Here is a 72089-nt window from a genome sequence, read left to right as displayed (position 1 = left end):
ATACAAAACAAAAATTAACATTTTAAAATTGAGTTCAAATAAAAAAGGGTAGATTTGCTTTATTAAAGTGAAGAATCCTTAATAAAATTTGAATCAAAACATGAATACTGACAAACTGAGTGTTGTGGTGGCTGAATTTGTTGTGGGAGGTTGAATTGTGTTGAGAATGGAAAGGAGAGGGTGGTTGTTTGTTGAAGAAAAAAAATGCATAAGCAAGAAGGAGAAATGAGGTATGTGGACAAGAGCGTCGATCATCAGGACATAAATTAAATGTTACTGACGACATTACCAGTGAAATTATTCTGTTAGTAACTTTGTCGGTCCTTCTATCGGTAAAATGACACGTCACCATATGGTTTGTCTTTTTTGAATCCCACTACAATACCCTCTGTAATTCCCTCGGTATATATCAAGAAAAGTTTTTTGTTGGTTTATTTACGGACATACTTTACTATTGAGTAATTTCATCGGTAATGCAGTCTATAAAAGTTACACGTCCGTACTATTTGTATTTTTTTATTTTTTATTTTTCCACTACAATTTTCCTAGTATATACCAAGGGGATTTTTCCATCGGTGTTTACCGATGGATATAAGGATGAAACATTATGTCGATAAAGGTCATCGTAATATACTAACAAAATTTTTGTTTGTATTTGTGAATTTTCTGGTAGTGAAATATATGCTTATTATATAATATAACATGTTTTGTATTTGAATATATTTTCTAGTAATATTATTATTTTATAATAATATTATATTTTAAATTATGTTAATAATATATTATTGTTTATATATATAAAAAGAATAATGAAGGATTATAGCACTTTAGTTTTTGGATCTTTCATGGAAAGTGTTTTCCAATCTTTTAAACTAGAAAACACTTTCTCTCATCTAAAGCTTATGTTATCATTTGACTGAAAAGTGAATTTCGTTGACTAGTTTTTCACAATATAACCAAATATAAGAAAGATAGGAAAGTGTTTTACAAAAAAAGTATTTTCTAGCAAACAAACAAGGCCTCAATTTGTATTATTATTGAACTTGTCATATTTGAAAGAATAATTATATATTACTAGATCATTGATCTGTGCTGCGTTGCGGTCGGAATAAATTTTTTTTATCTTAAAAAAAAGTGTTAAGCATCGCTAATGTTTTTTCTAGTAGAAAGAAATACTAAACCATGTGGGAGTTGACCTGATGTGACCCGGTTGGTTTGACAGGTCTAAAAGCAACCTGGATGACTAGTAAAAATGTAATTTAACTAAAAAATCTCAAGACGATATTCTTTTAAAATATTGAGATGATAATATGTCGGATCAACCCGAATTAATTTGGTTAGCCTGCAAAATTCATAACCTAGGTCATAAGGCTATGATAATCCCATAAAAAGAAAATAAAAACAAATTATGAAGTGTAATTCCCAATCAACTAAATGTTGAAAATGAAATTAAAAAAAAATCAATTAAAAAAAGAACAAAAAAATAACTTGAGTCAACTCGAGTTAACTTGCTAAATTCATGACCGGAGTTATGAGACCATGATAACCTTGTAAAAAATAAATTAAAATGAATTATGAAGACCAATTCTCAATCAACTCAATACTGAAGGATTAAATTGAAAAAAAAAGACACAAAGAAATGACTCAAGTCAACTTAGATCATTTTTTATATCATTAATTTAGGTTATAAGAGCAAAATAACTTTATATAAAATAAATTATAAAATATAATTTCCAATTAATTTATTTATTGTTAAGAATAAAATTAAAAAAAATTAATAAAAGAAATGGGACTAGGCCCGATATAAACACAATCACAAGCATAGTTATTAAACCCGGACCGGCCCGGCGGGTCGACCCGGGAACCGGCCGACCCGGTGGCTGGATCGGTTCAGGTTTGTCCAAAGACCGGCCAGTGCAATAACCCGGCAAAACCCGGTCGACCCGGCGGTTCGACCCATGACCCGGACGACCCGGACGAACCCGGATGAGACCCGGCGTTTTGGAGTTGTGGAGTTGGGTTTGCTTGAGATGATTCCAAGTCGATCTGGGTATGGAGATCTTGATGGTTGGCGTTGGGTTCCCCTTTCTTCCTTCTAGCTCTGATGATTGATGACTGTAATGAAATTGAAGGTTAAATGGACCAAACTCACAGTTTCAGGAGAGAGAGAGAGAGAGGCAACAGGTAGAAGTGGTGCATCGGGAAATCAGAGAAAGGACAGTCTTTACCGTGTAGGGATTTGGTTGTTCCACATCGCATAGCTGTCAACTAAAGTGGGAATCAAAAGTTTAGGAGTCATATTCTTGAGACTTCTCTTCCCGCTTCGCTAAGGAAGCTTTTCTTTCTTCAAGTATTTCCTGGTACGGATTGTTTGGTACTCTTTCCCCGATTGAAGAAGCAAACTTTATTACCATCACTAAGTCTTTAACATCTCATGATTTCAAGCATGTTGAAACCACGTGAATTTGCAAGGGAAAGATGTAAAAGAGAGGGTTTGTGTGATGAAGCCAGAGAGGAGAAAGATGTACTTTGTGAGGAGATGGTGATGAGACTTTCTCTGCACACTTCACCCTTTCATTATTGCCTCTCTTTTTTATTTTTTATATTTAACCCAACCTGACCATTAAATGACCCGGGTTTATGGGTTGACCCGGGTTAACCCGGGTTGACTCATAAAACCCGGGACCCAGCCCTTTGACCGGATCAACTTCCAAACCGGGTTTAACAACTATGATGACAAGTGAAGATTGCAATCAGAACCACTTTTGAAGCAGAAACACAAGAATTCCTCGGCCAGTTTCCAGTAAACTAAAATCCGCTAACCCGAGACCAATTCAATAAAGGTATCCTCCTCTTGCCTCTGCTTCCCTTTTCGTTAGAAAATTCCAAATCCTAGAAATAATAGAATTCCAACATAACAAATCCAACAAAAAAAAAACCACAAGAAACCTTGCTTGCTTCACCAACAGAACCCATTTTTTGAATAACCTGACTAATGCACTGCAAGTAGCAGAATCGATCCTAGTCAAGTCTTTCCTTTTCTTTCTATTCTAATGAAAGGTACGGGTTCGTTAAGGGCCTCTCTTAGACTTCTTTCCTTCCATTTCTTGCTTATTTATATCGTGTTTTGAAATGAAATCCGTCTTTCTTTCAGGTTGTCTTTCTGTTCAGAAAAATTCATCAACATTCTCATAAGGGAACCCAAAATACACTTTCTTGAAGACTAAGATATCTTTTAAAAAACCTGCAAAAAGCCTTACATATATCTCAAAAACCTAATATGTTTTGTTTTGTTTTGTGTCTTCTAAATAAACTCTTTATCTCCACTTTATTTCAGTTCCCCCAAAACTCTAATTCTGAATCTCATGATTTTATCCTAATCCAGCAGAGCTTATAGGATACAACTATTAATGTGCCTCTGTATATAAAACCAGCTCTCTTCCCTTCATTTTCTTCATAAAAATGCAGCTCTCCTTGTAGTTCTCTTTTCTCAACAAGCTAAACAATCCTATTTTTGTTTTGTATGCAAACCACCCCATATGCAGAACACTATTTCTTACTTGCTTCCTCCCGGGCTCAAGTTCCGCCTCGCCAACGAAGAATTGGTCAGCTATTATCTATCCAAGAAAGTAGTGAGATGTTTCTCTTACGAAGAAATCTTCACCTCTATATATCTAGGATGGTGATCTTTATGGCTATGACGAGCCCTGGGAAATATTCAGGTACTTTAGTTGTTTCGATAATGTCTATTTTTTTCACCTGATTGAAAAGAGAAACGTTCAATGGAGAAACTTGTATTGATAGAAGCATTGGTTAAGTGGTGAAAGAGGGGAGCATGACAGAGGAGAGATTGGCTTGAAAAGTAAATGTAAAAATAAAATATGTTTATAAGTTTATTTTTGGAAAAAAATTAATGATTTTGTGTCTACAAACATATAGATATAAATATCTAAAAATCTATTGTAAAATCAATCATTTCAAAGAAAACTAAGTTTAGATTTGGAATTGAGTTTGACACAATAATAACCTATATTAATATACCAAGACTATAAGTAATCAACCCTACCCAACTCTTATAATCGAGACGCGAATGAAAAATATAGAAGACATCATGAAACATGATTATTTTTTTTACAAGTCAGGATGAATGCCATAAAGACACTTGATATTTAATAAGCTCTTGAAAAAGTTCTATTAGGCAAATTCTTACGTATAAATTTTGTTTCTGAATAATCAATACACCTCATATTAATTTTTTCAAAAAACCTAAATACAAGCTAAATAACAAGTAAAATTGTATTAAATAATATTGAAAAAATAACAAAAGAATTTTAAATAAAATAAAAAAAGAATCCTAAATCAATTAGGAAACTAATACAATTCTTGCATGGTAGCTTATGAACTTTATCGCAAGGCCGTCTTGATATCTTATTGATCCAAAATTTTAAATAATATAAAACAAGACCTCTAGAAACTTGTAGTAAATTTTTAGCACTATCCAACAATCAGATTGAAAATTATGTTTGTTAGCATAAAACTGTGTATTAAAAAATAAGTCCAATCCACTTGTAAGTAGAAAAATAAGTTGAATCCGTAAATCTTGTATGAAATAAGACACAAATATCTTGAATTGACTCACTGAATATATCTGGGATCTTCGTAGTTTCAAATCTTGTAATAGATCTAATTGGTACCTCTAATGAATCATTTGGTGATCCTCGTTGATTCACATCACTCTAGGACATCTCTTATGTACCTTCTTTTTTGTGAAGAAAAAAATTAATTTAAAAATAATATGAGATAAAAATAAAAATGAGATTGTGTCCTTGTCTCCGCAACCAAACAGGTTTCTATCATAGTTATCTCTATTCCGTAGTTTTCAAAATAGATTCCAAACACTATCCAATAGATAATATATCATATTATATGCCATGACACACATCATTTTTCAAATTCTATTTTTATTTAATTATAGATAATGAGAATAAATATTCATAAAAACACAATGATTTAAATTCTAAAAAATAATTTTTTTGTTAAAAGTCTCTTTTTTATTCATATATATTTTTTTTTGATAAAAAAAACATGTATTTTTTTTATTAACAATATGGTTTATTAAATAAAATTAAAGATAATTAGAATAAATATTCATTAAAAAATTAATGATTTGAATTGAGAAGGGAAAAATATATCTTTTTAATCAAAACTTTCTTTCCTAAATACTTGATTTCTTTTTTTATTTTGATAAAAACATATCTTTTTTGTAATCATTCTTTTTAAAATAAAAAATTATCATAATTTTAAAAGAATGTATCAATCAAAAAATAAAATAAAAACCATGAATCATTATTTTTTACACGCTTGTATTAAAACAAATATAGTAATAATAAGTTTGAAATCATCATATAAAAAATTATACTAAAATAATAATAAAAAATATTTTATTCTCATTAAATATTCATGAAAAAATATTTAAAAACTTTTGCATTCTAGGTTCATTTATAATTATTCATAAAATAATTATTAATATTACTACAAAAAACTCTAATCATATTTGATAAATATGACATGGTTAGATAATTCTTTAAATATTATTTTTATAGTTTTATAATTAAAAAAAAATAAAGGGCTTTAAAAAGGCCAAGTGCTTAAAAGGATGAGCTTGTACACCTGACCTAAAAAGAAAAGTCTATACACACCCAGGCCTGAAAAGTCAGCTTGTGCTTATAGTTTCTTTTTTAAAAAAAAAATTAGCAAACAACACGTTGTTTGCCTTAACTTTTTTTTTTAAAAAAAAAATAGAACAAATAATGTATCGTTTGCTTTTGTATAAAATGTTTTGTTTGCTAAAACAAATTCCAATCATCTCGTGTGATCAGGAAATAGAGGGCAGATTTTGGATCCCAAAACCCTAATTTCAATTTGTTTTAACTTACAAACACCTCCAAAAATATCTTACAAACCTCAATAATTTCATTTTCAAATCCAAAACATCATCTAATCAGTCTAAAAATTAAAAATCAAATCGATTAAAAAAACAATTACGGGTCTTGATAAACTTTTTCCAACGTGTTTAAAGAGTAGAACCACCTCAATCAAACTCTCTTCTCTAAGACGAATCCACTATGATCAAAATTGATAATTTTTATGGCTATAATGTGGTCAGTCAAACTTTTTTTCTATTCTCTTATTTTTTTTCAACGACTTTCACTCTTCTCTCTTAATGTCAAGGGACTAAAACGTGAAAATATAAAGTTTAGAAAAAAAACACAAAAATCTAAAACATTTAAGACCATATATAAAAATAATAAAAACTTTAAGACTAAATTGAACTTTTATGCTCCTTTTGGCTCTTATTTTGTCTTGATTTTGGTCTTTTTATTTTTATTTTTTTAAACTATAATATAAAATTCTATTTTGTAATATTGATCTTTAATTTAACTTATGAATATTCTCTAACACATCATATATGTGACAACATATATCGAAATAAATCCCAAACACGTAAAACGATGTCAACATAACTTGCGAGAATGAAATAATAAAGAAATAAAGTCTAATGACTGAAGTGAAAAAAATATTCAAGGATTTTAAAGGGAAAAAAATGAATATGAACAAGTGTCAAGTGAATGTGTGAATACAATGCAACTAAATTAAAAGTATTGTTTTTTTTAGTGCACACTATTAATATTAATATCATTTGTATCCCATAAATATATATAAAAAACATAGATTTATTTATTTATTTTTGGAATTTAAGTGTGATTTAGTTAGCTAAAGAGTTTTATTACCTGGGCAAGATGCAACATAATGATAGATCAATGTACTACAATAATGTGAGATTTTGTAAATATAAGATACATGTTTTATGGGTTTTCTCTATCACTTTCTTACACTGATGCAAACCCGGAGGATGAAAATTCTAGAATTCACAACAAAAATTAAACACAACCCAATAAACCTAAAATCAAGCTAAAAAGAACTTGATCCAATGATTTCATGTACCAAAGAATCATAATTATTCGATGAAAATCTTGACCCATTGATTGTAACAAACCAATAATCGAAGGTATAATATTGAAAACTCGACTCATTGATTATAATGAACTAGGAGCCAAAGATATAAGGATGAATGCCATAAAGAAGTAATATTTGATAAGTTTTGAAAGTTCAATGAAGAACCATGTATAAGAGCAAATTGTCTCACACAAGTTTTATTTTTGAATAATTAGTCTATCATCTAAATACAAGTTAAATAACATCATTTATAGTAGATAAAATATCCTAAACAAGCCTGAAAAATAACAAAAGAGTTCTATATAAATTAAGAAAATGAATCTTAAATCAATTAGGAAAAATATTGCAAATCCTAAATAGTAAATTCTAGGCTTTATCGCAAAGCCTTCCTAATATTTGATAGCTATAAAACCTTAATTCTATAGAAAACAAGGCCTTTAGAATCTTTTGGTAAAACTTCGGCTTGATATAATGGTCGGATCAAAAGTTACACTCATTAACATAAAACTGCACACTAGAAAAATAAGACCAATTCACGTGTAAGTAGGAGAACAAGTTGAATTCGCAAGTCTTGTAGAAAATAAGGCCCAAATATTTTGAGTTAGCCTATTGAATGAATCTTTAATACTCTTAGCTTTTGAACTTATAATAGGTCTAATTGGCACATCTAATAGATCATGTGATGTTGATTGATGATTTTTATCATACATAAAACACCAATATGAGAATTTAGTACATGGACTCAATAGTTTTAAAATTATGCAAATCCAATGGGCTACCCAAAAAGCTAACCGGAGTATCTCTTTGAACCTAAATTGGCTTTTCGATCATCTTTTTTAATATTATTTTTTTTCTTTTCCATCAATTAAAGAAAAGAATTATTGAGAAGCATTCTAGCATGACTTCATTTCTTCTTTTCACAAATCTTACCTTTAGATTGGACCTGAAGGGAATCTTGATTACCACATACTTAGTTTCTCTTATATTAGCTTAAAATCATAACCTTTTATTATCCATCTAAATTTTATTGAAAAACTCCATTTATTTTATTAACTCCATAATTGAGAGTTTTAAAAAATAGAGTAGTCATTCATTTTGAGAATACCTATTTTTCCCCAAATAAATATAATAACTCTACTCCCCTAACCACATGTACAAGAAGAGCTCAAGATAAGGCCTATTAGAGATACTAGCTCAAAGTCATAATAGACTATAAAGCTCACCTGAGAATTCAAAACTTAAAATACCTACAACCGAATTGCATCCAAGATATTCACAGGGCTTAGTATGGCGACAATCCTGGATAAAAGGCTTACTAAGACCTTATGTAGATTGACTCTGGACAAGCTAATTTACTTGGAGCTAACTATCATATCCAAAAGAATTATCTCGTAGATAAATATGGTCTACTCGCCATTAACAATAGAGAAAAGGATGTATATGCATAAAATGAAAGTATGCTTCTTAGCAATATGTCTTCTAGATAGTGTTTGATTATTGTCTTGATATGGAATATACACCCACCATTAAATTGGATCTAAGGTGTCTATAAGGCTTAGCAATATGACACTCCTAGATATAAGGCTCACTAAGACCCTACGTAGATCAACTCTAGACAAGTTAATACACCCGAGGCTAACTATTATATCTAAAAGAATTACCTCCTAGTCAAATATGGTATACTCATCATCAATAATAAAGAAAAAAATATACATACATTAAATGAAACTATGCTTCTTAGCAATGTGTCTTCTAAGTAGCGTTTAATTATTGTCTCGAGATAGAAAATTCACCTACCATCAAATAGGATCCAAGGTGTTTATAAGGCTTACTAATATGACACTCCAAGATAAAAAGCTCACTAAGACCATATGTAGACCGACTCTGGACAAGTTAATACACCTAGAGTCGACTGTTATATCCGAAAGCACTACCTCATAGTCAAATATAGTCTCCTAACCATCCACCACAAAGAAAAATATACATGCATTAAATAGAAGTACGTTTCTTGGCAATATGCTTCCATGTAGCGTTTGATTATTATCTCAAAATAAAAAAAAATACATAGACAACTATGATACAGAGGATGAGATGGAGTAAAAAATAGAAACAAAATTGTATTTGGTAGTTATGTGCAAGACATAATAAATATCTCTATATTATGTTTGATTGGTAAGGGATAAGATATAATAAAATATAAAAAAGTTGTTTTACTTTTAATATATATTATAATCAAACTTACAATATTTGGAACAATAAATATATATTATTACTTTCACTTTGGTTTATAATGAGCATTAATTTTTTTTTTAACTAACTTAAAATAGTAATTTCTCCACTCATCATAATCATGTTAAAAAAGGATTGGCAATTATCCAAAAAAAAAATCATTGGTAAGAAGATAAATAATATTTAAATTATTATTTGCTATAATTAAATTATTTCTTTAAATATTTTAATAATAAAAATCAATGGTCTAACCAATTATATGTCAAATAAAATATTTATATCAATATAAAGTTAAAATCTAACATAGTTAGAAATGAAAGACAATAATTTTCATCATGAATACATGTTCTTTGTTATCATTCAATCCCCACCTCTTCATCATTTTTTTTGTGTGGTTAAAATCTATCATATGTTTTTATGATTTTTTCTTTTTTCTTTTCTAGTTTATAGATCTAATGCTTGAAATTAAGTTAGTTAAAATCAATGGTCTAGATCTGAATGTAACAATAATGATCGAAATTATGAAATATTTAAAGGGATATTTGTGAAAAATATTAACTTGATTTTGTCTGTCTTTTTTGTCCATTTCTTTTAGATAAATAAAAAAATTGGCTAAAAAGTTTTGACGAGACAAAACAAATTTATTTTTGTCTTATTTTCTAAAACTAAACATATTTATATTTATTTATTTATTTTTTATATCTGAGACAGGAATTAAATTCTATCTTAAAAGTTGTTCCTCTAATGATAAACAAAAGTACACAACCGACACACTAATAACCAAGGCGGCTTTTTGCAGTGATAAATAACCATCCAGACTTTAAAGTTTAAACATACACATCTGAGTGAATTGAAGGCTGTATAAATAGCAGTAAACCACAGGACAGGACAGGGTAAGCAATCTCTTCTAGGCAACCATCTCTTTCATAAGAAAAATTCATCGTTTTTTTCTCTTAAAATTCTACTGTGTAAATACACAAAACACAGCCTCATGCTTTCTTTCTCTACGAGCTTGTTTGAGAGTGTAGTTGCGTTGTTTTTTAAAGTATTTTTTATATTAATATGCATTAAAATAATATTTTTTTATTTTAAAAAAATTATTTTTAAGATCAGTGCATCAAAACGATCCCAAACATATAAAAAAATTAATTTTTAACCACAAAATATTTGAATTATTTTAAAACACGGGTTTACTCGAGTTTTCAAACAGACATTTCATAATCATATGCTAATGAAAACATTAGGAAATTCTCTTGAAACCTCCTCGGGTACTTGTAATGCAAGCAGACCAGTTATTCACGTCTAACCCTTTGCATCTGCCATCACATCGCAACTTTGAAGATAGCATAATCCTCCAAAGATTTTCGGCAACCTCATTGATTAATCCCTAATCTAAAAAAATCATTATTGAACAATATATATATATATATATATATATATATATATTAAGAGTAGATTTGCGCGTAAGGACCCGTTAAGCTCAAATGGGACAAATCGAGTAATAAGAAACTCAAATCCTACAAGTGATTAATCATAGTGATTCACAAGCCAGATTAAGTATACAGACTGTAAACTTTACCCACATGTTTGTCCCTCGTAAGGTAACTCATGGCACACCGACCGCCCATTTTCAAGCACATCCATGGAGCCATGACTCATAAAGATCGCAATTAGGTTAAAACAAAGGCAGAGTTTTTTTGGGATCGGACTGCCGTGCAATAGATTAATCAGCGTATACAGCTGGCGCCTCTGTTTGAATCTAGGCATCATTTCCCAAATTCTCCCACAAAACAACAAATCACTGAAAAAAGAAGAAGGAATACTATTTTATATATATATATATATATATATATATATATATATATATATATATATTTTATATTTAAAAAAAGAAAGGAATTCATGGATAGAAACAGATTAGATAAGCTAAAAAAATCTCAAAAGGGCAGAAGAGAGGATTCAAAGAAGTGTCTCTCACTTGCTCCAGGGAGAGTGCATTCCAAGCACACAATTCCCAATTCCCAATTCCCAATACCAATTCCAAGTCCCATCCCTCCCTCCCTCAAAAGAAAAGCCACAGGCATCAGATTCCATCAAAAAATCAAAACAGAGAGAAATCCCATAATTTTGGCATCACTTGATTTGAACAATCTTAGACATGGTGTTTGATGGACATTGGCGCTTGCCAGTTCTCAAGAAAGATGCGTCAAAAAACATTAACGAAAAACAACTGCAGCAAAGATAAAAGCAAAAGCAAGAACAAAAAGAAACCCCCTCATATATACAAAACACCTGAAACATCACTGTCAAGTTGTAATCAATTTGTTTTTCCTCTTAAAACAAACTAATAATAACATAAATTTTTTTTTTTTAAAAAAAGCACAAAATCAACAATCAAACACTAAAATGTTGCTGTTGTTACCCTACTCTCTCTCCCTCTCTTCTCTGTTAGACTCTATCAGACCTGTTCCTGCCGCTGCTGCTATTAATATTCTGCTGCTGCTGCTGCTGATACCCTTTGTTAATGCCATCTCTTTTTTGTGGTGAAGAAGAAAACAACTGACCAAACCCAAAAACAGAGCCTGACTTTGAACTACCTCTAAGTGAACAAACAGGAACATTAAGAACTGGAGTAACTCTAACATTAGCTGAATAAGATCTTTCCATTCCTCTTTGCTTATATCTTGGTCCTCCATTAAAACTACTTGGACTACTTGAACTTCTTTCCAAGCTTTGAAACACTATTTTCCCTGACGAGTTCATCCTTGGACTATCCACTGAAACCCCTCTGCTTATTGAAACCTCACTTGATTCCCCTGCAGACCTCCGCATTGGACTCCTTCCTACTCTAGTCGAAGAGGTGCCATTGTTGCTGTTTCCATTCTCTGATCTTGGCTTCACCATTCTCATTCTTGGTGGGTTTTGGTTTTGGTTTTGGTTCGGGTTGCGATTGAGAATGAATGGATTCGGACCTGGGTTTTGCATTGTGTTGAGGCCGGTGTTTGGTTTGTCCGAATCGAGGGATAATCTTGGGAGATCTTCATGTTCATGGGATGAAGATGAAGAGGACAGCGATAAGCGAGAAGATATGGAGAGGGATTCGCGATCCAAATCTCTTAGCAATGGGAGACTCAATGAATGATCTAGTATGGTGTAGGAGAAGGAGGAGTTCGAGGATGAGGTGTTGCAACTGCACGTTTTCGAGTTCCTGTGCAGGAAATGTTTCAAGGACTTGGAATTCGAGGACGACGAGGAAGAAAACAATAACGCACTCGTCGTTGATTTTTCGGATTTAGGGTTTTGGTGTAATTTTTTCAACCCCAGAAACTCCTTCCACCGGCTCGAACATCTGGGAGCTTTGGGGGAAAACAAGTAAGGATCAGCCCCGGAAATTTCCATCTCCAATCTCCGGCAACACTTCACCGGCTCCCTCCCCGGCTCCGGCGACCTTATCCCCTCGGTCAACGTAGAGGTAGAGGATGACAAAGATGGTCTGATGTTACCAGTATTGACTTGTAGTGGCATTAATTTCCCATCAGAAAACAGCTCGTCTGCTGGAAGCATTGTGATGGAGTTGTCCAATCGGAACTCAAAGTCTCCAGAATCCAGGCTCTCCAGTGGATCTAGTGACTGTAGAGGAGCTGATGATGATGATGATTTGGTGGTGGTGGTTTTAGAGGTGGTTGTGTTATTGCTATCCTCTTCACGGCTGAAAGAGATTCTTGGGCTTAACCAGCCATAAGATTGGTAAGTTTTGGGAGGGAAATTTTCAGGGGACATGCCCAAGTTGTTTACACAAGCTGAGGCCATAGCGATTTCTTCTTGTGTGGGGGTGTGTTAGTGTTACATATGATGAAGGAAATGAATGGGAGAGAGAAAGGGGTTTTGATGGGGGGAATTATTTTAGGGTTTGGAAATGGGAAGTAAAATGAGATTACCCAAGTTGAGTCCCAAGGGCTAAAGGCTGTGGGGTGTGTCTCTGCCATACTGCGATCACATGACAGAGAGAAGGGTGTTTTCAATTTTATTCTCCACAGTTTTGAAGAGAGTAACTCTCTATGAATTCATCTTTCAACTACTTAGACATTATGATTTGGACCTTGAACATTCTCGGTGATTCGGGGGTAATGAGAAATTTTAAAAGGGGGCTAATTGCTAGGAGTTTTTAATGAAATATTAAACTTGCAAAAAATATTAACCAAATGAGAGAGAGAGAGAGAGATTGGGGAAATCAAAGGTAATTCCAGGAATGATGATATGTGTTTTTTTAGCATTTAAGATTTTCCGTTAATTCAAAGCACATGAAAAAGAAATGCTATCGAATTGCTTATCTCCCAATTCAAATACGATTGAATAAAATATCTTAGCCAAGAGAAATCTTAATTGAAAACATCTCGCAAAATACAAGAAATAAAGTGATAATACCCTAAAATCCAAGGTATATAAATAAAAAAGGTTTATTTAGTTTTTGTGATAGAGATTAATCAATATGTCTTCAGGATTTCTTCTTCTTAATCTAAGGAACTCCATACTAGTAATAGAAGCTTGAGTACATGCAAAAACAGTTCTAATCATGGGAGTTTAAAGATCATCTGATGATAAAATCAGTATATTTATGGAAAATATATTAAATGACTTAGGGTAATGAATGACTTAAAAGAGCATTGAAATTCAAGGAATAAGGATGTTTCTTCTTGAGTTTCAAGTTAGTTAATGTTTTAAAATCTATATATCTTTATCTTAAAAGATGAAAAAATTATGACCTTTTACTTAGATAATTCAGGGGGTATTTATACCCCCTGAACCTTGTCTATTTCATATAAGAGAATGACTGAAAAGCTCTCTGCTTTTAGCAATATTAATGAGAGACAAATATCTCTTGTAAATCATTAATGAGATAGTAAATATGATAGGTCACAGAGACATTGTATACCAATCAGTATAGGCATGACAATTTACCATCTTTTTTGTACTTATATTGTAGAGGATCGTCAACGATCAAACATATAGCCTTAGAACTTTAACATTACTAAGATTTTTGGATCTAACATGTTCGCAAGACCCATTTTACCTTGGGCTTGGTAGATTATCAAGCCCAAATACCTTGGGTCTACCATGTTCGTCAGACCCACGTTACCTTGGGCTTAGCTGATTGCTAAGTTCAAGTTCTTTGAGTCTAGCATGTTTTCCAAACCCACGTTACCTTGGACTTAGTTGACTACCAAGCCCAAGTACTTTAAGTCTGGCATGTTCGCAAGACCCATTTTATTTAAGATGATTAAGATTTTTATAAAAATCTTAACTAAAAAGTTAACTCATCAGTTGCCCCCAAGCCTTTAATGTGTAATTTTGCATTCGAGACTTAAGAGATTTTGAGGGCGACAATCGGTCAGTAGATGTCTTGTCGTCATTTGAAAAGAGACGGTAAGGCATTGCAGATTTAAAAAAACTTCTAGAGAAAAGAAAAGGTTTTTGGGAAGACCACTCAACGACGCACAATAAATATTGCAAGCTTTTGGCCTTCATGGGGTTATAGATGAGATGCCATCTATTTTGCATTCTTATCTTCCTTTCTTCTTATACTTTTCTTAAACCTTTTTTCCAGTATTTCTTGGCTTAGAAATTTCTAATATTTTACAAGAAGAAGGCAATTTGACAATACAAAGGAGTTCATTGTTTAGGTAAACCAAATCTTCATTCTTTGTGTTTTTGTAAATCCTTCTTCAATCTTTTCTTTCTTCTACCATCATGACTTTTAAAAAAGGAAAAGGAAACATATCTCCTGAAGGTGATTTCAGTTTTAGGCCTGAAATTAAAACCACTCATTGTAGATCTCTGGTTATAAGAATTGACCTAAAATCTGAGAGGGATGGTGCCTTTGTATTGTCAAATTCTTATCTTCCTTTCTTCTTATACTTTTCTTAAACCTTTTTTCCAGTATTTCTTGGCTTAGAAATTTCTAATATTTTACAAGAAGAAGGCAATTTGACAATACAAAGGAGTTCATTGTTTAGGTAAACCAAATCTTCATTCTTTGTGTTTTTGTAAATCCTTCTTCAATCTTTTCTTTCTTCTACCATCATGACTTTTAAAAAAGGAAAAGGAAACATATCTCCTGAAGGTGATTTCAGTTTTAGGCCTGAAATTAAAACCACTCATTGTAGATCTCTGGTTATAAGAATTGACCTAAAATCTGAGAGGGATGGTGCCTAACTTTCTTCCGCTGAAAGAAGGGACGAGGATGTTCCCTAGGAGGTTTCAAACTTAAGGGGCCAACTAAGATTGCCTAGGACTCCTATGGATGACACACAAAGTTGAATGACTAAAAAAAACACCATATTCTAATACTTGTTCTTTATGATTGATAAGTATTATCCCAACTTCATTTCCATTTATATTGGAAGCACTATCCACTTACAATTTCCAGACAGGAAGTATCACAAGTGATTTTATTAATGTTTTTTATTCAGCTGAAAGTTCTATCGTTGAAGTTGGATGATTAGGGGTATCTATGTGTTCTGTAAAACAACATTTAACAATGACGTTTGCCAAGGCCTGGCCCTTTATTGTTAGATAAGGTTTATACTGAAGTCCAAATTCTCCTAGCTCTATAGCCAATTTAACTAGACACCCAAATAATTCTAACTTGTGAAGAATCTATCTTAGTGATTGTTTTGTCAATATAGTTACTTGATAAGTTTGGAAGTATGACTTTAACTTTCTAGTTACCAATGCTAGAACTTGTTTCTCCAGTTTTAAGTATCTTGTTTCTTCATCATTAAGAGTTCGACTAGAGTAAAACACAAGTCATTGTATGCCTTTATATTCTCTTACTAGAATTGAACTCATCACTAAATCTGTCACCTCAAGGTATAGAAATAAATCATCATTCTCCAGTAGTTGAGATATAATCTTAAGGGATGACAAATAAATCTTAAGTCCTTTGGCAATCCTTGATTCATTAAAAGTTGGCTATATTTGTTAGTTTGAAGAACAATAGAGTACACTTCCTCAAGCGAGCAATGAATATATTAAGAGGAATCAATCTCCCTGTAAGGTTTTGTACTTACTTCACATTTTGTTAGGGTATCATGTCTAGTATGGCTTGATTTTTTTTTAGGATTAGGCTCGATTTTCTTGGAGCTTACTAGAAAACTAAGAAATTTTCCTCCTTTGATGGCAAAAACACATTTAAAAGGGTTGAGTTTCATATGATATTGACTCAAAACAACAAAAACTTCTTTAAGATGTAAAATATGTTGCTTAAAAGCCATGCTCTTTACTAACATGTCATCAACATATCCCTCCATAATTCTTCCCAACCGATTCTTGAATGTCTGATTAACTTATCGTTGATATATTGCCTCTGCGTTCTTTAATTTGAATGGCATAGCTCTGTAATAACAAGTACTAGACTCAGTTATAAAAGATGTTTTCTCCTTATCTTCAAGATGCATGAGGATTTGATGGTATCCTGAGTTGGAATACAAGGAGCTCAAGAACTGAAAACTCGTCATAACGTCTATCAGGCAGTCAATTCTTGGGAGTGGATAATTTTCTTTTGGGCAAACTTTATTTAAATTAGTGAAGTCCACACACATCCACCATTTGTTGTTACTTTTCTTGACCATAACGACATTTGCTAATGAGGTCGGGTACAATACCTCCCTAATAAAGCCAACAGTTAAAAGTTTATCTACTTCTTGAGTTATAGCCTTTTATCTTTCTCCCCCAAATTTTTTTTTTTTTTCTAGAGGATCAAATATGCAGTTAGATCAATCCTTAGTTGATGGGTAGCTATTTTTGGACTAATACCTGACATCTTTGATGCATATGTTGTGAAATTAAACTTTAGGATATGCATGAGCTCCGTCAATGATTGTTATTATGTTAGTGTTAAGATGGGTCCCACTTTAGTGATTGTTTGCTCATCTCTTCCTATAAAAATATCCTTAAATTTCTTAGCAACCTCACTTCTGATTTCTAGTCTTTCCTTCAAAGATCTTTTTTGGTCCGATATCAGCACTTTCTTACCCTTCAAGTAAGTAGTGGCACATTGTCTTGAGGTTGTCTAATTTCCCCGTGATGTGGCTATTCGCTTCTGAGTTGGGAACTTCAAAGTCAAGTACCGAGTACTGATGATGATGTTGATTTGATGTAGAAAGGATCTTCCTAGAATGGATTTATAAGCCAATGCCATATTAATCACCATGAAGCTTTTTGGAGTGAAGCATATTTTGGAGGGGTGCCCATTATAACAGGTAATTCTAAGACACCCTTCACTAGCATGCCCGAACCCTCAATACCAATAAAGAGAATTTTTAACAATGTTAGTTTTAAAGAGGGGATTCTTATTCGTATCATATCTTATGCGAAGAGGATGTAAACTGTATTGTCATTGTTTACTAGTACCTGATATACTTTATGATTAAAGATAACAGTGGAAATGATGAGAGAGTCCTCATATGGAAAAGTCACTCATTCTCTATCTTCAAGAGTGAAGACTATTGGCACGTTCCATTGAACCAGTGATATAACAGTGGCGAGGACTTTTTTCCTATATTTCCTCTTTCCATTATTGGAATCCCCCCTAATAGAGTTTCCCTCTAAGATTACATTGATCTTAGGTAAAGCTGTAGCGAATTGACCAACGTCTTCTCTATTTTGTTCAGGACAAAAATCCTTCTTTAGAAACTAACAAGGTTATCCTTAGCTATCAGTCTTTCAATTTCTTTATTTAACACATAATAGTCCTATGTATCATGTCCCTTATCTTTATGAAAAATACAGTACTTTTTAGAAGTGAGCGTCCTGGGAGGAGACTTCATTGGCAAAAGATATTTGACAAACTCTTTTGCCTTAGAAGGCTGCAAGGACTTTAGTGAATGAGGTTTTCAATAGAGAAACATGTGTTTAAGGATAACCCAAACATTCTCTAAGTGGTTTCTTCTAGCTTTTCTTGGGATTGTTATCTCTTCTAGAAGAGCGATCTTGCTTGGGCAAGTGACCTCGTTTAGAGAACATTTCTAGTTGTTTGTCCGTGGTAAAACGAGGAGGACAATGGTGTAGCGTACTTGCCTACTTTACCTGAATGTGGCTCATCATGGTTTTCTTTACCTTCAGTAATCTTCTATCGGGCAAAGCGTATAACTCCTTTCACAAGGTTTTTTCCCTCTCCTCACTGATAAAGGTTTCTGAAGCTACCAGTTTGATTAAGTCTTCAACCTTAAGCATTTACTCTTTGAATCTTTTGAGGTATATCTTTATAGACTAGTGTCACGACCCGAATCCCGGGTCCATGACCGGCAACGCAGGAGCGGTGCCGGAAGGACACCCCGCCCGCGCTAAGCCTCAAAACGGACATATCAAAAGAATAATTTATTCAAAAATACGCAGCATTTTATAATCTTCAGAAATCTTATATTATTCAAAACTGATGAAACCAAAAGATAGTTTAAAACTCCTCATCAGTAATTAAAACAAAAACAATAATCCATAATACTCATTACATTGTCAAAATCCAAACTTAATCAAAACAAGGTAATAGTGGAGCGCCTAAGACATCGAATCAAACAGCCTTGAAAGATAAGCAAGGCATACTGACCAAAAACTGAAGAAGCAGGAACACTCAACAAGGTTCACCTGCTATCAGAAACTAAGAACCTGAAATAATATTAAGAATGAGGGGTGAGTTCAACCAACTCAGTGAGGGAATAATAATTGATATACATTTTAGATATTCTTGATATTTATAGTTCGCAAGATCATTTATCTTGATATACATATACATATACATACTAAACTTATCATATACATATCATATACATACTAAACGTATCATCATAACGTAATGGACTATATGTCAGAGATCAGATGACACCCGAAGGTGACCAGATGACACCAGAAGGTGACCAGACCAGATGACACCCGAAGGTGACCACTGTGGGATGATCAGTCGCCACAGGCTGATGCCTCTCTCACCAGCTAGGTTTACAGAATACTATGTGCACACAGGCTAACTACTCTCCGTTAGCATGGAGTTACTGACAAGTCCCATATCAAGGCATAATAGATATTCACATAATCATCAAAGAAACGTATATCATATCAAATAGGATTTACTTTGACAGATTGCGAGTGCAAATTCAAGAATAAATGAGTACTCGGAAAATAAGCAACATATATAATTATTCAAGAAATTAACGAGTTGTACTCATTGTATAATCAACATACATATTTACTTATCATATATGCATATTAAAGATTATTCCACTCACCCGGAAAATATAGAACTAAAAGGAATGTCAGACGAAAGACCCGAAAATCCTATTGAGGATCGTTAGGAGAACCTACAACAATATGAAAATATACTCAAAAGCAACTCAAACAAGAGATCCCAATGCATAAAATAAAACCAGGTTTAGTCTCCTAATTTTATGGACTAAAACGATAATTTTCCAAAACAGGGACCAAAACGTAATTTTACCAAAATTGGACCAATCTGGAAAATACATAACTATACTGAATTTTCACCCATAAACCATCCTTAATTCTGTCTAGAACGAACCAGGGACCGAACTGCAATTTTCATAAAGTTCAGGGACTAAAATGTAAATTCCCAAAATTGAGGGACCAAACTGAAAATATTCCCAGTCAATTATCAAACTGAGATTCATCATCCTTAACCTCATAATAACACTGTCCAGAATCTCAAAATACAATTAGGGGTCAAATTATAATTTCCCCAAAGTTTAGGGACTAAATTGTAATTTCACAAATTGAGGGACCAAATTGAATTTTCGTCATCTTCAACCTCAAACCCAGAATTTTACAGATTACCTACTGTCATCTCCTGATTTCTAACACAATTTCACCATTCAAATAAAATCATAACTCAAAATCATCATCTTTACCTTCAATCTCTCACAATCAACTAATTAACCAATTACCCACAACAATCAACCCATAACCTTCCAATTAATTCATCAATCAAACTCAAAACACAATATTCAAAACCCTAACATTTATCAAAACAGAACTTAAAGCTTAAAGAACACATATTTATACATAATCTTACCTTTAAACTTATTTCCTCCAATTCTCTTCTCTTTTCCTTATCTTTCCCTCTTTTCTCTTCTTCTTCCTCCCCTTTTTCTTCTCTTCTCCCGTCAGTTTTCACTCTTAAAACACAGCTCTCTTCTTCTATTTTCTCTTCTATTTATATTTATCAACTCTTTGTTCAATTACTACAATACCCCTTATTCATTTATACTCATTTTTAGCCTTCAATGGCTTTATTGCCTTTTACCTACTCATTAAATTTCAAAACATCACAATCTCCCCACCTTATAAAAGTTTCGTCCTCGAAACTTAAACTTTAAGAAAAAGTCTTACCATCAAGTTCAAACAAGAATGGATACTTGTTGAGCATTTCCTCCTCAAGCTCCCACGTCGCTTCTTCACGTGGGTGTCCGCTCCACACAACCTTAACCGATGCGATATCCTTCGACCGAAGTTTTCTAACTTGTCGATCCACTATTTTTATTGGTTGAACTTCGTATGTCATATCTTTCCTCAGCTCAACCGGTTGAACTTCCAGCACCTGAGATGGATTAGACAAATACTTCCTCAACATCGAAACATGGAACACTGGATGTATAGAGGATAGATTAGGTGGCAAGGCAAGCCGATATGCCACTACCCCTACTCTTTCCAAGATCTCAAAGGGCCCTATAAACCTAGGACTCAACTTTCCTTTCTTCCCAAATCTGAATATCCCTTTAGTCGGGGAGACTTTTAGGAACACGTTGTCACCCACTGAAAATTCTAGATTACGCCTTCTCTTATCTGCATAATTCTTTTGCCTACTCTGAGTTGTTAGAAGCTTATCTCGGATCACCTTAATCTTATCCGAAGTAATCTGTATTAACTCGGGACCCATTAATCTCCTCTCACCAACCTCATACCAACATACAGGTGATCTACACTTCCGGCCATACAAGGCCTCATATGGGGCCATATCAATGCTCGCTTGATAACTATTATTATATGCAAACTCCACCAAAGATAAGTACTTGCTCCATCCAACACCAAAGTCAATCACACAAGCTCTTAACATATCCTCTAAAATTTGTATAGTCCTCTCAGATTGTCCATCTGTCTGAGGATGAAAGGCAGTACTTAACTGAATGTTAGTCCCCAAAGCTTCCTGAAACTTCACCTAAAACCGAGAAGTGAATTGTGGACCTCTGTCGGACACAATTGAGATCGGCACACCATGCAACCTTACGATCTCGTTAACATAGATTTCTGCCAGTTTTGCAAACCCATATGTCACCTTTACTGGCAAGAAATGAGCTGACTTGGTCAAACGATCAACTATTACCCAAACCGAATCATAACCCTCCTGACTCCGAGGCAAACCTGACACAAAATCCATAGTGATCCTCTCCCATTTCCATTCAGGAATTAACAATGGCTGCAAAAGCCCTGGTGGTTTCTGATGCTCACCTTTAACCCTCTGACAGGTCAAGCATCGAGATACAAATTCAGCAATGTCCCTCTTCATGCCATTCCACCAGTACACTCTCTCAAGTCTCTATACATCTTGTTAGAACCAGGATGTATAGTATAGGCAGTTTAATGTGCTTCCGTCATCACATCTCTTTTCAAATCATCCACCTCAGGCACACATAACCTGGAACCAAATCTCAACACACCATCTTCATGGATAACAAAACCCAGAGCTCTCCCTAACTCCAACTCATCTCGAATCTTGCAAAGTCGCTCATCCTTCATTTGAGCTCCTTTAATCCGGTCTACCAAGTCTGACTTAGCCTGAAAGTGAGCCAACAATGCTCCCGATTCACAAATCTCAAAACTGACCCTCTCATCTAACAATCCGTGTAACTCTTTAATCAAGGGTCTCCTCACCTCCTGAATATGAGCCAAACTACCCATAGATTTTCTGCTTAAGGCATCGACAACAACATTTGCCTTGCCCGGGTGATATTGAATCGTGCAATCATAATCACTTAACAATTCCATCCACCTTCTCTGTCTCAAATTCAGATCCTTCTGCTGGAAGATATATTGAAGACTCTTATGATCTGAAAATATCTCACATGTCTCCCCATACAAATAGTGTCTCCAAATCTTAAGGGCAAACACTACTGCAGCCATCTCCAAATCATGTGTGGGGTAATTTTGCTCGTGCTTCTTCAACTTTCTCGAGGCATAAGCAATCACATTACCATTCTGCATCAAAACACAACCCAAACCAATCCTGGATGCATCACAGTACACGGTAAAACCACCAGACCCTGAAGGTACTGTCAAAATTGGAGCCGTAATTAACCTTTCCTTCAACTCCAGGAAACTCTTCTCACATTCTTCTGACCATTGAAACTTGACACTTTTCTGTGTCAACTTCGTCAACGGAGCAGCGATTCGGGAAAAATTCTCCACGAATCTCCTGTAGTATCCCGCTAAACCCAGGAAACTCCTAATCTCAGATACCGTGACTGGTCTAGGCCACTGTTTAACTGCCTCCACTTTCTGTGGATCAACCTCTATCCCATTTTTGGACACCACATGTCCCAAAAACCCAACACTCTCTAACCAAAACTCACTCTTCGAGAACTTTCCATACAACTGATGATCTCTTAGAGTTTGAAGCACCAATCTCAAATGCTCTTCATGTTCCTCTTTACTTCTTGAATACACCAAGATGTCATCAATGAACACAATAACAAACTTATCAATAAACGGCCTAAAAACCCTGTTCATCATGTCCATAAAAGCCGCAGGTGCATTCGTTAACCCAAAAGACAACACTAGGAACTCGTAATGCCCATAACGAGTCCTAAAGGCAGTTTTAGGAATATCCTCATTCCTAATCCTCAACTGGTGATACCCCGATCGCAAATCAATCTTTGAGAAACATTGAGCTCCTTGTAATTGATCAAAAAGATCATCAATGCGAGGGAGTGGGTATCTATTCTTAACAGTGACCTTGTTCAACTGTCTATAGTCTATACACATCCTCATTGATCCATCCTTCTTCTTTACAAATAAAACAGGTGCTCCCCACGGAGACACACTTGGACGAATAAACCCCTTATCTAACAAATCTTGAATTTGCTCCTTCAACTCTTTTAATTCTGCAGGCGCCATCCTGTAAGGTGCCATAGAGATTGGTTTTGTTCCTGAAACTAGATCAATACAGAATTCGATTTCCCTATTAGGAGGTAGTCCAGGTAAGTCATCGGGAAAAACATCGATGAATTCCCTAACTATCAAAACTTGTTCCATCCTCGGGACCTCCATGTTCATATCATGCACATAAGCCAAAAACCCTTGCATACCCTTTCGTACCATCCTTCTCGTGATGGCCGAGAGAATACTAGATGGAGATGATAACCCATCTCCAGAAAAGCAAACTCCGTCTCCTCATCAGGCTTGAAAATCACTGTCTTATTCCAACAATCAACTGAGGCATGGTGCCTTGATAACCAATCCATACCTAGTATCACATCAAAACCTACTATTTCTAAAATTACCAAATCGCCTAATAGGTTTCTACCTTGCACTTGAACCTCACAATCAACATAAACATATTCCTCAAACATAACCTCATCCGAAGGGATAGCTACACACAAAGGACTCTCTAACAAAATGGGTTGTTTAATAAACCTTGAAGCAAAATATGACGACACGAAAGAATGAGTTGCCCCCGTGTCAAATAACACTTTAGCCTCGAACGAACATATTAAGAGTGTACCTGAGACAACAGTATTGGATGTCTGGGCATCCTGCTGAGTAATGGCAAAAACTCGTGCTTGTCTCTGACTTGTTGGTGCAAAACCTCTACCGCCTATTCCACGGCCCCGCTGGCCACGCCCACCAGCTCCACGACCACCCTGAAACACAGAATGGCTAGCTGACTGAGTCTGAGTGGAAGATGTAATCGGTACGGAAGCACCAGGCTTGGACCACCGCTTGTTCGGACAATCCCTTAACAAGTGATCAGTCTGCCCGCAACCGAAACAAGCTCCTGTCTGCCTATAACAGACTGTGCCATAATGCCTGGACCCACAAGACTGACATTGAGGCCTCCCATCTGAACCTTGTGGTGTTAACTGAACAGTACCTCGGCTCTGAGTCGGACCAGCTCCACTCATGCTATGTTTATTGTTTCCTCTGATAATGGACCTCGACAAGAAATTCCTTGACTGACTTAATTGGCCCTGTCGGCCCCCATGTCCCCTGCTAAGACCTGTATCAGACCGCTGAAAAGAGAACTGAGTTGCCACTTTGGGCCTCTTAACCGAACCCACTGATAATTCATCCTCTAACTCTCGTGCCTCAATAGCTCGGGCACGATCCACTATGGCCGAGTACGTCTTAAACTCATGAGCCCCAATAGCTTTGAATAAGTAGCTATTAAGACCTCGAACAAACCTCTTAATCTTCCTCTCCTCAGTCGGTACCAAATACCCAGCAAATCTGGACAACCGTGTGAATTCCACTTCATACTCTGTCACACTCAAGTCACCCTGAACCAACTTTTCAAACTCATATGATCTGGCCTCCCTCACACTTTCAGGTAGAAAACGCTTTAAAACCATCTCAGAAAATTCCTTCCATGCCATCGGTGGAGAACTAACTGCCCTTTCACCCCTCTTGGACTCATACCAATTCACAGCCACCTCACCTTCTAGCCTGAAAGATGCCAAAGTCACTGCACGATGATCCGTGCACCCCATGGCCTCACACCTACGCCATACTGCATCTAAAAACTGTTGTGGGTCCTCAGAGTTATCAACACCCTAAAATGTAGGAGGTGCCAGCTTAAGGAACTCTGACAATGGCACTTTCACCCCATGCACAGTATGGGAAGTCGAAGATGCATTTTTATCCTTCTCCTTCTCTCTCTCAGTTAAAAGGTCAGCCAGGGTCTGCATGGCTTGTCCAATCTTATCCAACGCACTATCAGTATAAGACACCCTATCATGGGATTCCTGCTCCTGATTCTTACCAACATCCAGACCATAGTCTCCCTCAAACTCCACCTCATCCTGCACTTCTGCTTCCATTGGTTGAGGCGAAGGGGTTCTAACCCCCTTTTTGCGCCTCTCCTTCCTAAGCTGAGCGATAGGAATGTCCTCTTGATCATTACCGATATAATCGGCATTAACTACATGTTTAGCTCTCGGCATATTTCCTAAAAGAATGCATTTACATATATGTATCAACATAACTATAAGAAGTTTTAAGGACGACACACCAAACACTAGATTAGAGAATTATAAGAGGAAAGAGGAATGACAACAAGACAAGATAGATCCTAAGCTCCACATATTACGAGGGTTTTGAAAAATAAAAATGAATAAAATAGATTACGAGGTTTTAATAAAAATCGGGCTCTGATACCACCTTTGTCACGACCCGAATCCCGGGTCCATGACCGGCAACGCAGGAGCGGTGCCGGAAGGACACCCCGCCCGCGCTAAGCCTCAAAACGGACATATCAAAAGAATAATTTATTCAAAAATACGCAGCATTTCATAATCTTCAGAAATCTTATATTATTCAAAACTGATGAAACCAAAAGATAGTTTAAAACTCTTCATCAGTAATTAAAACAAAAACAATAATCCATAATACTCATTACATTGTCAAAATCCAAACTTAATCAAAACAAGGTAATAGTGGAGCGCCTAAGACATCGAATCAAACAGCCTTGAAAGATAAGCAAGGCATACTGACCAAAAACTGAAGAAGCAGGAACACTCAACAAGGTTCACCTGCTATCAGAAACTAAGAACCTGAAATAATATTAAGAATGAGGGGTGAGTTCAACCAACTCAGTGAGGGAATAATAATTGATATACATTTTAGATATTCTTGATATTTATAGTTCGCAAGATCATTTATCTTGATATACATATACATATACATACTAAACTTATCATATACATATCATATACATACTAAACGTATCATCATAACGTAATGGACTATATGTCAGAGATCAGATGACACCCGAAGGTGACCAGATGACACCAGAAGGTGACCAGACCAGATGACACCCGAAGGTGACCACTGTGGGATGATCAGTCGCCACAGGCTGATGCCTCTCTCACCAGCTAGGTTTACAGAATACTATGTGCACACAGGCTAACTACTCTCCGTTAGCATGGAGTTACTGACAAGTCTCATATCAAGGCATAATAGATATTCACATAATCATCAAAGAAACGTATATCATATCAAATAGGATTTACTTTGACAGATTGCGAGTGCAAATTCAAGAATAAATGAGTACTCGGAAAATAAGCAACATATATAATTATTCAAGAAATTAACGAGTTGTACTCATTGTATAATCAACATACATATTTACTTATCATATATGCATATTAAAGATTATTCCACTCACCCGGAAAATATAGAACTAAAAGGAATGTCAGACGAAAGACCCGAAAATCCTATTGAGGATCGTTAGGAGAACCTACAACAATATGAAAATATACTCAAAAGCAACTCAAACAAGAGATCCCAATGCATAAAATAAAACCAGGTTTAGTCTCCTAATTTTATGGACTAAAACGATAATTTTCCAAAACAGGGACCAAAACGTAATTTTACCAAAATTGGACCAATCTGGAAAATACATAACTATACTGAATTTTCACCCATAAACCATCCTTAATTCTGTCTAGAACGAACCAGGGACCGAACTGCAATTTTCATAAAGTTCAGGGACTAAAATGTAAATTCCCAAAATTGAGGGACCAAACTGAAAATATTCCCAGTCAATTATCAAACTGAGATTCATCATCCTTAACCTCATAATAACACTGTCCAGAATCTCAAAATACAATTAGGGGTCAAATTATAATTTCCCCAAAGTTTAGGGACTAAATTGTAATTTCACAAATTGAGGGACCAAATTGAATTTTCGTCATCTTCAACCTCAAACCCAGAATTTTACAGATTACCTACTGTCATCTCCTGATTTCTAACACAATTTCACCATTCAAATAAAATCATAACTCAAAATCATCATCTTTACCTTCAATCTCTCACAATCAACTAATTAACCAATTACCCACAACAATCAACCCATAACCTTCCAATTAATTCATCAATCAAACTCAAAACACAATATTCAAAACCCTAACATTTATCAAAACAGAACTTAAAGCTTAAAGAACACATATTTATACATAATCTTACCTTTAAACTTATTTCCTCCAATTCTCTTCTCTTTTCCTTATCTTTCCCTCTTTTCTCTTCTTCTTCCTCCCCTTTTTCTTCTCTTCTCCCGTCAGTTTTCACTCTTAAAACACAGCTCTCTTCTTCTATTTTCTCTTTTATTTATATTTATCAACTCTTTGTTCAATTACTACAATACCCCTTATTCATTTATACTCATTTTTAGCCTTCAATGGCTTTATTGCCTTTTACCTACTCATTAAATTTCAAAACATCACAACTAGTCCTCTACTTGGGTGATTCCAAAGAGTTCAATGGAACTCTTTTTTGCTAGAATGTCTGTACTAAAACGTGTCACTAATTTGGCACAAAGATCATTAAAGCTGGCAATTGAACCTAGTTTCAGGTTGTTGTACCATGCTCTTACTAAATCTCTAAAGGTCGTAGGGAGGATCTTTCACATGGCATAGTTATCCTGAATGACTAGTTTTAGACTGATGCGTATATTTTATACATGTTCTCTAGGATCTATAAGTCTGCCATAGCTATCCAGGTTCATTTTGGTGGCGATGTAATCTTTGGGTATCTAGATGTTCAACACACATCTAGCTAGAGGAGAATCTTTAATCTGATAAGAAGTGTAGACGTCCTCATGAATTAATTATTCTTCCATCTATTTACCACTCTTACGCCTAACAGGCTCAGTATAACTTGATGTCTCTAGTGTAGGATGTCATGATAGACAAACAACCTCTTTCTTACGCTATTCAGATGGACACCTAGAAAAACCATTTTGTCCATGACCCTCTACTGGATCATTTTGTCCATGACACCTAACTTGAGAGTCATTAGGGCGTGTATGCTTCTTAGAATGACTTGATGACACCTGAAGTTGAAGACCCTCTACTGGATCATTTTGTCCATGTTATTTTGGATAATGTAATTGTCTACGAATACCAGATGGGGCTTACTGTTGTGGAGGTGAATGAAGTGATGCAACAATTTGTTGAGGAGGATGTGGATTCTCTCTCGCTGATTGATTTCCCAGCATTGCTTAGGTGAGGAGTTGTATCTGTTTCATAAGTTGTTGAAGGATTGGTTGTGCGGGGGCTAAAATATCTGTCATGGCAGAGAGATGAGTAGCTCATCCTATTCCATGAGTGTCCTGATTATCTTATCTGCCATTAATAATGATAATGAGAGAAAATAGTTAAACAAACGACTCCAAAGATGATGTCCTAAATTCTAAGATATATATATATATATATATATATATATATATATATATATATATAAAGGTTATTTAGTGTTTGAGATAAAGGTTAATCAATTTGTCCAAGTGTTTAGATTTTTTCTTCTTAATCCAAGGAACTCTAGACTTATGATAGAAGCTTGAGTGCCTGCAAAAACCATCCCAATCAGAAGGACTTAAAAACCCTCTTATGATAAATTCAGTATATTTATGGAAAAAATTATTAAATGACTAAGGGTAATAAATGACTTTAAAAAATCTTAAATTCAAGAAACAAGGATGTTTCTTCTTGAGTTTCAAGTTGGTTAATGCTTTGAAATCAATATATCTTTATCTTAAAAGATGAAAAGTTTTGACCTTTTACCTGGATGGTTCAAGGGATATTTATACCCCATGAACGTTGTCATTTTCAAAGAATGGAAGGATTGAAGAGCCCTTTGCTTTCGGCGACATTAATAGGAGACAAATACACCTTACATATTATTAATGAGATAGTAAGTATGGTAGGTCCTTTAAGAGATCTTGTATACACCTATGAGTGCAAGCATGATGGTTTATCATGTCTTTTATACTTTTATTGTAGATGATCGTCCATGATCAAGCATATAGCCTTAGAATTTGGACATTACCAAGTTCTTTGGGTTATGGATGTTCGTCAGACCCATGTTACCATGGGCTTGACTGGCTGCCAAGTTCAAATTCTTTGGATTTGACATATTCACTAGACCTATGTTACATTGGACTTGGTTGACTAGCAAGCCTAAAAACTTTGGGTCTGACATATTCGTCAGACCTATTTTATTTAAGATGATTAAGATTTTTATAAAAATCTTAACAAAAAAGTTAACTCATGAGAAAGAAAGAAATAACTCACTCATGGCAATTGAAGATTTCCATCACATACAATTAGTTTTATTATGATTTTGATTACTCATCACCAATCCATAGAGGTCATCCTATTTTCTTTTATCAAGACCTATATATATATATATATATATATATATATATATATATATATATATATATATATATATATATATATTAATTGGAAACAACTAACAACGATTGATCAATTCTAGTTTCTTGTATATATACTAACTTTGATGTCTTTGTTTTTGTTAGATAATAATAAATTATCAATATTAAAAGTATTTTATTTTGAAAAAAAAACTCCACTATTGTTAGTTAATTCAATTGCTAACACATTGATGCCTTAAAAGATACAATATCACATATGAACTAAAACAAAATATTTCAGAAAAAAAAAAAGATATAAAAAAAACATATTGCAAAATAAGTATATTTTTTCCTTCTTTAGATATCAATAGTTAAATATCATACCATTTTATTTGACAGGGCATGGGTTTGGTTCCTTTATTTCTTCTTCTTCTTCTTCTTTGACGACAACATGTGCTTTAAAATGTGTTTAATGTGAAAGGTTTTTGAAATTTTAGATGGATCTTGTTAAGAGAATCCCATTCAACTAATTAGACATGATAGTTAATTAAATCCTTAAAACATTTATTGAATTGACCTCAAATAAGATGGATGTAAGAACATTAATAGTATACAATTAAATTTAATTCACTATTTTGAGTGTCAATAATTGAATACCAAATAGAATTTAATCTCCAAACATTATACTAAAATAAATTAGAGGTCAATCCCTCAAATTTATAATTTCAATGAGAATTATTTAATGTTAAAATTAACTTCTCTAAAATATTAATCTACCCAAAAAAAATTTAAAAAAAAAACCTTTAGAAAAATAAAATAAAAATAATGAGAATAATATAAAAAATAAAATAAATTGAATTTTATCTCAAACATCTTAATGACATACCTAAGGTATTCCATAACAAAATTATATTGCTATTTGTCTCATAATTGTCACGAAGTAGATTTTATTTTTTCTTAGAAACGAGAGGAAAAAAGAAGAACTATACAACTAGTAATTTAGCCTTGCATTTTTAAGCGAAGCCCACAAAGGTACATAATGTAAACAAAACAAGAGAAAAATTAAGATTAAAAAAGAGAAAAATATAAAAATCTTTAATTTCTCAATTATTTCCCTTTTCTTTTAAAGCAGCCCTTATCATCCCTAGCTGCCACCCACCCTAATTTCTCAATACCATTGTTATTAGGTACAAATTTTCCTTCCCTCTGTATTTAATTGTTTCTATTTTTTCTTCAATTCTTGGAATTCCATATGATAATATACTTCAAGAAGATTTTCAAGGTTCAATTGTTTTATTGCAGTTTTCTTTGATTAAATCCTTCAAAAAAATAAATTATTTTTCATAAATATATTGTCCTTAAATAGCGTATGTATTATTGTTGTTTCACCAAAATCATGGTAATTAAACTGAAATAATTATGTGGAAAAAAAATACTGTATAATTTTAGGGTTTATAATTTTGACTGATTATATGGATAACATATTAATGACAAGAAGAGAACCATCTTATGGAAGCAGCTACAATAGGGGAATGGAAAACATGAAACAGGTGGATATATATATTTGAAGTATAGATGGTTTGTTCATGATAAATCTTGGATTTTTAATGAAAATGCCTCATTTTATAGTTGGGGAAGTAAATATCATACTAGTTAGTCATCTTGTCGGTGATAATTGGTTTTAAAGAAATAATGAGCATGACATGTTTTTTTTTTTAAGGATAGGGATTGCAAAACAAATATGTTGAAATCATATTCATTAGTGATTAATTGTAATATATATATATATATATATATGTACAATTTTGGTTAAAATATTAAGGTATTAGTGAAACGCTAGAAATTTAAGCTGATGATAAAAAAAATGAATAATAAAAATAATAACATATGTATATTAAATGATTATAGATGAAGATTTATGAATTTAAATCCTAAGGTATGGTAAGCTTTAAAAATAACTCGAGACAAGATACCTAGTAAAACAAAAAAAAAATAGTTGAACTAAAGAACAAGGGCAAGATCATAAATATGAGTTATAAGGGAAATATAAATAGAAAACTTGGCTTTGTAAAGAGATGAGAATTGAACTAAATCCATGGAAAATTCTGGTTAAAAACACCAAAAGAAGATTAATTAAAGGATTAAAGAGAGATTAGGAAGGGATTTAAGCAAGAAAATTGAAGAATATTAGGAATTACCTTGTTAGAGGGAGGGCTTTGAAGGAGGAGAAGAAGCAGAAATAAGTGAGAAAAAAAAGTTATTTCTTGTTCTTATTTATCCAATTTATTGTGTTTAAGAAGTAAGGAACCTTGATTTGAGCTAAGTTTGAATTATTAATGAAAATATGTTTTTTTCCTATGTTAATGTTATGAAAAATTGTGTTTGAATGAATGAATGACTAAATGGATGTTTTTATTATATACTGAAGTTGACAAGCATGAAAAAACATTGGGTAAGGTGTTAATTGAAAGTCCTTTGTATTGATGAAATTCAACCTAGGTAGAAAATAAGGGAGATGGTGTTATTTGATAAAATTATCATGAAACTTATATGTGAATGTGTTAATATGGGTAATTAACGATTCGATAGGATGTGAATTTTGTAAATTAAAGAAGGAAACCCATCGTTATTGCTTATGTAAGTTCAACTAAAGACTTGAATATAAAAAAACAAATTAATTGATTTAATGGACATGAAAGTGTATTAGTTGGTGGTGTAATGAAATGTTTAGAGGTAGCAATGTAGGAATAAATTTGGAATTTGGGTTCCAAACAATGAAAGAATGATGTATAATGTTGAAAATTTATGGTATATGAGAGGTCGCAGGATCTGTTCAGCATCAGAAAACTATAGCTAGAGTATAAGCACCGAGTAGGTGTTCTACACTTAAACATTTATAGGAATTAATTGATTTGTTTATCTATAATTTTGTTAAATGTGTATTATTCCTTGTAATGTATTTTATGAAAAAAAAAAAAGAAGGAGAAAATTGTTTAGACTAGTTGAGGCTAGTGGCATGTATATGATAGATGATTAGGATAATTGTTTAGACTAACTGAGGTTAGTGACGTCTATTTTCAAATGACCAAGATAATTGTTTAGACTAGCTGAGGCTAATGACATCTATGTGATAGATGGCTAGGATATTTTTTTAAACTAGCTAAGGTTAGTGATATTTATATAATAGATGACTGAGACGATTGTTTAGACTAGCTGAGGCTAGTGATGTTTGTGTTTAGGCAAACAAGATAGTTTACTGGACTGGCTAAAGTTAGTGGCATCTGCGTGATAAATAACCGACATAATTTTTTAAACTAGTCAACTAAATGGAGCTAGTGACATCAAAGTACATGATGACCGGGTTATTTAATCTTTATGTACTTTTGAGAATAAGTATATAATTTGTAAGAATTTCAAAGTTGTTTTGGCGAGAAGTTAATAATGGATTTGTATTTGAATTTATTATAAATATTGTTTAAATTTTCTAATGTAATGAATGATTTAATTTGTCAGGTCCTTCACATACTAGAGTGAAGCAATAAATATGCATAGTGACTTTTTTGTTTAGTTAGGGTTAATGTATTTAGGGAACTTTTTGTAATATAACTTATTATTGTATTTGGTTTTAATAGGACAATACTTGTATAAATAGAAGTTATTAAAATGTAGTTTAATCTTACTTTTGTTTGATTAAGTTGGAAGTTTTAGCAATATTAGTAAGCCATTAGTTTTCAAATGTATTTCTTTTATTTATATCGTTTCTTTTAATTACATGATGATGCATGATAGTTTTGCAAGTGAATTTAATTTTGTTTGGATTGCTTCTTTCTATTTCAACCAATCATTTCTACGTCGATATTCTCTGATAGATTTAGGCTCAAGGTCCTCGTTTTCACTAATGATATCAAGTGATATATTATATAAAAAAATATTGTTGACAACTATTTTCGGTTCCATCTTTCTTTCGTAGAGACATAACTTATCGATATCTTATTTTTATTGTTTTCAGGTTCCTGAACCTCTTCTGGGTTTTATGACTAGTTATGTCTACATCCATGTGAATGTTTGCCTCCTTAGTAATGTCAACTTGATTATTTGCTCCTTTTCTTTTTCAAGAATTTTGTTTTTTAACCGGTTGGTTTACCATACTTCTAACGTTCCTTAGATTCATTTGCCACATCTTTAGCGGATTATCTTATTGGGACTTCAATCTAAGCTAGAGCATTTACAACTAGTATATGAGATTTGGTTACTCCTTTTGATTTAGTAAATGCATCTGATAGCTAATTTGTTATGTGTTGCAGGCGAAATATCTTTTGAACTTCTTAGTCACATTGTTTTGTACGAGGATCAAAATTTAAAAATGATAATACATATCATGTAATATCTTTATCCAAATGTTTAATTTCTCCCTCTAATAATGGAAACTTAGTCTCATCAAAATGACAGTCGACAAATCATATTGTAAATGAATCACTTGTTAAGGGTTCAAGATATTTAATTATCGACGGGGACTCAAACTCGATATCTATTCCCAGCCTCTTTTGAGGACACATCTTTGGATGTTGTGGCAGATAAATTGGAGCATATATTGCTCAACCAAATATACTTAGATGAGAAGTGTTTGGCTCATGATTGAAAACCAATTGTATTGGGGAGAATTTGTGATATGATGTTGGCTTAATGCATATAAGTGTTGCTACATGTAAAATAGCATGTCCCCAAACAAAGTTATGGAGTTTTGTTCTTATGAGTAATGCTCTAGCAATTAACTAGAGATGTTTAATAAATGATTCAGCAAAACCATTTTGAGTATGAACATGAGCAACATGATATCCGGTGTTTTTCTTAAGTGACATGCAAAAATCATTAAATGTTTGGGATGTAAATTCACTAGTGTTGTCAAGACAAATTGTCTTGATTATACAATCTAGAAATTGTGCTCGTAATCAAATAATTTGTGCAAGTAATCTCGCAAATATCATGTTATAAGTTGATAATAAACACATATAATCATCTTGTAGATGCTTCTATTAAAACCATAAAATATCTAATTGGTTCATATGGTGGGTGAATGGGCCCACAAATATCACCTTGAATACATTACAAAATCTTGGGGATTCAATCCTAACTTTAGCTAGTGATGGTTTAATAGTCAATTTGCCTTTAGAACAAGTAGCACATGAGGGAATAATTTGAAGAATCTTCTAGTTTTTTAATGGATGACCATGAGAATTCTCAATAATTTTTCGCATCATTATTAATCCAATATAACCCAACTGGTCACGCCAAATAATAAAAATATTTGGTTTATTGAACTTCTAATTCATTATTGTATTGACTTCATGTAAACTCCGCCAGAAAAATTAAGTTAAATTGAGTTATAGCAATATATATAGTTATTAAAAAAAAATGACCTGATAATTACCCGAAAAAAACATGAGGGAACTAGCCAATGTATAACTAAAAATAACACTAGGATAAAAAAAATACAACATCTAAACATGGCCTACCCTCATTTAAGATGGAGTATAAATACACGAAGAGAGAGAAAAGGTGATTTTTCTTCTCTCCAATGGCCGGCTAAAATAGTCATAACAACCCCTTCTCTTACAAGTTCCACCAAAAAAATTCCTTGCATGCCATCCATACAAGATACTTGAGTTAGAGAATAATAGAGGTGAGATGAAAAACCAAAAACATTGAAGTAGTAAAAGAAGGAAGAGGTCAACTGGAACAACAATGAAGGAGGAAGGAAAAATTGAAAAGAAAGAGAAGAAAATCACTAAAACACTCCCTCAAATTCTGTTTAATTTCATGTGTTAAGGAGAACCTTTACTCTGCATTTGTTGTTTTGAATTTATTAGATGATATAGGAGGAAAACCTCAAATGAGGTAACATAAGGTTCTTATATTCATGATTGTGAAAGACCAAATGAAGAGATTAGAAAGTTGAGATAAAAAGAGAATATTTTCAGATTCTATAACAAAAAAAATTAATATATGTTAAATAGAAAACCCTAGTTAAGGTCGGCCTATTGAATAAGTGAAGAGAAAATAGAATTGAATGATACAATTTGATAATTAGTGACCTTGATAAGTATTTTAAATGAGGTACTTAGGCTGAAACAAAATTTTTGAAAGTATTAATATTCTTGTTTTATATCATGAACTGTAGAACTTATTTAAGTGTAAGCTTAGAGTATTGATATATGATTATTTCATGTTAACATAGACATATTTGGAGTAAAAGTGATAATTTACATGAATGAACTTGAAAGAATGGAGACAATATGTTCAACCAGGAGAAGAAAATGGAAGAAAACACCCTTGTATGATGAATATCTTTAAAGAAACAAACAAGATAGTAGAAATTCAGTTTATACATAATGTGAGGATAGTTACTATCTTGTGTTTAATGATTTGAAATAGAAATGATTGTGAATGATGGAATGAACACTTAGAAAGATGGCCTATGTTTCGGCCACTATGATGATTTAGGAAAGAAAGTCCTTGAAATGTAAATACTTGAATTGATTGAATACTACTTAGCAACATTGTGATAAATTAAATGAAATTATAGAAGTAAACATGATCCTTGAATATGTCTAGTAGAATTATATAAATTGTCATACGTAGAACATATTATGTCATGTTATAATAGATGAGAATTTGATGATATTATATTAAAAAACACAAAAGTATGCTTAGTAGAGAAAGGACATAGGTTTCAACCATCTTGGAAGAAAATAGGAAAGAAGGGTTTTCATGAATATGATGATAATTAATGGATCCTCCTTAACAATATTCAATGATTGGGTGAAATTGTAATAAATTAAAGACATTACATGTTAATTTTACTTCATATGCTCTTGAAAATAAATTGTGATATGCTCAATATCCATAAAATAGGTTATGATATGATCTTTTTAAGAAAAGAACTTGGTATTGGCTTTTATGCATGAACTTGGGAAAAGAAATACCTTAATGACTTAGTTCTTGTTGATGATTTTCAGTCGTAAATGACTCAATTTTTGTTGATAATTTTAGTGTCATAACAACTCAGTTTTCATTTATGACTTTCAATGTTATAATGACTCAGTTTTTGTTGACGATTTTCAATGTTAAAATAACTCAGTTTTCGTTGCTGACTTTCAATGTCATAATGACTCAGTTTTCGTTGAGGATTTTCAGTGTTATAATAACTTTGTTCTCATTGATAACTTTCAGTGTTGTAATGACTCAGTTCTCATTAACGATTTTTAGTGTCGTATTGACTCAGTTTTCATTGATGATTTTCAATCTCGTAATGACTTAGTTTTCATTGATGATTTTCAAAATAGTTGGAATGAATGTTTTATTATAACATTTTTACCATGCAAAAATATGAATAATATACACACATATAAATATATTTATATGTGTGTGAGTGTGCGCATACATGTGTGTGAAAATAATCTTTGATGATGCCTAGAGATACTATATAATTAATAGTCTCTTTATGAACCACGAGGTACAACAGGAATCAGATCTTCAACTGAGCGAGGATACACTACGAGAGGAGCAGGTAGGTGATTTTCACCATCATCTAATTTTGTTAAATTCATAAGGTACATTTTTAATAATGCATTATAGTATGAATTATGTTATTTGATTAACCGTGAGTAATAAAAAATATCAAGATTAGTTTTGGCTAAGGATATCCATAATTAGGATATCTAGGAATAAATAATGAAATGACCTTGGCTAATGGTATCCATGTCAGGATAACCAGGAACGAATTATGAAAATAGTTTTGGCTAATGATATCCATGTTGAATAGCTAAAAATAAATGATAAGATTAGCTGCTAATGGTATTCATGTTGGATAGCTAGAAATAAATGATAAGATTAGCTTACAAATGATAAGATTAGCTTTGGCTAATGGTATCCATGTTAGATAGTCAAGAACAAATGATAATATTAGTTTTGGCTAGTGGTATCCATGTTAGATAACTGGGAGCAAATGATGTTATTAGCTTCGGCTAATGGTGTTGTCCATGCTATGACAACTCGAAGTAAATACTAAAAATAGCCTCGGTCGATAGTATTTATCGATATAATGAAAAGACAATTATAACATATTATTATTGATAAAAAAAAATTATGTCTAAGAAATTGTATTAATTGATTAGAGTAAGAGATGAACCATCTTTATAATGAAGGATTCTCCATATGTTAATTCCTAAATCATAATATATAATATTGGTTGATTGTTGGACATAGATTGAAATAAAACAACGAGAATTAATGTTGAATGAAGATATGAAGTAATGTATTTAAGATAGACTTGGTAGAAAGTGATTAATGTGAATTTACTTTGTTAAATATTAATCTTAACCATAACTATATGCTTTATTACTCTTTTGTACCATAATTAATGTTTATGCACTTGCATCAAGTTAATTTGTCACAAGACCATCTCATTACCATAGCGTCTAGCAATTTAATAATACGTACCTTGAAAAAAAAATCATGTAATAATCTAAGTAGTAGTAAGAACATACGATTTATATTTCGTAAAACTTTATGGTGTTGATATCTAAATTTATGATATGTAAATTATGGTGTGTTTGTAAACTTCATTTCATGAACATAATGAATATGTATCTTTTCTTTTTGTAGTACTATCATATCTTATATATATGTAGTTTATATAAATATTTAAAGATGTTTGGTTATTGAAATCATAGATGGTATTATGCAATACAAGTTCTAAGAAGTTAAGAATAGAATTTAAGAAACGTTTATGTTGGACCTTATATAAAGGACCATGACATTTAAAAAAATAACCTCATTTCTATCAACTACGAATGAGTAATATGTAGAAAATATTTGAAATTTTGCGGGTTAATACATTTCAATTGTACTAATACTTGTATAGTACAAACCTGAAGATAAAACATGTAATTTTTCTAATATTTTTTTTTTTAGCAAAGACATTTGATATAATATGAAGATATTTTATACCGTTGTCATTGACAATCTCAATATGATATTTGTTAAGATGTCCTTGAAACTTTGCAGATTTTTTCTTGATTTGATAGAGAACAAAACATTATCAATTATAAATCTTGTTCTCCTAGAAAACATTACATCATCTCTTCTAATGTCTTTAATCAAGTCTGTTGAATCTGATAATTGTATTCACTTTTGCTTTCATCATTTTTAAATTTGAAAAATATTGCTTATATCTAAGAAAGGTGTACATTGTTGCACTATCTGCTAAGCATATATCTTCACTACTGATGTTGGACTCATTTATAGTATGATGCAAGTCCATGTTGTCTTCATGAAAAGGAATAAATATATAATAAGTTCATAAGAAGACATATACCTTAAAGTTGCGTGTGACAATTATTGTAACATAATCCTTTCTTAAATAAGCCAACATGAAAGAAACAAACCAAAATACATTGAAATATACTAGCATAAAAGAAACACATCCAAAAAATTAACAAAATTTTAAATACTGACATTCTTATATTTAACTAACTAATTATTATCATTATATGAAATATCAATTTTCTCATTAGTCTGCTCAAAGAAATCGATAACATCAAGGTGTGTCATATCCAAGGATCAAAATAAATATCATTATTATCTTAATGTGAGTGAGTAAAAATTATTTTTGTCTTTCTCCTTTCCTTTCAACGTGGACTGATATAAATCAACAAGATGTTTGGCCGTATGATAGGCACGTGACCAACATCCATTCATTCCACATCTATAATAGATATTTTCTATCTTCTTAGTATCTCTGCTATGTATCCCTTTCTTGTTTCTCATTATTCTGAGAAGGTTTATTAGAACCATAACCGTTATAATTGTGAAAATCAATGCGTCTTAGCCAATGTCCAGATCCACTACCTCTACCACAAGCACAACCATGACCATAATTATTATTATATCTCGTAGCATTCACTTTAGAGAATGGAGTTGAACCAATCAGTCATGATTCATGATTTTTCATCAAAAGCTTATTATTTTGTTCAGCCACAAGGAGATATGAAATCAATTCAGAGTATTTTTTTTAAAACCTCGTTCTCTGTATTGCTACTACAGGAACACATTCGATGCATGAAAAGTAAATAATGTTTTTTCTAACATATCTCCATCAATGATATTATCTCCATATAATTTCAATTTAGAACTGATATTAAACATTGAAAAATTATAATCACTTACCAATTTAAAATCCTGCAATTGTAAATGTAAATCATAATGAGCTTTTGGGAGAATAATTATCATTTGATGGTCATATCTTTCTTTCAAGTTTTGCCAAAGAATAAGGGGATCTTTGATTGTGAGAAACTTAAATTTCAACTCCTCATGAAGATGATGACATAAGAAAATCATGGCATTTGCCTTATTTTGACTAGATGCTTCATTTCCATCTTTAATGGTGTCTCCAAGACCTATGGTGTAAGATCTCACATCGGAAGAGAGCGTCCAGAGCCAGGGCCTTATAAGTGCATGCTCACCTTGACTAGTAAGACGCGTTTTGGGGCCATGCGTGGCCACTAAGAACAAACCTGTGAGGGGGACCTAGGTGGAAGCCCTGAAAATGGGTGGACTGAGAGGCTCAAAGCGGACAATATCTTGCTAGTGAGGTGGGGTGTTACACATGGCATCCATATGAATTTTGGCATCAAGAACCCATGATAAATAATTCTTACTCATAATATCAAGTGCCAAGAACTTAAGTTTTGCAAGATTTTTCATGATTACTTCATGAAAAAAATCAAAATTGTTAAAAATTTGGTTTAAACATTATAATAAATATTTAATAAACATTCATTCAATATTAAATAAATTTGTTATGAAATTAAAATAAAAAATGATTCACTTAAATAACTAAAAGAAAAAAATTAAGTAAATAAACATACCTTTTATTTTTTATCCACAAATCAAATATGATTATCTACTTTAATATGAAAATAAGGAGTAATCATGTTGATAACGTATTATAGAACAATAAAGATTAGAGAAACAAAGAAAGAGTATTATTATTTCATATCTTTTTATAATATAGTTGTACATACACATCTTCTCAACAATATTCCTATTTATAATCTAATATATATTAATACTTGTAAGATCAAAATTCATAAAAAGATATAAAAGTCAAATGAATTTAAAAATGATGAATGAAAATAAAAATAAAAAGGTGAAAGAAAGTAAATAGATATCATGATTTCATAACACCTTTTTTTTTTTTGCTAAATTGTTATAGTCGAAGGTTTTGAAGCTGCATTAACTATAATTCCCTCGAATATCAAAGCACCATTATGGTGCATTGAAAATCAAAAGATTGTCTTTATTATGCTTTCTCAGTACATAATAAATATCAATGAATAATATTAAAATGCGTTAATTGTTAGTCAAGCCTTAACTGATCCTCAAGCAATGCCATTGGGTACTCATGATTTTTCTGAGCCTATGATGAGTATTGTTTCCCTTGATCCCTTAATAGTCCTTGAAAAACACTGCAAATTCTGTAATTTTATTGGTTTTTTGGCATCTTTTGCGATTTTGTTTAGAAATTTTAGAAAACAGAAAACTTGTTTCCATTGAATGGAAATGATTCTTGATATAATAAAATGATGGGTCATGGACTTACTTTCTGGTTGATACTGAGCTTCAAAAATATGTTATATGGGATTCCTCTTGCCTGTTCAGAGACTCAAAAATATCAAGTTTTTGGGAGCATATATTTTGTTTTAAGAACACATGTTTATGAATCTGGACTCCCTTTATATACTTACACTTTCTTTATTTCTGTCGCTTTTTCTTTCTTCTTTCCTTTTCCCTTTCCCATTACCAAAAGAAAAAGAAAAATATAACCTTTTTGTTACGAGCCATCACTTGTTATTCTGAAGTCTGATTCATACGGGTATTTTGCTCTGAAATAAAAAAATTATCCTGCATCCTGTAACTTTCCTGGTATTGGCTGTGCTGCAGGGATATTTCGAATTCTTGTCACTTTCTGGTTCCTTTTTCTTCTCAGAGATCAATGGTCAGCACCGCAGAACTGGTGGTTTAGCTGTTGCATTAGCTAGTTCGGATGGTAGCATTCTTGGTGGTAGCATTTTTACTGCATTTAATGCACTACATCCTCGTGAAATATATAGTGGTTTATTACTCGGAAGTTATCGGATCGGATCTCAAGCCTCGACGAATATGTTTTTGCTCTTGATTGGAACAAAAAAAAGGACTTGGATGCACCTAGCTCAAGAATATTGCTCAACTCTTAAATAGAAAAAAGAAAACAAGTTTTAGAATCTTAACACCAATTCAATATCTTTATATCTTTTCTTGCTGCAACTCCCAAGCATTCTTTTCCTGACATGTTTACTACAGAAGATGAGAGAGATTCAAAGACAAGGAACAAAGTTGAGAATTTGTCAACTTCACCAGAGCTTGGAAGTTCTGCATCCCATGGAACTCTTAATCAATCAATGGTTGAGCCAAGATTCCCTCTCTCTAAGTTGAAGCGTTGGACCCTTCAGTAACAACTGCAGTCAATAGGACATGTCCTGGAGATAAAATGGACCCATCAGTAACTGAAGTACTTTGCCTGAGGATATTTACATATGAACAAAAGTAAATTATGCTCTCCTTTTCATATGAAAAGTAAACTTACATTCGTATCTTAGATGGACCATTTGACATTAAGAACATGTATGTTTTGATATTACTGTTAAATTAAGATTGATTCTTTCTTTTTGGATAATTTAAGCTGCTAGCATTCTTCGGACTTTTTTCTTCCTTTTTCAAATTGACGATCGATGCACATACAGTTTCAAGATTTATAATCTGACATGATAATTTTACAAGAAGTTGGAAAGTTCGACGAAGAATAGATATCAAAACTTTGGCCCGATCCAAACTCGGTGAGACAAGTGAAAAAAATAAGAAAAATAACATTTTCATCAACTTGTTGAATGCAAGTATTATTCCTTTTTAAAGTTTTTAGACTTATCATAAGGACTCTGGACTTGTAGAGGGTCATATCTTTCAAGGCATTCGTTCAGCCCCAAAACTTCAAACCTGTTGTTCATCCCATAGACAAATTCAGCAAGATCAATATCTTGGTCAAACTCCTTGCCATCCCTTCTTCCATGAAATTCTATTGGTTTACAACCCCAAAATCATCAGCAATATCTTCATCACTGTTGTCTTCCCTTCAACATCTTCGTAGTTTTGACATGGTTTCTGATACCTGGATGTAATGAAAATCCAACAACAAAGGTTACTCACAAAAAAAAAATGTTTTTCACTCACCACTCCAAAGTTTAGAAACCGAAGAGAGAAAACTCCAATGCATGCATAGTTAGATAATCTGGAAATATGACATTCTGAACTTGAAAACCATGTAGGATAGACTTATTTTCCCATGCAATAAAGAGACAGAAATTTAGGCTCAAAGTTGACCACGGGCTAACAGCAAACATCCTAAAAAACATCCTCACTTCATTTAGACCAGTAGAGGACACTCGTGTGTCAGTTCCAGTATAAGAAATTCAGCCGGATGAAACCTCTGACAGAATTCCAAGGAAAAACAAAATGAAACTTCTAACAGAAGCATCAGCAACTTGTGTAAATGTCAATATCTTATTTTTTATGCCAAAAAATGGTTCTTTCCTACCTCTAAACGTTTTACTTGCTAAAGTGACCTAACTCCAAAATGCGTGGTATGAGGATTTCACTCTTTTTTTTAAATCCCCTTTAAAAGACAAGTCAATGTCAGAGCCAAGAATTCAAACTTGTCACATTTCTTCAGCTAACATGGGTCAAATGGGAAGAACATGTCCAGCCACTCCAGCCCACCAAAGTCCCTAGAAAGATCTGATTCTAGCAAATCTTCAAAGATGAATGCTTTGGAGATGGTGAACAGATGGGCTGCTTTAGCTTGTTTGAGAAACTCATTAACAATAGATGGCAAGCACACCTATTCATCCATCAAAACCAATAGAAGCTTAGAACCTGGTAAGACGAGTTCTTATTTTTATTCCAAAATTTGGTTGGGGGTTGGGGGGTTGGTTATGTTTAAGGCCGCATCACTCACCTCCAAAGGCCCCAATTTGTGCTTCAATATTGATTCTATAGACATGAGGAGAAGCTGTGATTGAGCGTAGGAACATTCATTATTGATCTCATATGAAAGCAGAGCGCGTTCATAATTCCCTCATGGTAAGAAAAAAACATCAATACATCGGTTTCACAACTGCTGCCACCAGGAAGAATGATCATATGATAATTGAGGAAACTCTTGTTAGAGTATGCAGAATAGATGTTGCAATAAGTTGAAAACTCCAATCATGTGCAGTTTTAAACAATTCAATAGCAATAGTGGTTTGTAATTACAAACAAGATATCGCAACAATAATGGAGCAACAGGTGAGGACCAGTAATGGGAGTCATTGTGCTTCTAAGCAGCAATGAACCACAGAAAAGAAAGTACTGTAGTGTGGCAAATGGAAGTGGTCAGTGTGAAGCTGCTTATGGCAATGGAAGTAGTGAAGATGTTAGTGCTAACATTGTTTTTGGTAGCTAAAGCATTAAGTGACAATAGACGTGATAAAATGTCAATAGAATGAAATGTCTCTGTATCCCACAAGTACAAAATCTAGGAGATTGCTCGCACTCGCACACATATAAGACAATCAATTACAGGACAGACACACAAGCACATTAGACAATCAATTACAGGATATCTTGAAAGCACATTTAAAGTTGACATGGTCCATGTGAAATTTTCCAAAAAGCTAAAATAGATCATATGAAAGAAATATCAGTCATGTCAAGACAACTTCAGAACTTATCAAAGCACTATATACCTGGCATGCATAATAGAAAGCATGAGGTGCTTTTGGATTCATGTCACAAACCCACTCTTCACAAACACCAATCCACCAGCCTAAAACACCATAAACCCAAGCAGCACATTAAATAAGTTATCCTAAATGATTTTCTGTTCTAATATATCAAGTTGTTGCAACAACACAAATAACAAAATATTAACAGGATCTTCATAGTTGAAAAAAAAATGTTAAGCATGTCTCATAACCTTTTCAACACATTTACGAGAGAGGAAACTGATAGAAACTTCCCACGAGCCAAATAGCTAGCAAGATAAGCCCTAGCACTCATCCTGCATCGAACATGCAAACATTCATTAAAAAAATGATACTTGGGAATCAGGACAACAACCACATTCCATGTGACTATGCACATTCTATACAATTTTATGAACTTAATGTGGAAGGTAAACAGTTAGCAAGCCTATGAAAGTAACAGTTAGCATATCCCAACCATTCACATACACATACACATGAAAGTAAGACAATTGCTTACCTGAGCAAACTTTGACTTGTATGTGTCAAGATAGTTGCCATGAATGAAGACAAAAGCGTTTCAACTACCAACAACATCAAGGGAAAAAAATAATTTTGGATGCAAGCCTATCAAATAAAGACATGAAGTTCAACGAATATAACTTCAAAAAATACCTCACCCAAAGGCTTCTTATCTGCAGAGGCTTCAAGATGCTCAAAAATTGTATCATCAAGGTATCCAGTAAGTCAACAGTAACACTTTTACCTAAACTCTTGAGAATTAATGTACTTGGAAGCTGAGAAAATAACAAGATAATAGTTCTCACTTTGGACAACAAGACAAGAAGGTAGAAATTCAATTTGTAACTATCATATATGTGCTGCCCAATATATAATAAAAAAACACATTCAGCACCACATACTCTGCATCATGGAATGAGAATTGCTTTACACAGTAACATATTGGGACTATATCTTGAATATCGATATGTAACATTGATCTCACAAAAACCAATAGAAACAGAAGTAGAGGCCATGACAGCATGATTTTTAAAAACAATTAGTTTGAAGCTATCACCAAATAGCTTAATGGTACAGAGTTTCCAAGTATTTTTGAAACTCTTCAATCTCCACACAAACGATATGAAAAATGCACATTGTGCAGACAGGAACAAAAGCATGCATGCACAAAAGCTTATCAGTAGGTTCACAGTAAGGTAAATTTTTTGTCACTAATAGTGTAAAATACACACAAGTGCCACCATACATGTCAAGGAATTCTCACACTCAAGGGAGTTCTCAGGAATGAAATAGTCATGTATTCAGTTTACTGGACAGCCATCAACCATGCACAGTCTGGAGGTGGTGAAATACTCAAAGGAGGTCTCAGGAATAAAATGGTCATGTATTTAGTATTTTAGTTAACTGGACTACCCACAAATAATATTTTCATTTGTCTGTTCCAGAAATGAATACAACTCTATGATGATCAGTTGTGGAATCTGGATCATGATCATACCTCACCATCATTATTTGCCTGACCATCGTCATCAACCACCTCATCTTCATCTTCTAACTCCATTGTAAAGATGCCTTTACAGAGATCATCCCTTAACATTTCATCCCAGCCAATCACAACCTGTAGGGAAAGCTCTTTAACATTAAGGGTGATGCAAAAAATAAGAGAAATTCCAAGAACCAACTTATTACACCACTTATATCCAATTCTAGAATTGAACAGCATATTCACCACTTCCACAAGCATACTGTTCCCAACAAATTCTCTAATAGCACCGCCCTCCAACATTAGCATATTCTTCAAATATATCTGCAGCTGTAAAGAGCAAATGAATAATAAGAACAAATACTAAACAACAATCATAGACAAGAGCAGTCAGGAATTATTTAAAGGATCCATTTTCAGGATATATTATCCATACGATATTGCAGGATGGGTTAACTGTAATTAGAAAGAAGAACTTTAATATATCTTTTAACTACTTAACTAAACATCTATCCAGAGATAGCGTGAGCACATCCAAAGAGAGAAAAATAATCCAAACCACAACAGCAAATTGAACTCACATGACATTTTAGATGATCCGTGTTGAAATCCTTCCTAAAGAACATAGGCCTCATTTGGACAACTGTTGTAGACAAATTTATGGCTGCCATAGGCACCAAATCAACAATGACTTCTAGACCAGTATGCACACAAGGAAGAACTTGTTCCTTTATTGCCTGAACACATGCATTCCTGAGCATATGTGATTCCATTGGTGGCATAAAATTGTTTGAGCATAACAAGGCATAGATCAACATATTTTCCATTTGAAGCAGCCTGTAGAATGATAAACCAAGAAAAATATATGATGGTTCCCTCACTCTACAGAAATACAGTTGCAAATAATTGCAAGACCACATACCACGCATATTACAAGTTCAAGAAATGCACCCATCACATCAGGCACACAGTTCCACATGCTCATTCCAAAAATCATGATTGAAGAAGAGACACATGGTCAACATCGTTTATATAAGAAACTGCCCCAGATAATGCCTTTAGACTTGTCTGCAAAGTGAGCACAAACAATATTATAAAATCATGAATACTTAGTTAACTAAAGTTGGCGTAACATGTAAATGCTAAACTGAGAATTTCATGGATACTAACATTCAAACAAACACTACGAAACTACATAGAGCTTTGATTCAAAGAGAAAAAACTACCAAAAGCAAAGCCACTTTATCAGGAGCAAAACGATCGCTGTGATGCAAAACCCCAGCAAGCTGGTGTTAACTGCTCCTAGCACCCCGAGCATGGAGAATTCAGCTTTATATTACTTGCGAGCAAAGATGCAACAAATAATTGAAAAACAATATGCTTGAATGAACAGATGGATTGGCTAAGAACCCAAGCAAGTCTGTGTGAGTAAATTATTATTATTATTATTATTATTATTATTATTATTATTAAATGTATAATTTTGGGAACCACTAGCAAGGAAAATTATCTTCCGACCCTTATTGGTGTTCACTGGTTGGTTTTAGGTAAGGTCAGAGTCGATCCCAAAACCAAACCAAGCTTTCATTGGTTCATAAGTTTGAGGACTGGAACCAAACTGTTCTTCAAGAAAGACCAAAATAAAAGCCAAACTGAAAAATATCAGTTTAGTTTGTTTTTATTTAGGGGTTGAGGACTCCTGCTCAAAGAGTGAACAAACAGGGGTGACCAATTTCAAGCAAAACTAAAAGTTACAACTTCAAGTAAATGTAAGGAAAAAAAAAATGAGCAACCCAAAAAATAGAGACCAGGTGCATAATCAAGTGAAATACAAAATAGGTTCAGCATGCAAGATAAATTCAGACGAGCCTTTCAGTCTCCGACAATTCCACAACCAATTATGAACTCAACACTTCTCTTTCAATCTAACTATTCCATTTCTATCAAATACTAAATTACTTAAACAACGGATCCTTAGATCTACCAAACAATGAAGTAACTCTCCAAGAAAAGGAACCCCAAGCCCACCACAGCCCAGAAACAGTTCATGACTACAGGCTCCCCTATATTTTTAAACTCTTCTAATGGCACAGCATTCAAATACCTAGCCATTAGCTCCAAATGACTTGAGTAAACGGAACAGACCAACCCCAGGGCCAAGTTAGATTGGTTTAATCAATCAAAACAAGCCACTCAGCATCCCCACCTATATACATTTCCTATAACAACCTGTATATGAATTCAACTCTACCATTTCTCGCCATAAATGGGTAAAAAATTCAAACACGACCAATTTAAAAAACTGAGCTTTAAGACAATTTCTCCAAAAAAAAAAAAAAAACCACTAATAATAAACTATCAAAACCAGAAATGCTGACAAAAGGGCATCTCTAACATGATAAGCTAAATCCCAGTCAGTGAAACTAACAGCTTCCTCAACCTCATCTTGCTCTTCCATTCCTCTATATTCTGTATATTGAGGGGCAAATTCAACACCCATCTGTTAGTCCCACTTAACCTGCAAAAACAAGCCAAAACCATTAAAATAAATACAAAACCCATCAAGAAAAATAAAATAAAAAAAAGAAACAAGTTACCATCTTTCGAACCAAAAAACCATAAAAAAAAAAAAAAAAAAAACTTACTAAAGGTTGCTTTTTTTAGCTTGTTATATAGCTGTTTCTTTCCTTGTCGTTCTGGATCAATGGTGGTGGAGCGGCAACGAGTCGTCGGGGAAACGGCGGCGATGAATTTGTGAAGGGGCAGCTGGCTATTCATTGTAAGTTTGTGTTTTGTGTGTTAACTGCTAAAGAATAGAGTAGCAAATTTATGGTAGTGTGAAATAGTTACTGTTTGTTTTTGATTTCGTGTTTTAAAAATAAAATTTGAAAAAATTTAATTTTTTTTAATTAATAATTTTTTATATTTTTATATTATTTTAATAGATTAATATCAACTTTAATTTAAAAAAATAACTACTATTACACTACCAAATACTCACATAATTATATTTATGTTATTGCTTTGAAACAAGGGATGGATACATTTTAATTTTTTTTATTTAAAATTATTTTTAAATAGTTTTGATATTTAATATTAAAAATAATTTTTAAAAATAAAAATATTATTTTAATATATTTTTAAATAAAAAATATTTTAAAAAATAATCATTATTATTATTTAACACTTTATAAAAGTTTTTGAAATTTTTAATTTTAAATTAGTTTTTATATTTTTTATTGTTTTAAATATTAAAAAAAATTTCCCAGCCACAAATGTTCTACGTGGAGGTCTTTTATTTGGTATGAATCAGCCTTGTTTCTCTTATTTGTACATTATTATCATTAAAAAAAAATTATTTATCTTTTATTTTGCCTTCTAAATTTATAAGTTGATAACACTTATTCATACGCATAAAAAAAAACAGTTAATAAAAGCTAAATGATTAAACTATAAGATATTGATATTTAATGTAGTTTTTCTTATCATTAATTAACAAAACATTAAAACCTCATCTCTCTAATCATTTAAATTGAATTTAATTAAAAAAAAAAATCTCATATTTAGAATCATTTTAAATGTCATGAATTAAATTTTAAATAGAATTCAATTTCTAAAAAAATATAAAAATAAATCAAGATCAACTCACAAATTTATTATATTAAGAAATTAATGTTAAAGCTAACTTCTTCAAAATACTCATATATCCTTTTTCTATAGAGAAAAACATTTAAAGGAATAAGACCAAGATAATAAGGGTAATGTAATAAATAAAATGAAATAAATTATATCTCTTTATGAATTTTATTTTTTTTATCAATTGAATTCAAATTAAACAATATAATTGAATTTAATTAGAGTGGAGAATTGATTCCAAGCAGCTTATAAAAGATCTAGCACTTTCATTGTTTCAATTATTTTAGATGCATGCCTAATTGCATTGTAAATTCACATAATGCAACTTTTCTCAGTTTTTTTTGTCATGTTTTTATTTTTTTTATTTGATCCTTTAATATTTATTTTATTTGAGATTAACCTTCATAGTTTGTTTCTATTGGCTTAATGTATCACGGGGTTAAAAAAACATCCTAACAAGTCACTTGATTGTGTGAAAAATTGTTCAAATTTTAAGATTTGATACTTGTTCTTATGATTTTTATTTTTTTTCCTTAAATTTTTTATGAAAATTTCATTGTTTTTAGTTTCACCTTTCAATTCAAGTTTATAGCATGTTGTTTTTTAGTGATTTTAATCCTTATAATTTTTCCATATATAGTACTTTCGGTTTTATAACCCGAGTCACGGTTTAAAAAGTTAATCATAATTGATTTTTTTGTCTTATTTTTTTATATTCATATTTTTTTTTCTTTCTATACAATTATCATATTCTCATTTAATTTTTACTTTGTTAACAAATAAGATCATTGAGACTTTTTGGGAATATTGTGAAGATATATTTCCATAATATTGGCAAGCACTCGTCTTTAGTATTGAATCGTTGTTTTTTTTTTTTTACTTTATTTGTTGTCGATATCATTATTTTCTAATGATATTATTAAATTAATTGAGTTTATTAAACTCATTCGAGCCAATTATCTAAATATTATATTTTTTTTATTTTTTTTAAATACTTACCACTTTTTGATATTTTTAATGCAAAAAAAAATTGACACGCGGCGTAGCGCGGGCCACCTAACTAGTAATTATCTATTTCTTTTTCTCAAGGGATATGCAATTTTTAGTTAAAGAAGGCTCCCCGAATTTTATCATTAAATCATCATTCCTCACTCTCTCATCCTATCAAAATATCTAATTTTTATGCCTAGTTCATAAACTATTACTATTTTTTCTAATCCCAACTTACATTAATTTTATGCAAGATCCCACTCTTGTAACCCAATTAAAAGCAAGATAATTTGTATTAAATCTAAAAATTAATGAGAGATTATGATGCGCATCTAGAGGAAAAAAATCCTAGAATCCACAATCAAGAAATAAAATACTTATCTAAGAAAGCTAAAATCATATTAGAAAACCCCAACTCGTTAATTATTTGAATCAAGAACCGAAGGTATATGATTAGAACGTCACAAATATGATCTCCTTGATAAGTTCTGAAAAGTTCAACGAATAACCAAAGAAAGTGATCAAACAATTTTTTATTCAATATATCTAATATATTTTCACATCAAAAAAATAAAAAAAGGTATTTATATGATTAACTTAAACAAACATAAACCCTAATTAACTATAGGTTAAAATTTTAATCCAAATAACTAACTAACTTAAAAGTATGGATGAAATAAAGTACAAAGTCAAAGTCTTGTATAAATAAAAGCGCAATTTTCATAGTAACTTCTAGGCCATATCAGAAAGCTTTTCGATGTCTAACTGCTACAAAATGTTAATCCTGTAGGAAACAAGGCCCTTAAAATCTTCTAGCAAACTCTTAGCTAAACAAAGATATAAGCCTTTAAGCCACAGCAAACCAGGATTCCAAAACAATAGCTAAGTTGGGATATTTTGACAAGATGGGATAAAGAAAGACTTAATATAAATAAAAATTGATGTTGAAATCCAAACTTGACCAAAATTATAAGAATTATTTAAGTTTAAGGTTGTGTTTGTTTCCCGAAAACTGGTTTCCAGAAAACCATTTTCCAAACTTTCCTGTATTTGTTTGCCATTAGGAAAGTTGGTCAACGGAAAACACTTTCCAGTCAAAAGAAAATTTGGCTTGGTTTTCAGGAAAGTGTTTTCCTTTTATTTTGGGCGGAAAACAATTTCCGGAAGTTGTGAAAATTTAGAAATGTCATATTATTTGCTGATTATATCAAATTTAGTCCTCAAACTTTTGATTACTATATATATTTTGTTTTGAATATTTGTTTTTCAATTTCATCCCTTAGAATTTAATTTTTATATTAATTTTGGCCCTTATTTTTATAATTATTATTTGCTTTTCCCTTATCATTTTTTTAATTGAAATTTTTTATCTATCAAATTTGGTCCTCATTCTTTTGATTGTTACTTATTTTATTTGAAATAATTTATAAAATGTTAATTATTATTATTTTAATTTCTTCATCTTTCAATTTTTTTTATTTTTTTGATTTGATCTCTATTATTTTGATTATTATTTATTTTATTTGAGATAATTTATGAAATTATATTTTTTTTTCAATTTCATTCTCATTCAACTTTTTAATTTGTAAAATTTGTCCCTCATTATTTTAATAAACTTGAAAAAAATAAAACATTAATAAATTATTTTTCAGCTCATTTTCCATGACATAACCAAACACTGGAAAGTGTTTTCCAATTTATTTTCCATTATACTACCAAACATCGAAAAATAATTCACTTTCCTGGAATTCACTTTCCAAAAGGAAACTACTTTCCAGCAAACAAATGGGGCCTAAGGACTTAATCAAATTTTTAACAAGTTTGATTGACTTATTTAAGTACTTAATTGAAGGAAAATTAAGTTTGAAAGTCAATTGAGAAAAAATTAGAAGAACTTAATTAAACTTATAATGGGTTTTATGAATTCAATCAAGAACTTAATTAAAGAAAAACCAAGTTTGAAGGCCTAATTCGGATCAATTCGCAAAGATTGAAAGATCAGGCACACAATTAAAACTTTGAAAGGCTAAATTAGTGCAATCAAGGGTTCAATTGAAATAAATTTGAAGATTGAAATATGATTAAGTGTCAAATTAAAGAATTTCAAAACCAATAACTAAAGTGTAAAAGGCACATGTGTTCGAGGACTAAAATTAATCAAATTAGGGGTCACTTTGAAAGAAATTAAAAGTTTGATCATTGATAGAGGTCAAATTGCATAATCTGAAAATCAAGGACTAATTTGTAAAAGGCGTTCAAATTAAAACATTTAAATCAAGGTTTCTAAGAGTGCAATTGCAAAAATTAAGAAGTTTCACGATCAATTGAGGACACTATATCCTGAAATTGGAAAGACAGGGACTAAATTGAAATTTCCCAAAATCCTAATTAAATAACCCTAATTTATAGGGTTTAAACATATAATATGTCACTCGTTTTTAATGATGTCATCCCATCCTTGTTTATCATCTTCTTTAGACGATAAAAGCTAATCGAGATGCCACTTTTAAGTGAATGAATGTAGCATCTCAGACCATCTTAGGGTCTCCAACCACTACCACTCGACTGAGAAACATTTCCTTTACAAAGATTAGCTACTTCTATAAAATGTTTACTTCTCATTTACTTCAATGAGGTTGATAATATCTTGTCCCTAGTCAGCCTCTCCTACGTTGATAGATACAGGCTGATTGGGGACCGATCTTCCAATAAATGAACAAGGAGTTCTAGACCTCCAAATCAGATAGGGTTTGTTTCTAATGGTAGATATACATCCCCTACATGATTCATGTCTGCCTATGACACGTTTATATCCTATTTGTCATGATGATCTCGCCAAAGAGCTCATTTAGTCAGCCATAACTGAAGAAAAAAATCGCATGTTTGAGTAGACTTTGTGGTTGCCTTCTTTTAATAGGTTTGAGCTCACAAAATGATTAAATTGATGTGAACCTTATGATTACGTGATCACGCAATCCACACGCAAAGACACCAATTCTCGGAAAGCAAAGTAAATCAGGTTTGATAGGAGTGTGACATAAAGATAACTTGTACTTAGGCACCAATACTATTAGAAATGGAAACCCCTACCCAACAAATATTGATTTGCAAATGAGAAGTATAAGGATGACACCACAAAGTCATTTGTTCTACAATAAGTCATTTTTCAATTCTTTATAGAATCAAGGAAGGGAGAATATCTCACCAACACACACATAAAATACGGCAAATAAGAAGTTTTATTAATCTGAATTGTCTAACTTAATTACATGTCTGATTATGCCTTTATTTATAGTAACTCTAGACTTAAATAAACCCTAATGGACCCTCCTTAGTTGGACTTATATGAGGTCCATTTACAATTGACCCAAATAAGTAATAATAACCCAAAGACTAAGAAGAAAATAAAAAAAATAAAAAAATTACTATCCTAAATATGCTAGAATCAGATTTGTCACCCTTAAGAAGTTCCAAATAGACTAGGAAATTTCATATGAAGGTAGAATTAATTCTGAAGTCTTCTTTTCTTGTTGTCGCTAAGATGAATAAGGAATCATTGTAAGAAAAGGATTCTGAAATATTTATGAATCCTTGTCACACTTGAAAACTATATTACAGCCCATTAAAGATCATTGTAGAACTAGGAGTTCCTAAAACAAGCTGCCACATTCTTGTAGGAAAAGAATCCTAACCAAATAGGAAGTCCATAAGTCAAAAGGAAGTAAATAACAAAATTCATACAGCTTTTATTGACAAGCATTTAAATGTCTTCTCGAACATCGATTGCCTTGAACTTTTAACCTAAGGTAGGACAACATGTCAAGAGACTCCATATAAAATTTCAGCCCGATCAACGATCGGATTGAGAATTATGACTGTTGCCGTGAAACTGGACAGTTGTACATTTACGTCAGAATCCGAAACTGATTGTTTTTTTATTGCCAGGATCGTATCATAAATGAACCAAAATGCACCTTTTATAGGGAGGTTAGATGAGAGGATGAGGAAGAATATTTCATAAAGCACCCATCTTGTACAAAACCACCATGATTTTGAAATTTCTGATTTTGGTTTACTTATAAAAGGGTAAGACTTGAGCAAAAGAGGGAGGGTACAAGAAAATCATGGAGAGAAAATAAAGAGAAAACATAGAAGGATCCTTTAGTAAATAAAGAGAAATAGTTAAGAAAATCATGTGAAAATTTAAAAAGAAAAGAGGAGAAAAAAAGTTTATACAAGCTAAGGATTAGAAGTTAAGAAGAAGAGGAGAGAAGCAAATAAAACAAAGAAGGAATCCATATTATTCATACAAGGTATACCTTTAACTTTAATGGGGGGTGGAGCTCAATGGGCACACCTCTCCCACTTTCACTTGGCTTTTAAAAGGGTGTTTGAGAGTATGGTAGCAGTTGTTTTTTAAAGTGCTTTTTCACTAAAAAATGCATCAAAATAATATTTTTTTCATTTTATAAAAATTATTTTTAACATCAGCACATCAAAACTGTTAGAAATCAATTTTGGGTTTCCCGTAAAATTATCCTTTTCTTTTAAAATTAAAAAAAGAACTTAAAAAATTGAAAGAATAAAGAGCAACAAAAAAGTGAAAAAGACTGACAACTTTCCAAGAGCATGCTGAGAAGGGTTTCAAATGCGTGCAGAAACCAAACTGAGATTTTGGACAAAAATCAAGAACCTAATTATACCCAAGATAGAAAGACAATGCCGATTCAATATCAAATTAAATTATTATTGCATGAATTTGCCTAAAATTTAAGTTTGAGGACTTAATTAGACTTTTAATAAGCCAATTTGATTAATCATAAGCCTAATTAAAGATTTAATTTGGAATTAATGTGGGCCAACTTAAAAGAATTAATTAAGTACAAGGACTTAATTAGACTTTTAATTGGTCAAATTAATTTATTAGGGATTTGATTGAGGAAAAAATAAATTTGAAAGCCTAATTTGGGTTTCATTGAGAAGATTGAATTTTTAGAGGACTAGATTTAATTTTTCCAAACTCATCTGAGTGAAATCATGGATAAAATTGTAAGAAAATCAAAGTTTGATGATTAATTAAGGGCCAAATTATCCTTTTTAAAGTACACAATCTACATTTAAGTAAGTTGGACTTATTTCTTCACAAAACCTGTCTGCTGGCAGAATTTATAGGTTGTCTTAGAAAACTCATATCTCTCTCATATAAGCTTGTTTTATGTTGGAATTTGGTAGGATGATAGGTCTTTGAGTCAAGAATCCAAAAAAATTGAGTTTGTATAAAATGGACTTATCTAACTCAATATATACAAGTCGGAATGGTCGAAGGTCAAAACTAGCAGAATGTAAGACTTGGCTACGAAGGCTACGATTTTCATCCTCTTTCTTTTTTATTTTTCTTGTCATATATATGTATAAAGGTGTGAATGTTAGCTTTTTAATGCCACTAGAATCATTTAATTTCGATCTCTACAACTCAAGTTCTGCATAAAACATTGATCAGATGTCAAATTTGCCAATATTCAACACGGGTTTGAACATGTCTGAATTTTATCTCAAATTTACTTCTTTTTGAATCTCACATCCAAACATTCCTTAAAATATATAAAACAAAGATTATTAAGACATTATATATATAAAACATGAAAAAAAATAGTAGGTAAATATGAGTAAAACTATCAAATAATCTGGTTACATTAGTGCATTTTAGCCCTCGTATACTAGATAGTGCGCTTTCTAGCCTTATCTATCTGAGTGTGCTTTTTAACCCTCAGATATAAGTTAGTATGCTTTTTAGCCATATCTATGTTTTTTTTCGAGTGCGTTTTCTAGCCCCCGCATACCAGATAATGTGCTTTCTAGCCCTATTAATTTTCTTTTGACTGCGTTTTCTAGCCATTGCATACCAAATAGTGCGCTTTCTAGCCCCATTTATTTTCTTCCAAATGCGCTTTCCAACCCTCACATACCAAATAATGTATTTTCTAGCCTTATCTATTTCCTAATGAGTGTGTTTTATAACCTTCGCATACCAAATAATGTGCTTTCTAACCTTATTTATTTCCTTCTAAGTGAGCTTTCTAGCTCTCACATAACAAATGGTGTGCTTTCTAGTTTTATCTATTTCCTTTTGAATGCGTTTTCTAACCCTCACATATCAGATAGTGCGCTTTCTAGCTCTTATTTTTAACACTTTTGAAACGATTGGCCATTTCTTGATTTGATAATTCCATAACCTCTCGTATTTTCTTCTTTATAAGCTTATTATCTAAAGTCTCTTACGAGACTTTTTATCATAAATATTGTAAAGAGAGGACAACTGTCATAACTCAATTTTAAGTTTTCCTAAAAATTATCCTTTTTTTAAATTAAAAAACAAAATAATAAAGAGCAATAAAAATGTGAAAAAGACTAGTAAGTTGGCAAGAGCAAGCTAAAAAGGGTTTTGAATATATGGAGGAACCAAACTGAGATTTTGAATAAAAATCAGGAATCCAATTATACCCAAGATTGAAAGACAATGCAGATTCAAGGTCAAATTAAATTATTATTGGATGAATTTGCATAAAATTTAAGTCTGAGAACTTAATTAGACTTTAATAGGCCAATTTGATTTAATCATGGGCCTAATTAAAGGTTTAATTAAGTTTAAGAATTAATTTGCATCAAATTAAAAGAATTAATTAAGTGCAAGCACTTACTTAGACTTTTAATGGGTCAAATTAATTTTATTAGCGATTTAATTGGGAAAAATTAAGTTTGGAAGCCTAATTCGAGTTTAATTGAGAAGATTAGATTTTTAGTGGACCAAATTTAATTTTTCCAGACTCATTTGGATGAAATCATGGATAAAATTGCAAGAAAATCAAAGTTTGGGGGTTAATTAAGGGTCAAATTAAAACAATTCAGAACTAGTGGTCTTTTTGCAAAAGGTGTGTGAATTCAGAGACCCAACTCAACTGAAAAAATGGGAAAAAAAATGAAGAAATTAGAAGTTCAAAAGTCAATTAGAGACGAGATTAAAAATATCCAAGATGAATGACAAAGATGAAAGAGATATTAAACTTAGAAGATCAATTTAAAACTTGACAGGGATGAAATTAAATTGATTCTTAGGATCAAAATTCAATTGAAGACTTAATTGAACAAATTAAAAGATTAGGGGCTGAAATTGAAAAGGGGTTAATGTCCTAATTTGGGTCAAAACCCAAAAAATAGCACCGTTTCATTTAAATGAAACAATGCCTTTTAGTGTTGTTTTGACCACAACAACGTTGTTTTGGTCAACAAAAGTCACAATAAAATAAAGTGTAAGTCGACATGTCGCCTAACACTGTTTCATCATTTCCTACCTTTATATCATAAAAGTTGCCTATAAAGCCACTTTTGAAGGTCATTTAATGCTTCATCTCTCCTCCAAACAAGACAAAAAAACACAGCATCTCCAAGCTTTGACTTTGGACTACAACCCCGTCTCTTTCTTTATCGGTTAGTCGCCCTACATCTGCTGTAATAAACAGCTAAAACCTCTAACCTGACGAGCTTTAACAGTTTGGTTTTGTAGTATTTGGTTGTTGATTTGTTGCCAACAATTGAGATCATTCCCAAGCAAATCAACAGCCACAAACCATGCCTAAGAAACACTCCATGTTCTTTTTTTATCCTAGTTTTTGAATTTTATGTTTAGGTTATAAACTTTAATTGTTTTTAATGTTTTAGTTATTTGATTTTGAGGGGAAAAAAAGAGAAAGTTATCGAAAAATTAAAGAAAAAAGAGAAAGTCATCAATTAAATATATATTCCGCTACAAAAAAAAAAAATTGGTGTCATTGATTTTTATTTGTGAGAGTTAGGTTTATTTAAAAAACTTTCATTTCACCAGAAAAAAAAATATTAGATCTTAGAAAATGTTTTTGATTCAGTTTTATTTTGGATCATTTGACCATTTTTAAAAGTGTTTTGAGGTCAAAATGAGTTTTTAAAGGTATATTTTTTTAGGTTTTTTTTGGATAAAACAAACAGTTGAAAATTGAGTTTTTTTTAATCTAAAACATTGGACCTTGAATTTTTATGCACTTTTGATGGCCAAAATATTTATCAATAGGTAACACACTGTCAATTTTTTTTGTTTAATATGAAGGATTAAACAAAAAAAATACAAGGATAGAAAGTTAACATGCGGGCTTGGTGTTATAGACCCCCGCGCTTATGCTTTTTTGTATGCCAGCCCACCTAGGTCTAGACTCCTAACCTCGTTTTAGATAACTCTTTAGTTTTTTTTTTAATTTTTTAATTAAATTTTATTAAAAAATTTTATATATAAATAATTAAAATTATGTTTGGAATTTTATTATGTTAAATATCATATTCAATTTTACTTTTATTTTTAAATTCAATTATAGAATATTTTTGTAATATTAGAAATCATTTTGTTAATTATTATATATGACCCTCATGTTAATTTTTTATATCATGAATATTCTTTATTGTAATTCTTTATATAATTTTCTTATATTAATTATTGTTTTCCTTCAATTGTATACAAAATCTTAAGGTATGATTTTTATTTTTTATTGAAATTTATTTTTTCATATTATGATGAGTTTGTTTTATTTAAAAAAACAATGTGCTTTGTAATACTTATTTTTAATTATTAATTTGTTTTACAAAAAGAATATTTTAATTGCCTTTGCTTTTAATTTTTAAAAATATGCTACTAATAAAAAAATATTTTGTTAAAAAAAGCGTGTATAAGAAAAGAATAAATTCATTTAATATTTTTTCTTTAGAATTGAATTTGTAACTTTTCATACAAATATCTATTTTAATTATAAAATAAATAAATAAAATTAAAATTAAAAAAATTAGCTTGCAACATTGCATGGGTAAAAAACTAATTAAATTACAACACTACAACCAAATGGATTTTTTATGGTGTTTTATTAATTATATGAAGAATGAAACACCTCTAAATGAGTTTATAACAACTTAGTGTTATACCTCAGTTGGTAAAACATGATAAAAAAACCTTGAGGTAGCATGTTCAAATCTTATTAACAACATTATTTTCCAATAAATAATATGTTGTTTATTTAATTTTTTTTTTAAAATAAAGGATGATAACAAGATCAGTCAAGTGGACTTGGTCTCTAAGTCCGTGTGGGCCTGATATGCTACTAGGAGTCAAATACTTGGCCTGACCTGTTTTATTGTTTTTTTTTGCACTCCAAAAAAAATATCAAATTTATTTACTTTTTAGTTTTAATATGATAATTAAATACTATTATAAATTTTTATTTAAATTTTAATAATTTGTTTTTCAATTATTATGTATATGATATAAAAGTACTAATACTAATAATAATTTGATCATGAAAATTCAATTCAAATCTTTTTTCTTTATTCTTAAAATTTTTCAGATATATTTTTAACATGATTTTATCAAATTTATAATGTTTTTAGATTTCAATCACACATAAAATACATATTATTTTGATAATTTTTAAAAATTTCTTTGATAATTATAAAATGTTTGGTTTTTTAATAAAAATAATGATTTTAGTTAAAAACTATATATTTACTAAGATCAACAAGAGATGCATTAATAACAAAAAAATTTCTTCATAAAAATTTTTCAAACAACTATACATTTGGGTTTAATAACAATAACAAACAATGATTCAAATTAAAAACTTGAGATATATTAATAGAAAAATTTATGTTAATTGAGGATTTTTTTTCTAAACAACTGTTTTTTTGGAATGAAAAACAATTCCGTGAAACCTATGTAATTTTTTTGTTGCGTTTACATTTTTTTTCCCTGTTCAATTATACAAACTAGTATATAACTAGAGCAAATAACTAAATTTATTCTCGCTACACACTAATGCAGCTTCCCGGTAAAAACAAAAAGAGAAATTAAAGGCCGGCGTGCCTATGCCATTGACTTAGAACTCAATATGTTCAAGACACTTTGAAAACAAGACAAGGTAGAGTGTGACGTGGAAGAAGATAAGATTAAGATTTTTTATTTTTTATTTTTTATTTAAAAAGAAAGGTTTGGTGACAAACTGCCTAGGAGGAAGCATCCAGATTCCTCGAGAATCATATGATGCGGCAGCCATCATCATCGCCCTCAATCTAAAAACACCGTGTCATCAAACTTCACATAGACAGATAAGAAGCATATCACGTGAGGTTGGATCTCATAATTATCAGCCTGCTTTCATAATTTATGAAAACCCCAAAAATAAAAATAAAAAACAGTGATTTTTGTTTTTTTTTTAAAGGAAAACATAGTTTTTAGATCCGATCCGATTTAAGATACGGGTTTCGAGTTTTGACCGGGTCGTCCGAGTCAATTTGTTTTTGAAAAAAATCAAAACAACGTTGTTTTAGTAAAAAAAATAAAAGTTAATGATTGGAACCAGTACATTTTTTTTATATTTTTTAAGGTGTTTAAATTTTTTATTTTTTATTTTAATTATATTATAATATTATGAAATTGTATAGTTTTACTATTTAAGTTTACATGATTCTCGGGTTAAAAAAAATATTCTTGACAACGTTCGCCAAACAGTTAGGAAGAGGGAGAGGTTTTTATTATTTTAGTATTTGAGAAATAATTAAAGAAGAACGCACGTGTCCGCCATTACTCGGTGGACATGTGGACACTGCACTCCACCGCACACCTTCTCCTTTTGGTAAGGTCAAACTGTTTATAGAAAACGACGGCCCCTCCTTTTTACCTTTTCGACCTTTCCCTTTTTACCCCATCCTCACCTGTAAGGTCATTTATCGTAGCTCCAAACAAGGCACAGTTTCTCCTTTTAGATTGAAGTTGAACTTAACTGTCGTGTTGCTCCTCAAAATAGAAGCACTTTCTTGAATGTTCTAATAAAAATAGCTTTGTTCTGGGGTAAAATAAAAACTCGTTTGTTTTTATGTTTTATTTTTTTTTAATTTTAATTTTTTTAAATTATTTTGAGGTATTAATATTTAATGATAAAATATTTTTTTTCAAAAATAGAAACTTACTTTAATGATAAAATCCAACTACCCAACTTGTGTTATGTAAAATCTAATTGGAAGATATATTTTTGATGAAAAATGTGGGGAAAATAAGTGGTAAAACAAAATAGAATAAGACAAACAAGAGGTAAAGATAAGTGTTGAGAAATATCTATCCATTTTTAATATTTATATTATTTTATTTCTTTTCGATTTAAAAAAATCAATAATATAAATATTATAGATAATAGTAAATTAAAAAAAATTATAAATAAATATTACAGTTTTACTTGCGAGTATGGTTTTTAAAACTTATCAACCTAATCCAACTCACATATCCTATATTTTATTTGTTTTTATATTTGATATTTTATAAATTAAATACTTATTTTTATTTATTTAGGAACGTTTCGATTTAAAGTTCTTGATAGCATGTTTTTTTAAGATTTATTTAATGTAATAATTTTTTTTTCTTGCAATAAATTCCTTTACAAATACAAATCTATAAAAAATTACAATATATAAACTTTATTGATGTATATCTATAATATCCACAAATAATTAAGCCCCATCTAATATATATAATCCTTTTAAATTAAAAAAATTGAATTAATTAAGTGTACAATTTATAAAATAATAAAAGTTTGGTAAAATAAAATCTATAAACACCCTCTGGACAAAGTAGCCACAGATCAAAATCATCGGTTCTAAAACTCATCCAATAAATTTCACGTTATCAGTATTCAATAAATAAACAAATAAATTAATTAAAAACAAACTTCAATAATAATTTTCAAAATCGCAAATATATATACAAAACCAGAATCCGCCAAACCCCAAAACCAGCAGAGTACACAGGGCATGGACATAGCTGGATTTCTAACAAGACGACGCATAAAACTCCACCCTTTCCAAATTACCTAAACTACCCTTCTCCCTCCCTCCCTCCCCTCTTTTTTACTCCAAAAATCCACAATTCTTTCCCCCCTAATTTCTTGTTTTCGGCATCAATGGAAATGACAAATGTGAAATCTGTTGATCAGGCGGTGGAGGGAATTATGAGAATTCATAGATCTTTACCGACAAGACCAGGGATCGAAGAAGTAGAAGCTTCAAAGACATTGATTCGGAATGTCGACAAAGAAGAACAAGCGAAACTGGAAGCGATTTCGAAGCAGACAAAGAGCCCTGATTTTCCTCAAGAGTTGTTCATGATCTTGCAAGAAATGCAAAAGCAGTTGACGTTCTTTCAAAGCAGAGACCAAAAGAGGGAGGCATTAAAATTGCTTGATCTTGAAAATGTTCATAACCTGTTCGATGAATTTATTCAAAGAGCTTCCAAATGTCTTTCTTCGCCTTCTTCTTCTTCTCCCCCTTCTGTTTCTGGGTTTGACTTTTCTTCGAATTATACGAATGGGGGCAGCAGTTCTTTTAAAGGGAGCGCTGCTGCGGGTTCCTTTTCCATTGATGGATCATCCATGGCTACATCGTCTGGATTGTATTATGCAGAGAAAGAGCCGACGAGGAGTGCTGAATTGTTTACTAGGGATGATAGTTATGTGAAGAAAACGAAATCTTCGTTTTATTCCGATGGTATTGGTGTCTCTTCTACGCCGCATATTGCGGACTCTACTTTAAAAGCTAGTTCAATCAGTTCAAGTAAGCTTTGATTTCTTGTCGTTTTGTGTTCATTCTTTAACGGGTTATACTTATTTTAGTTTCCAACTAGTAATTGCTAACAGGTAGTTTTGTTTGAATTGCTTTTTTTTTTTGGTGATAATTTCCAGGTGCGTAATGTTTGTGATGTAAAGGTTGATTTTGTATTGCTAATTGTGTAGGTCAAGATGGTGAGAAGTTGAGTCTAATTAAGCTTGCGAGTTTAATTGAAGTTTCTGCTAAAAAAGGAACACGGGAGCTTAATCTCCAAAACAAGTTGATGGATCAAGTAGATTGGCTACCGGATTCGATAGGCAAGCTGTCGAGTTTGGTTACGCTAGACTTGTCTGATAATAGGATTGTGGCGTTGCCAGACACTATTGGAGGTTTGTCATCATTGACGAAGTTGGATTTGCATGCCAATAGAATTGGTGAACTCCCAGGATCTATTGGGGATCTTCTTAGTTTGGTTGTTCTGGATGTGAGGGGTAACCAGTTATCGTCCCTGCCTGCTACTTTTGGCAGATTGGTACGACTTCAGGAGCTTGATCTGAGCTCAAATCGGCTCTCTTCGCTCCCTGATACGATAGGTTCACTTGTTAGTCTGAAAAATTTAAATGTGGAGACCAATGATATTGAAGAAATCCCATATACTATTGGCAAATGTTTGTCACTAAAGGAGCTTCGTGCAGACTATAACAGACTCAAGGCACTGCCAGAAGCTGTTGGAAAGATAGAGACTTTGGAGGTTCTATCTGTTCGGTACAATAACATCAAACAGTTGCCTACAACAATGTCATCTCTATTAAGCTTGAAGGAGCTAGATGTAAGTTTCAATGAGCTTGAGTCAGTGCCTGAGAGCTTGTGTTTTGCTATATCACTCATCAAGATGAATATAGGAAACAATTTTGCTGATATGCAATCCCTACCAAGGTCTATCGGGAACCTTGAGAATCTTGAAGAGCTGGATATTAGCAATAACCAGATACGTGTCCTTCCAGGCTCTTTTAGGATGCTAACACGACTTCGTATCTTACGTGTAGAAGAAACTCCTTTGGAAGTACCACCAAGACATGTAGCTGAAAAAGGTGCCCAGGTATGTGTACTCTTGCATTTGGTTGTTACATAGGATCCGATCTCTATTTAAAGGCCTAATTTGCTTACACTATGACTGATTGAAGCTCGTCTTCTCTATCTGATCTGTGTTGTCTCAGGCTGTTGTGCAATACATGGCCGAACTTGTTGAAAAGAGGGACATCAAAGCCCAACCTGTAAAGCAGAAAAAGAGTTGGGCCCAAATTTGCTTCTTTTCAAAGTCAAACAAAAGGAAGCGCAATGGCATGGACTATGTGAAAACCTGAATCACCTAACATGAAACACAACATGACCTTTATGTTGGGTAAGTTTGAGAATCATCTTCAGTATCATGTTGAGAGGAGGGGGGCTGTTTGGCTGTGATAAGATTGAGGAGTTACTTCTAAGGCGGGTTTTGATAATTTCACACTGCAAATTGTGCTTTTCTTATTTCATCTTGCATTGATATTGCTGCTGAGTTTAATTAAGTGGCATGCTTACACCATGACTGATTGAAGCTCTTCTTCTCCGTCTTTGCTGAGGTTCTAGCGGTTTGCAAAGCAGAAATTCCAGCGCAACAAATCCACACATCAAACAGGGGACTCAGTTCATAAAACATGGTTTTCACTCTTGATCGTCAAATTGCAGATTTTCATTATTGTTTTGTTTCTATTCTTGGCCTTTTCATTTTATTCCATTTGTATCTGATGCCCTTGAACTGTAAGAGGTGTATAATTCAGCTGGCGGATAGGAGGGCGAGGAAAATACCATGTTTTGTATTCTTAATTGTATGAAGTTTGATCTTACCTCTACCACATGTAATAGAATCTATTTCTATGTTTTAGATTCAGTAGAATTTAAAATTTCTTTTGTCTAATGCTTTTATTGCAGTTCTAGTAAACATTAACATCTGCCGTTCTAGTAAAAGTTAAATAAATCAACATTTTCTAGCTATAGGCCATTTATTCAGGTGCCCGGTGATTTCTTACTGGGAGTATGGTTATATCAATTTATGCTGTGCGCTGATTTCTAGAGTGCAAATGAAATCATGCATGCCATATTGTGTTTAGTTCTCTCTCGTTCCCCTGATTTTGGTTTACTTGATAGGTAGTTGACCTAGCTCCACTAGCATGTGTTTCTTCTACAACAGTCTACTTTGATAATATTTTTTACTTGTATTTTCTGGATTCTTTTACAGATCTTACACAAAAGAGTTTACGTATATTTCTTTCTTTGGTTTACAATATTTCCAATGTTGTCTGATTTATCTAGAAATTGATTATTGAATAACCAATTAAACTGTAAACATGTTGGAACAGGAACATCTTTATTATTAGCATGCTTACAATGATAGCGTATTTATGTGTTTGGAATTTATTTTAGCCATTGGTTATTGATCATTCTTTTGCCTAGAATTTGTTGATATCATAGTTCTATCTGGATTCAGTCTATCTATTAACTGATAGATGGTGAAATTACTGAGAGAGACGAAAAAGAAAAGGATAAAAAGAAAACATTGAAAGACAGTTCTTTGCCTTGGGCTTACGCCAGAATGAGAGCAAACAACATCCATCTTCAGCTCCTTGCCTGTCTTGTTTACAGATCATCAAAGGGGTTGTAAGTGTGTTCTCCAAGAGAGTCCATCCAGAAGCCACTTTTTATGACCTGTGATTTGTGAGTGAGACAGCTATCTATCCCTACTTGGGAAGGGAAACATCAGTGGTCTGGTAGGTTCAGGTAGGTGGGAGGCATCACAAGATTTTGTGGCAAAGAAGTTGATAATTTCATGGGCTGAGTACAACTTCACATGATCAGTCTAGGTTAGGGTTGGCAAACTTGAATTTGAAGATCTTGATGTCTCCAATATGACTTCAGCTCTCACGAGCTATGCTTTGCACTCAGCTTGACATTGCTCTGAACTGCTTTAGTTTACCTTGTGTATTCCATACATCATTATATATAAATCATACACAGAAGATGGTGGGTCAGTACCGACTGAATCGTACCATGTTGAGGTGACATCTCTTTAAATCAGAAGGTAGCTTTTTTTAGGGAGAAATAGGAAATCAGCAGTTAGAGGCATTATTAGAGTGATTGGATTCTTTATTAGGTAAATGCCATGCTAATCATTGCTATTATGTATACCTGAACAGTCTTGTTTGTATTGGATCATGATAATTATATAATAGAAACAGACTGTTAGTTTCAGGAAAACAGACTGTCGTTTGTATTGGAGTATGTTGGCACTGATCAGGTAGCAAAACACTCTTTGACTTGGACTTTTCGAAGGGTTTAAAGAACAGCAGCTTGTTTGCTTAATATATATATTTATGATTTTTCAGTTTTGGGATCTGGGAAGCCAGGCATAAATAAGCTGGAGATGATGACCGTAGGATCTGGCTTTTCTGTCTTCCTTTTGAAAACAAGAAAAACTTCCATGGCTGCATAGTTAAGACACAGAACTCAAAACCATCCTCTCCTAACAGGAGCTTTCTTTTGGATTCGATATTCAAGTGGCATCCACTTATCACAAACACGAAAATTAAGCCCACTTTTCTAGTTTGGTTAAAAACAAACAATCGTCAGAACCTAGCCTTGGAATTAAATCCACTTGCAATTAAGTCAATCTAGAAGGTTTTGGCTTAGAAGAAGATACAGTGCTATTTGTTAGATTTTTCTGTAGGAATCGTGCTCGGTGTTGTTTACTCAAAATTTCGAAGGCCCCGCCAATTAAGAATAACAATTTTGATTGATTATTAATTTGGCCATACATGGATAAAGCTGTAGGTGTAGGTTGATTTTATTTATGTAAAATGATTTTTTTTTATCATTAACATTCATTTTTTTTAATTAATGAATCTAATGTTTAATTAATGAGTCTAAGGTAAGTATAAGGTTCATGGGACACAAATATTTTGCAAATAAAATTATAAAATTATTGTAATTATGAGATTTTTATTGTATCAAAACATTGTTCTTAAATATTCATGGTTAATGTTCTATTACGAATGAATATTAATTAGAGCTATTAAGACCGGTACATATTATGTTCATTCCTTTATGAAAAGAAGCAGTTGATCTCATAAACTAAGGTATGAGGAATACCTCAAAGTAATATGTATGTGCTTGTTAGATGACATGTACACTACATAGACCCGTAAGAGAATTCCATATGGAAATATCACTTATGTCCATGGAAAGACTCGTGATAATTGTGTAAGTGATCTTTAGTTATCTTATAAAAAAAGTATTATGCTTTATCCTGATCACATGTTGTCTTAATCAAGGGTAACAAATGGACATATATTGAGTATAAAGGTATTTGAGTAATCAAGAGAGGATTCATCACCCTAGATAAATTAGAAAAAATATTTCATCTGTTCTCAAATAATATTTATTGTGAAATCCTTAGTCAAAGTGGAATGAAATGAGTTTTGAAAAGAGTTTCAAAATCTTATTTAAAGAATCAATGACTATAATGTTGAGAATTAAAATGATTTAACAAAGCAGACACACTCCATGTTATAATATTTAAATCAGAACATTTATGATGAAGGGATAATAATTACATTGAGAAATTAATTACTAAAAGGTTAAGTTAAACCACTATTGACTTTTCTAATATTTGAAAGATCATGACAGGTTGCTAGATATTATACTTGATCTTCAAATATAAATCAATTAATTGTTGAATTGATAATACATTAACTTGTTTAATCCTATTTTATTTAAGATTATCATTTATATTTGGCCCAACTTATTAGGGAACCTAATGGGTCACACACATAAGAACTATTGGTCAAAAATTAAAATGAGATGATTAATCAAGTGTGATTTGATTGTAAATTAATTTTAGAAATTGAGAACTATAATGTAATTAATACAAGAGATTACAATTCTAGACCTAGAAAAATCAAGTAGGGACTTGATTGATTAATATTATTGAAGAAGAAAATTGATATTTTGTTATTTATAGAGTTTTACACTTTCCTATAAATAAAATGCTATGCCTCTTATATCCTAAGAGAAAGGTGAGAAAAATACAATATGTAAACACCTAAAACATAAAAGAAAAGAGTTAGCACTCTAAGGTATACAATCCCTCTCTACTAAAAGTGTTTAGGAGATTTCTTATGGGTGGTTCGTGTGGATTACTGTTAGAGATTGGATACTTAAATGACTTGTGGTTTGCGACAACCCAGCCTTTAAACAAATATTCAAAGTTGAAAAGAACATCTAATTTTTAGGTAATCTTTGCATAAACACTAAACAACTCTAGATCTATCTAACAAAATCCTTGAGACTCCTGAAAAATTTTAAATTTATTATTTTCGCTACGTATATGTTTTTTAGGAAACCCAACAAGAACATCCTCATTTAACTGAACACCACGACTCCTTTACAATCACTAAATCTATTGACAATTGATTGAGCTATGTAAACGGAATAATCATCTTGTCTTAATCCTTTCAGTCGAAAGACCCGTTTACTTGATAATATGATTGTTGAAACCTAGATAAAACCCTTGTTTGGTATTGCGTTTCAAACGAGGGTTCGCCAAAATTTGAATTTTTTTTGCTTAATTTTGTTTTTAAATATTTTTGGATTGTTTTGATGTGCTGATATAAAAAATAATTTTTAATATATATATATATATATATATATTATTTTGATACATTTCCCAGTGAAAAACACTTTGAAAAGCAACCGCTATTATACTCCCAAACACCTCGACCCGTACGTACATCTCATTATATTGTACAATATTACATAGATAGAACAACCAAACATTTGCTCCTAGACATCTAATGTGGAATTGTATTTCACATGACTAGTTAGGAGTTATAAGATATTATTTGTTAATAATTAAGAATCAAACTTCAATTCTTACTTATATGAACTAAATTGATACAACCTTTTACTATGGCCTCATTGATAAAATTATGCAGCCATAGACATGCATTGAGGTCCATTATATATTGTACAGAACATGCATCATAAAGGAGTAATTGTGGTAGTTTTGTAGGTCAATAGATGTTTCTAAACCATAACCTTAGGATTAAAACCTCTAAAAACTTATGATACAAATAAATCCTAGATTATTAACCAATCAAGTTGCTCGGATGGTTTACTGCAAAGAAATGGACTAAAATTAGTCCAAATTATAGGGCTAAGACAATGCTCTTTCTAAAAACACGAAGAAAATTGCCCAACAAAAATACAGAATTGAAGAACAAGGTGCCAAACTAGAAATGGACTTTTAGGCCTTTAAACCTACTGCTTTTGGTCCTCATAAACTACATTATCAATATTAAGCATTGTTGAATAAAAAGAAACTAACAAAAGCATCAAATCATCATAAACATCCATTAAGTTTCATTTTCCAAAACTACCAAATCAAAACAATAAGTATGCTTAATCAATATGAGGTTCAAAATTGACACTTTAACACTCCATAGAATTAAAACAAAACTCAAGAGCCTTGAACAATACTTTAACAAACCAGAAAAATATTAAACACCTTACTGCTATATTTAGTAGATTTCAATCAAACTAAATGCAAGTTTAACATACCAAGACACTAATCTTCACATCAATATATTAAAAAAATTGCATGATATAGTAAACAGAGATTTTGAATCCAGCAGGCCTTATGGACTCCACTTTCAAAGTTTATAAAAGTGTACCTTGCAAGCTTGAAATCTTCAATGAGAGTAGATTTTTGTTGCTGCTTTTCTTTCTTCTTATCTCTAAACCTAACAAGGCCAAACCTTTGAACCTTTTTTGAGCTCTTGAACTCAGTATTGAATCCCTTAAAGCTTAACCAAATTTATTTCCTCTTCTTTTTTTATCCCCTTTTTTTGTCAGATTATCTCTACTTTTATAGGTTGATTCAAAACTTCTAGATGAGTTTGTTAGGGTTCTAACAAACCAAAACCAGGTTGGTTTTATTACAGGATAAATGATTTTTGATTTAGGTGGTTTTGATTAAACGTAGTGGTCAAGGTGAAGTGTTTCAACTCTTTGATATTGAGAGAAGTGTTTTCAACCTTTAATAAGAACCCTCTAGGAATTTCTAAGTGTGAACACATGAAAAAAATGGTTGTTTGTGTGTAAATGCGTATCTCAGTCAGGCTAACTGGGTTGATCATTTTCAAGGCTTCGTCCGAGCAATTCTGACGTCATCATCATTGAAGACCACTTGAAGTTGGTAGAGGGGTGCACATCTTTTGTTTGGATCCAACGTCGTTCAATTTGGAGGTTTGTAGCTCCACATTACCCGCTTGAAGGTGCCAACTTGATCAGCTCAGAATCTAAAAATTGAATGATGGCTGATTTGAGACAAGATGTTGGAGATTTCTATGGAAGAATAGGGATGTAAACGTCCAATTTCATGGAAATACGGTTGTAGAGTGGATGTTCCTCTTCAATTGAAAAAAACCACATGCCATATGATGGTCTAGAACTCCACAACAAGCTCTTGGAAGATGTTAACCTGACTATCGTGAACTGCCGAGGAAAAAGATGAACAGAGGCTAAACGACGCATCGTTTGGGTTAAATACCTAGAAATTAGGGTCTTTAATTTTGGATATGATAGATTTCATTTTAGTTTTTTTCTTTTAATTGCTTTTAATTGCACCCTTAATTGTCTCCCAGACTTTTAATTTCATACAATTTCACCCCCCGTCAAACTTAATCATCAGTCCTAGAGTTTAGCGCCATTTTGATCTTGGTCCTTGGTTTTTGATGTGTGCATTTGGACCCTTAATTGACCATCAAACTTTCAATTTTCTTCAATTTAGCCCATGATTTGGTCAATTTCAGCCCTTGAAGTTTTGCGTCTTTTATGATTTGATCCTTGGATTTGAATTTCTTTAATCAAACCCCTAATTACCTATCAAACTTTAATTTTTTTTACAATTAAGCCCCTGATTTAACTAATTAAACTTTTCAAAGTCTAATTTCAGTCCCCTAAACTTTAATTTCTTTTAATTAAAACCCAAATTGACTCTAAAAAACTGATTTTCCTTGTAATCAAGTCCTCAATAAAATTGATTAAGCCTTTAAAAATCCTCATTGAGTTCTTACTCATCCAAATTATATTTATTTGCCCCAAATAAAAATATTTTCACCAAATGGGTCTTTTGTAAATCAGGATTGGGTCGCCAATTTTGTCGATCTTGTACATTCTGGTCCTTCAACTTGTCATTTTGATCATTCATTACCAACTTGGGCAATCTTATAGGCTTTCTTCATGTGCATCATTTTGTATTTTGTATTTGTATTTTTTAATCTATTTTTTCTTGATTTTTTATGCGGTAAAAATAGGTAACAACATGTACTGTGATTGTTTTCCTAGTGAGTTGTGTTAATGAAAAAGGAATGTTTAAACAACATATTTTGAAAATGAAGATGGAATGAATACGAGTTGTTGTAGGGTCAGATTAGGGTGCAAAAAAAGGCTGAAATAAACAGCCTAAAAAATAGTGTAAAGGAAGTCATTTTAGTAGTCTTATACAAGATGACAAAAAATGGGTGATACAACACTGTAGAGAGGTTCTAGATGTAGGAAAGTCAAGGGTTATTTGTTGGTTTATGTGTTTAAGTTAGGGTTATTTATTGCATGGGAATGGATGGGTGTGTTTTGAATAGGTGCAAGGTTT

General features: G+C 32.2%; 2 protein-coding genes, 1 long non-coding RNA gene and 2 pseudogenes across 4 annotated transcripts; 1 reads left to right on the top strand and 4 right to left on the bottom strand.

The window, feature by feature from the left end:
* Nucleotides 1-10942: 10942 nt before the first annotated feature.
* LOC112328273 (small nucleolar RNA Z122) lies at nt 10943-11024 on the bottom strand (annotated as a pseudogene).
* A 478-nt stretch (nt 11025-11502) lies between these two features.
* Nucleotides 11503-13367, bottom strand: LOC7462574 (uncharacterized). Its single transcript, XM_002310654.4, has one exon. It carries the CDS (start codon nt 13054-13056, stop codon nt 11695-11697), a length of 1362 nt encoding a protein of 453 aa, XP_002310690.3. The 5' UTR covers nt 13057-13367; the 3' UTR covers nt 11503-11694.
* Nucleotides 13368-25789: 12422 nt separating this feature from the next.
* On the bottom strand, nt 25790-27626 carry LOC112323428 (uncharacterized). Its single transcript, XR_002976869.2, has 3 exons — nt 27490-27626; nt 26690-26761; nt 25790-26075 (listed from the first exon to the last, which is right to left on the bottom strand). It is a non-coding gene; the product is annotated as an uncharacterized LOC112323428 (long non-coding RNA).
* Nucleotides 27627-42955: 15329 nt separating this feature from the next.
* LOC7462575 (uncharacterized) lies at nt 42956-48560 on the bottom strand (annotated as a pseudogene).
* A 13902-nt stretch (nt 48561-62462) lies between these two features.
* Nucleotides 62463-65300, top strand: LOC7462576 (plant intracellular Ras-group-related LRR protein 4). Of its 2 annotated transcripts, XM_024605651.2 has the most exons (4): nt 62463-63352; nt 63532-64445; nt 64564-64748; nt 64973-65300. In XM_024605651.2, exons 1-3 carry the CDS (start codon nt 62704-62706, stop codon nt 64708-64710), a joined length of 1710 nt encoding a protein of 569 aa, XP_024461419.2. In that variant the 5' UTR covers nt 62463-62703; the 3' UTR covers nt 64711-64748; nt 64973-65300. The 2 variants fall into 2 exon arrangements, with proteins under 2 accessions (XP_024461419.2, XP_052310557.1); XM_052454597.1 differs by having other exon boundaries at nt 64564-65300.
* The last annotated feature ends 6789 nt before the right edge of the window (nt 65301-72089 follow it).

The sequence above is a fragment of the Populus trichocarpa genome, chromosome 7, assembly GCF_000002775.5.
Source record: "Populus trichocarpa isolate Nisqually-1 chromosome 7, P.trichocarpa_v4.1, whole genome shotgun sequence".
Lineage (NCBI taxonomy): Eukaryota > Viridiplantae > Streptophyta > Magnoliopsida > Malpighiales > Salicaceae > Populus > Populus trichocarpa.
The sequence above is the reverse complement of the archived record's forward strand: the minus strand, read 5'-3'. Positions and strand labels throughout refer to the sequence as shown.

Excerpts from the sequence above, each read along its gene's own strand:
- LOC7462574 (XM_002310654.4), bottom strand. The coding sequence starts at position 13,056 with ATGGCCTCAGCTTGTGTAAACAACTTGGGCATGTCCCCTGAAAATTTC.
- LOC7462576 (XM_024605651.2), top strand. The coding sequence starts at position 62,704 with ATGGAAATGACAAATGTGAAATCTGTTGATCAGGCGGTGGAGGGAATT. Across the intron at positions 63,353-63,531 it reads AGCTAGTTCAATCAGTTCAA|GTCAAGATGGTGAGAAGTTG; the intron begins GTAAGCTTTGAT and ends CTAATTGTGTAG. Across the intron at positions 64,446-64,563 it reads TAGCTGAAAAAGGTGCCCAG|GCTGTTGTGCAATACATGGC; the intron begins GTATGTGTACTC and ends GTGTTGTCTCAG.